Source organism: Tamandua tetradactyla, chromosome 24, assembly GCF_023851605.1.
Source record: "Tamandua tetradactyla isolate mTamTet1 chromosome 24, mTamTet1.pri, whole genome shotgun sequence".
NCBI classification, from domain to species: Eukaryota; Metazoa; Chordata; class Mammalia; order Pilosa; family Myrmecophagidae; genus Tamandua; species Tamandua tetradactyla.
Window position 1 is genome coordinate 43,949,625 of NC_135350.1, and position 72,089 is coordinate 44,021,713.

Genomic DNA, 72,089 nt, shown 5'->3' on the forward strand with positions numbered 1-72,089 from the left:
ATTCCTGGTGCCTGCCCATGTAAAGAAAAAAAAAGCTGCATAAATAAATAAAGGTCTCCAGTTAAGGTAACCATTAGTGCAATTACAAACACCAGTATTATTGTATTGCATACTTTGGTATGTAACTCAATTTCTTTCTTCCTACAGATGCTAAAATGCAAATGCATAAAAATAATGATAGGTCTAAGACTTTGGACATACAGTGTACAAAGATATATTTTGTAACAAGCACAAAAACCGTGGGGAGATGAGGGTTTTAGGAATAGCGTAGGTGTAAACTATTGAAGTCAAGTTGGTATCAAATCAAATATGTCTGTACATATTTAAGATATTAAACTTTAACCCCATAGTAACACATGAAAAATAAATCCGGATAGGAATGAAAAGGGACTTAATAAGGTACAATACAAAAATCAAATAAATGTGAAAGTAGGCAAGAATTAAGGGCCAAAAAAGGTATAAGATTTATAAAGACTAAATATCAAAGTGGCAGAAGAAAGTTGTTTTGGTTTGTTAATGCTGCCAGAATGCAATATTTCAGAAATGGATTGGTTCTTACAAAGAGGATTTATTGGGCTACAAATTTATAATTCTAAAACCATGAAAATATCCAAATTAAGGCATCAATAAGAGGATACCTTCACTCAAGAAAGGCCAATTGCATTCTGGGTTTCTCTGTCACATGGAAAGGCACATGACATCGGCTATCCCTTCTCTCCTCGTTGGTTTCTGAAATGGCTCTTTCAGTACCTATGGGTCCTTCTGGCTTCTCTTGGAGTGTTTTCCCTCTCTAAGCATATGTGGGTCATCTCTTAGCTTTCCCAGGGCAAATTTTGGATTTTATCTCTTAGCTTAGCATCTTCCAGAGCATTTTCTGTCTCCAAGCATCTGTCACCTCTCTGGTCTCTGTATTGGCTCTGAGCTCTCTCTGTGCTTTTATTTTCTTCATAGTGGATTAAGACCCACCTTGAATTGAGTGAGTCACATCTCCACGGAAACAACCTAATCAAAAGGTCCCACCCACAACAGTTCTGCCCCCCACAAGATTGGATTAGCAGAACATGGCTTTTCTGGGGGTACATAACAGTTTACAACCAGTACAAAAGTCCTGCATGATTGGTAATGACTTTATGTAAATGGATTAAGCTCTCCAGTCAAAAGGTAGAAATTAGCAGAATGGATAAAAAAAACATGAACCAACTATTTACTGACTATAAGAGAAAGACCTTGAACTCAATGACTTATGTAGGTTGAAATTGAAAGGATGGAGAAAAATATATACTATGCAAATAGTAACCTAAAGAGAGCTGGATTGGTGGTAACGTTCCCCTTTTCATGTCTGACTGCCATTTGTATCCTTTTTCTTTGTCAGTCTAGAAAAAAAGAATTATAAAAAAAAGTTTGTCAATTTTATGGATCTTTTCTATGAACCAAGTTTTGGTTTTGTGAACCAGGTCTTAATATATTGTGAAAACACAATATACCAAAACTCATGGGATGAAGTAAAGGCAGTACAGAAAGGGAAATTTATAGTGCAAAATGCTTATGTTAAAAAAGAAGAAAGATTGCAAATCAGAGATCTAACCTCACAACTGCAGGATCTTGAAAAAGAATAATAAACTAAACCCAAAATTAACAGAAGGAAAATCAAAGATTAGAACAACATAAATGAATAGAGAACAACTAAAACAATAGAAACAATCAACAAAACCAAAACTTGGTTCTTTGAAAAGATCTGTAACATTGTCAAATCTTTAGACTGACAAAAAAAGAAGATACAAATGACAATCAGAAATGAAAAGGGAGGCATTACTACCAATCCCGCTGAAATAAATAGGAATATAAGAGGGTACGATGAGCAACTGCATGACAATAAACTAGATAACCTAGATGAAATGGACAAATTCTTAGAAACACACAAACTACCTATACTGCTCAAGAAGAAATAGATCCCAACAGACCAGTTATGAGAAAAGAGATAGAATCAGTAATCAAAAACCTACCAAAAAAGAAAAGCCCGGGGTCAGATGGCTTCACAGTGGGAATTTTGCCAAACAATTCAAGAACAATTAATATCAATTTTGTTCAAACTCTTCTTAAAACTTGTAGAGACCACTCCCTAATTCATTTTATGAGATGAACATCACCCTCAACAACAGCCAGATAAACATATGACAAAAAAGAAAACTACAGACCAACATATGTTATGAATATAGATGCAAAAATCCTCAACAAAACACTGGCATATTAAAACAATTATACACTAAGATCAAATGGGATTTAGCCCTAATATACAAAGGTGGTTCAACATAAGAAAATCAATTAGTGTACTATACCACATTAACAGAACTAAGGGTAATAAAAAAATGGTCATTTCAATCGATGCAGAAAAGGCATTGACAAAATCCTAAACCCCTTCTTGATAAAACATGTAGAACATTAGGAATTCAAGGAAACTTCCTCAACAAGATAAAGGGCAAATATGAAAAACCCAGAGCTAACATCCTACTTAATGGTGAAAGATTGAAAGCTTTCCCTCTAAGATGTGGAATAAGACAAGGATACTTACTGTTACTGTTGTTTCAACATTGTGCTGGAAGTTCTGGCCACAGCAATTAGGCAAGAAAAATAATTAAAAGATATACAATTCAGAAAGGAAGAAGAAAATCTTTTCCTATTTGCAGATGAAATGATCCTATTACAGAAAACCCTGAAAAGTCTACAACAAAGCTCCTAGAGCTAATATAGTAATTCGGCAAAGTGGTGCAGTAGAAGTTCAACACCCAAAAATCAGCAGTGTTTTTATACACATGCAATGAACAATCAAAAGGAGAAATCAAGAAAATCTCATTTACAATGGCAGCTAAAGAATAACACATCTAGAAATAAATCTAACCAAGGAAGTATAAAATATTGCTAAAAGAAACCAAATAAATGGAAAGACATTCCATCTCATGGATTGGAAGGCTAAATCTTGTGAAGATGTCAGTCCTACCCAAAGTGATTCATAAACACAATCCCAATCAGAATTCCAATAACCTTTGCAGGATAGAAAAACCAATCATAGAATTTATATGGAAGGGTAAGGAGCCCCCAAAAGCCAAAAAAGAGGAACGAAATTGAAGGACTCACACTTCCAGTTAAAACTTATTGCAAAGCCACAGTAATCAAAACAAGTTGGTACTGACACAAGGATAGATATATAGGACAGTGAAATCAAATTGGGAACTTGGAAATCAACCCTTACATTTACGGCCAACTGATTTTTGACAAGGCATGGAACACTCAAGTAGAAAAGAACATTCTCTTCAACAAATGCTGCTGGGAAATCTGTATCTCCATTTACAAAGGAATAAAGATTGGCTTCCATCTTGCACCATATACAAAAATCAACTCAAACTGGATCAAAGACTAAACATAAGAGCCGAAACTATCAAATTCCTAGAAGAAAATGTAGGGAACACAAGGGTTCCATGCACTAGAGTAACTTTGCAGAAACCTACAACCTCCAGATGGGTCCCCAGTCCTGATAAGTCCTGAAACCTAGCCCAGCCTCTCCAGAACATCAGATAGTTCCATCTCCCTACCCCGTATTAGTGACAGACGCTCCCAGTATAAAAATTTTAGAATTGCCATAGAAACACCCCTAAAGAGAGGTATAGAAAGATCAAAGATGACGGTGGAGTTATACGTAGAAGATAGGATTTAACAAATGAATATGAATGCTGAATCATTAAATTGGTATCTCTTTTAGTCTCCAGTATTTTAGAGCAGCTAGAAGTAAAAACCTAAAATTGTGAAACTGTAATCCCTGTCAAAGTCTGAAATATGTTCTATAATGTAACTAATTGTGGTGCTGTGTTTTGAAATTTATAGCTTTTATATATATATATGTTATTTTTCACCAAAAAAAGGAAAAAAAGTTGATTGTGATGATAAAAAAATATTTAAGCCTCTAACTTCCTATATTCTGGAGCTGCTAGAAGGAAAAATACGAGGATAGTATGGTAGCCCATGATACTCTGGGATCTGTTCTGTAACCACTTGTTGAAGAGTGCTTGAAAACCATTGCTTTTTATTTCTTTGCCTTGTACATGTGTTATACTAAGCAATTTAAAAAGTTAAAAAAAGAAAGAAAGAAAATGTAGGGAAGAATCTTCAGGATCTATTAAGTAATTATTTCATAGACTTTACACCCAAGGCACAAACAACAGAAGAAAAAATACATATATGGGACATCATCAAAATTAAAAATTTTTGTGCCTCAAAGAACTTTATCATCAAAGTAAAATGACAAGAAACATAATGGGAGAAAATATTTGGAAATCATATATCTGATTAAGATTTAATATTGAGAATTTATGAAGAAATCCTTCAATTTGACAACAGAAAAACAACCAACTTTAAAAATGGGCAAAAGACTTGAACTGATCTCTTTCCAAAGAAATAAAAATAGCCAGAAAGCACATGAAAAGAAGCTCAACATCATTAGCCACCAGAGAAATGCAACTCAAAACCACAAGATACTATTTCACACCCATTAGAATGGCTACTATTGACAAAAAAAAAACCCAAAATTACAAGAGCTGGAGAGGATGTGGAGAAATATGAACACTCATTCATTGCTGGTATTTACGCAAAATGATGCAACTGCTGTGGAAGACAATCTGGCAGTTCCTCAGGAAGCTGAGTATAGAATTACCATATGCCTTGACAATCCCTTTACTAGGTATATACTCAGAACAATGGAAAGACAGGACTCAAACACATGTTTGCACACTGATGTGCATAGTGGCATTATTTACAACAGCCAAAAGATGGAAGCAACCCAATGAATAGATAAACAAAATTTAGTATATACGTAAAACGTAATATTATTGAATATTAAAAAGGAATGAAGCTCTGGTTCATGTGGCAACATGGATGAACCTCGAAGACAGCAAAGGACAAATATTGTGCAATCTCACTGATAAGACATAATTAGAATAAGCAAGATGATAGAGCCAGAATCTAGAACATGGGTTAGCAGGAGATGGGATGGGGATAGGGAATGGGAAGTTAAGGCTTAAAATACACTGAAGACTTAAAATGTTCCTATTTGGTGCAATGGAAATGTTTTGGTAATGGATGGTGATGATGGTAGCATAACATTGTGAACATAATTAACATTACTGAAATATCTCTCTGAACGTGGTTAAAATTAGAAATGCTAGGTGTATATATAACACAATGAAATAAAAAATCCATGGAACTGCACTACACACACAGTGAGCCCTAAATTAAACTATAGACTATATTTAACAGTACAATCATAAAATGTGCTTTCCTCAACTGTAACAAATGCATCATACCAATGCTAGGCCTTAATAATAGGGTGGCATATGAGAATCCTGTATTTTATGCATGGTCGTTCTATTAAACTCACAACTTTCCTAATAAAGGAAAAAAAACTTGAATCAACAAAGGGAATGGAGTGTGAGTACAGAAGGGTAGATGATCACAAGGGCAACCCATTTGCAAATTTCCCTTTGAGGTTAAATCCATCTAGCTAGATATCTTCTTGAGTATGCTATGCCAGGCTTCCTTATAGGCAATTAAAACGTCATTTCTCAAGTTCACCTGCAAACCAACTGCAAAAGTCTGTGACTTTGCTCAAGGCAGAGTCTACAGGGCCAGGGTTCAGATAACTGTGCTTAAAAAAACAGTCCAGTGGTTCATGTTCTCATTTCCCAGATATTCCAGTGCAATAAAGTCTATGTCATTCAAATGAAAAAAGAACAATCCTTGTTTGCAATAAGAAAAAAATTAACTTACTCAAAACCAGAGAAAGGTGAAGGGGAGGGAAAAACCATAGAAAGGTAAAGGGGAGAGAAAAATAATGCAACACATTTAGAAATATAAAATTTATTCATATTCACCATAAGACCATTTCACATTCTGTACATGATTACCAGAAGATATATAATACTCTCAGAGTTTAAGATGGCATTATATTGCTATCAAACATTTCTTATGCTGAGTGAGCTAGGAAACATTTGTTTTCCCCTTTAAAAAATTTAAGGCTCAGTTTCCAAAATGTAATTTTACAACTTATTTTTCTGTTCAAGAGACTGAAACAGTTCTGAAACAAACCAAAGGAATGGGGAGGCGGGGAGGCTGTGATATCTTCATGCCTTAGTCCTCCCGCTGAAGATAATGTGATTTTTTGGTAAAGGCTCCTCCTATTTGAAAACGTGCTTGCTTAATAAACAAATAAATCGGTGGAAGGGGGGAGAATTAGCCATAGGTATTCAGCACACAAACAAGGAAAACTAACTAAGCTCCTTCTCACCATTTGATGTCTAAAAATGTATTAAATCATGAACTGCCTACATATAACTACACACACGTGTCCACTTCAACTCATTTCTCCTTGGTGAAGCTTCCAAAGAGGATTTCTTTTCCAATCACTGGTAAAAACCATTTACATTTCCTATTGACTTCCAAAACAGGTGGCTGATCACCGGCCACCATTTCTCTGAAATACAATCTTCCGTTTTTCTTTCCAACTTTGTGGGACAACATAACCAAAAGGGTAACCTCGCACAGATGTGCAAGCCCCCTGTTTAAGTGATTTAAGGGAGTGGGGTGGGGGAGAAGAGAAGAAGAAAGCTAATTATGGAAGGAGAATTAAGGACTTTTTTTTTTAATTACCATATGAACAGGTTCCAAACAACACTTTTTCCTGTATACATATTTCATTCATTCAGCAATAACTCATCATTTCACAAAAGGCAGAATCTGTTTTCACCCAGTAAACTACCCTACAGTTCTTGGGCTTTTGCAATACCAAAACAAAAGCCCAAAAAAGGGTAACTGTGACTTCTGCCTCAGGCATAAAGAGGTAGAGACAATCATCCTGTAGTAAAAATTTAAAATAAAAAACAAAAACAGTAAAACAAAACAAAATGCAAAAAAAAAAAAAAAACATTCCATTTTTAAGGGCTAGTTCTGGGAAGTCAAGTTTTATCTACAGGGTAGCATTCATTCTGATTCAGAGTTGAGCGATCCATTGCCCACAATCATCTTGCTATAATTCTTCTGCTGTTCTTCCTTAAAGGTGTCCTTCACCTTTGCTCTCTTGAGCCCTCCATCCCTGGGAATAGAAAGACAAATATATAAACGAGTCCCCCCAGAAGAGTAAAAGGAGCTACATATTAATAGATGCAGTATGGTGTCATGAGGCCGAAGAGCTTGTCAGCAACAGGGCACAGAACATTGGATTTGAAAGTGGAAAGACCCAGATTTCAATCTCTGCTCTACTACTTAGCAGATGTGAATGTCTCTGAATAAGGAACAACCTCCCTGATCCTTGGTTAAAATAAAGAATAATATCTCTATACAATTTCCATTTAGATGTTAATGCTCAACATTTGGAAACTATATTAAAACTGGGACTGCTTACCAAAAATTTCCTCCCAAGAATGCAAAGTTATCACTTTTCATCTAGCTATGTCTTACTGGAAAATCATATGGAGAATTAAAAATATACATACAAGATCCCCAGGGATAGAGCATACAAAATATATATATACACACACATAAGAAATGGTGGGGATATAGCGCATGTGTGAGTAAACTCCTTAACAATAAAAGAACTAACCATTACTCAAACCTGATCATATGCCTACCAAATTGTGCTGTCATTCAAATCACCATATTTCAGGTATTTGTTACCTGTCTTATTACAAAACAGATTCAGAATAAAACAGACAACAAAACCATAAAGTCCACTGAACCAGTAGCAAGTGCCTGTGTAAGCAATTTTCCTTAATTCAGAGCCTGTGAATCTTTGAACTTTCTTCAGGGTGATGAAAACACAGACCTGTCTGGGTTAGAAGGTCTCTGCATGCCATTCCTTCTTGGGACTATATAGAGAAACAACAAACCAGCATTGCTGGGAGGAGATTGGACTATCAGAGGCCACCATCTCCCTCCTAATCTTTTAGATCTTAACTCCTAGGAGAGCATGGACTGAGAACCTGCTTATTTTATACTGTGCCTGTTTAATTTTAACCCAGTTAAACATAAATGTTTTACCCAAGTGCTCTCTGATGATGATGAGTGATCACAGGTTAGCCAGTGAACTCAGTGCCAGAAGGATAGAACTTGACCTACATACAGATGCCAGCCTGAGACCACCACAATATTCTGGTCTCCAGACAGCAATCCAAGGCATAGTCCAACAGTAAGTCCTCAATTGAAAAACAGACTGTTGCAACACAATTTTCCAGGAGCTCAGTAGTGAGATGTTTTCATGAAACAAGGTTATAAATTGTGGTAAGGTCCCCAGTTGTTAATAAAGGCCTCTTTTATCCAAGAGCTGCTTGCACTATCCATACCCTTCACATGAACTATGAATCATAAAAACTAAGGAAGGAAATAGTCAAGAGGCTACTCTTACGCAAGCTTCAGCTAGATATTGCTATTTACCATGGTTTGCCAAACCTCAACCTAATACCATTCCTGCCAACCCTAAAGAACACCTACGCCTTTATGTGAGATTCTACAAGGATTCCATATACTACGATTACTTCCCAGAAATCTACAACTTCAAGACAGGTTCCCAGGCCAAGTGAGCCCTAAAACCCAGAGGGGACAGCCTCTCCAGAACATCAACTAGCTCCATCCCCCATCCCATATTATCAACAGCCCCTTCCAACATGAAAAAGTTGGAATGGGCATAGCCCAAATACCCCTAAAGATTGGGAGAAAGATTAAGGGAGAAAATGGAGTTATAACAGAAAAGATAGGATTTAACAAATAAGTATGATTGTGGAATCATTGTATTGATACTTCTTTTGGTCTCCAGTGTCTTGGAGTAGCTAGAAGTAAAAACCTAAAATTGTGGAACTGTAACCCATACCAAACTCTGAAATCTGTTCTATAATTAATTGTTGCAGTGTGCATTGAAATGTACTGCTTTTTTGTATATATGCTATTTTTCTATAACAACAACAACAAAAATAACTAAGGAAGGGAGAAAGGTAAAAGGTAAGGCTTTTCCTCTTTTCCTGAAGTTCAGGCCAAAAGAGTCAAACCCTTAAAGTTAGTACGTTTGTCTTTGAATCCTGACATTATGTTCATATAATTCTCCATCCTGAGCACCTCAGATATGACCTGCTCTCCAAGGCTCCCAACTGTGACTTGTTACCCTTAGAGACTTCAAATCTATCTGATTCCCTTTGCAATAGCAGCAGATCTTAGCTCTTAAGAAAAACAGGAGTCACATATAGGAGTCAATTTAAGATCATTCAGTTAAGTTGTCATTTAATCTATGGAAAAGCAGTCTAGACATGTTCATGCATACCCAATGGGTGAATGCCAAATGTCTTCCGAAGGGTAGAGAGGTTTTGTCTTTTTTTAAATAAGAGGCTAGGTAATCCAAAATAATTTTTCATTATAAAATTATATATGGCCTGATAGAATGAAATTGAAAAATTCTGAGCATCAGTTTTTCATGGATTTAGTTAAACTAATCTGATTCAGGCATCTGTCCTGTGGCTCACTCCCCAAAGCTGTTTTTATCTCTCATGTCTTTCTTCCTTTCCTCTGTGTCTGAGGCTACAGACCAAAGCTCCTAACTTTTCACGATGGCTTCAGAGCAGAAGCACTGGGGGTTGGATATCAGATAAGAGGCAAGGTGGGGAAAGAGGAGGAAAAATAGTCAAAGAAGAGGAAGCCAGTTACACATATGAACAAGGATCACTAGGACATCTCCCAACTAAAGGAAGTCTGTAATTTCATGATGCTATAATGTCTGTAATTTAGCTTAACATATCCTAGCTTAGATAACCTAATGCAAATGTTCACCTTAACCTATGCCTAAGTGGCAGTGAATTGCCCTGAACTCATACTCCAGGGGTGATCGGCCAGTGTTTAATCAGATGACCGCCTTCCAGAGGTGCCACTAGAAGGCTTCAGCTATCTTTGTCTCTCATGTTAGAAATGGACTTAAACTGTCAAAATTAGTGACTTATTAATTAGTAAAATGGATGTCAGAAACAAGCTTTTTTCGTTGTGTTTGAGATATGTGAATTGGCTAAAATATTACAGAGACATTCCTCGCCCTTGCACAAAGGGGTGTGAGGACCTAGCTCTTCATCCAGCGGCTTGATCCCTGAACAGCCCCAAGTCCTTCTACTGATCCAGAGAGTGCTTAGCTGCCTGGCAGACCATCTGACTCAGCCAAATCCTGAATCTGGAACACTGCCACAATTTCCTCAAATTTACTCTCCATGTAAAGTGCTCTTTGAAACACTAAAAACATGACAAACAGCAACGACTTCATTGAACTTAAAGGACGTGAATTATGGACTACTTTATGCCAGCTTGATAATATAACATCGGTATGTGTGTAAGAATTTGGTCTCTCATTATAAACATAGGTATAGCTATAATCATCACCTATAATCAGTCTTGCTCCTCCTCAAAAAAAAAAAAAAAAGGTAAAAATTAAAGCCAAGGGAGAGAAATGGGGAGTTAACTGCTGTGATAGTTAGGTTCAGGTGTCAACCTAGCCAGGTGATGGTGCCCAGTTGTTACAGTATTTCTGAAAACTTTCTTACCAGGGAAGCTCGGTCAATCCTCCTTGTACAGCAATAGCAGACTTAACCCTATTAGCAAATTGGACTGCATCTTCCCCTTCCTGCAAAACGACAACAACAAAAATATAATCCTGGTACACAGCTTTTAAATAATACCTCAAAATGGTTTATAATCATCTGTATTTGTTTTATCTCAAATATTTTCTCATCTACATTAATCACAGTACATATAATGTGTTCTATCAAGAAAATGCAATGCTGTATTGTTTTACTTTACCATATACACATTTTTGAATGCTCTTTATTAGTCTTACCCAAGATATAACATCCCATAATAACTATGGGTTCAGTAAATCAACACCTATTATAGAAACTATTATGAAGAAGTTTCTGAATATAAAATGACCTGATTTAAAGACAGGTAAATTCAGGTATACCTTGTTTTATTGTGCTTTGCAGATATTGCATTTTTTACAAATTGAACGTTTGTGGAAACCCATATTGAGCAAGTCTACTGTCACCATTTTTCCAGTAGCATGTGCTCACTCTGTGTATCTGTGTCAAATTTTGGTAATTCTCACAATATTTCAAATATTTTCATTGTTATATTCATTATGGATCTCTGATCAGTGCTTTTTGATGTTACTGTTTTAATTGTTTGGGGGCTCCATGAACCATACCCACATAAGAAAGTAAACTTAATTGATAAATGCTGCATGTGTTCTGACTGCTCCGCTGACTGGCAGTTCCCCCATCTTTCTCTCTCCTTAGATCTCCCTATTCCCTAAGACACGACAATATTGAAATTAGGCCAATTAATAACCCTACAATGGCCTCTAAGTGTTCAAATGAAGAAAAGAATCTCATGCCTCTCACTTTAAAACAAAAGCTAGAAATGATTAAGCTTAGTGAGGAAGGCATGTCGAAAGCTGAAATAGGCTAAAAGCTAAGCCTTCTGCACCAGTTAGCTCAGTTGTGAATGCAAAGAAAAGTACCACTCCGGTGAGCATATAAATGATAAGAGAGCAAAACAATCTTATTGCTGATATGGAGAAAGGTTTAGTGATCTGGATAGAAGATCCAAACAGCCACAATACTCTCTTAAGCCAAAGCCTAATCCAGAGCAAGGCCCTAGCTCTCTTCAATTCTATGAAGGCTGAAAGAAGTGTGGAGGCTGCAGAAGAAAAGTTTAAAGCTAGCAGAAGTTGATTCATGAGGTTTAAGGAAAGAAGCCATCTCAACATAAAAGTGCAAGGTGAAGCAGCAATTGATGAAGTAGAAGCCACAGCAAGTTTTCCAGAAGATCCAGATAAAACGATTGAAGGTGACTACACTAAACAACAGATTTCAATGGAGATGAAACAATCTTCTATTGGAAGAAGATGCCATCTAGGACCATCATAGCTAGAAAGGAGAAGTCAATGCCTGGCTTCAAAGGACAGTCTGACATTCTTATTAGGGTTAATGCAGCTGGTGACTTCAAGTTAAGGCAACTACACTGACCATCCTGAAAATCCCAGGGCACTTAAAAATTTTGCTAAATTCACTCTTCTCGTGCTCAATAAATGGAACAACAAATCCTGATGACTGAAATTTTCTCTAAAACATGGTTTGTTGAATATTTGAAGCCCACTATTGAGACCCACCACTCAGAAAAAAATATTTCTTTCAAAAAAATCACTGCTCATTGATGACACACCTAGTCACTCAAGAGCTCTGATGAAGATGTACAATGAAATTAATGTTGTTTTCATACCGGTTAACATAACATCCCATTCTGCAAGCCCATGGATCAAGGAGTCATTTCATTTATTAAGGTTATAGTTGCCATAGATAGTGATTCCTCTGATGGATCTGGGCAAAGTAAATTGAAAAGCTTCTGGAAAGATTCACCCTTCTAGATACCATTAAGAACATTCATCATTTGGGAGAGGTCAGAATATCAACATTCACAGGAGTTTAGAAGAAGTCGATTCCAACATCATGGATGACTTTGAGGGGTTCAAGACTTCAGAAGAAGAGGTAACTGCAGATGTGATAGAAACAGCACGAGAACTAGAATTAGAAGTGGAGCCTGAAAATGTGACTGAATTTCTGCAATGTCATGATAAAAGTTGAATTGATGAGGAATTTCTTCATAAGGATGAGCAAAGAAAGTGGTTTCTTGAGATGGAATCTACTCCAGGTGAAGATGCTGTGAACATTGTTGAAATGACAACAAAGGATATATAATATTACATCAATTAGCTGATAAAGCAGTGACAGGGTCTGAGAAGACTGACACCAATTTTTGGAAGAAGTTCTACTGTAGGTAAAATGCTATTAAACAACATCACAGGCTACAGAGAAATCGTTCATGAAAGGAAGACTCAATTGATACACCAAACTCCACTGCTGTCTTATTTTAAGAAACTGCCACAGTGACCCCAACCTTTAGCAACCACCACCCTGATCAATCAGCAGCCTCAATGAATACCAAGGTAAGACCATCCTCCAGCAAAAAGACTGCAACTTGTTGAAGGCTCAGATGACGTTAGCATTTTTTAGCAATAAGGTATTTTAAATTAAGATATGAACAGCTTTCAGACATTATACTATTAGACCTTAACAGACTCCAGAATAGTATAAACATAAGTACTATAAGCAATGGAAAACCAAAAAATTAGTGAGGCTCACTTTATTGCAATGCTTGCTTTATTGCAGTGGTATGGAACTGAACCTGCAAAATCTCTGAGGTATGCCTGTACATCATTAAAAAATGACTCATTTACGAAGAAAGCAGGAAGGCAGTCCAACTCTAGCTAATGTGAAGAAAGATATTCCCATGTTTTCAGGTAAAGGTTTTCTCAGCCTTTGTCTGATAAGATAAACCCCCAAAGCCCAACTCTTATCTGTGGAATACCTCTCTCGTCATGGGGGGCATGTACCACACATCACAGACGATGGCCCAGCTGGTCATCATTCGAAGCAGGTAGCTCACTAGGTTGTATTTACTACTGTTCCAAAAAGCATCACCAAACTGAGGGTTGTACTGAGAAAAAAGAAAAGAAAATGCATTCCAGTTATGAACCAGTTGTTGGCTTTTCTTATCCATGTCAGTATTTTTAAGGTACTAAATCTAGCAACTCTGAGATCCCAAGAAAAAGAGAAGCTACTTCACTTAATTAAAATGATCAAACCAGTAAAAGGAGCCAGTTAACTCCTCTGATTAGAGCAGAATGCTTTTATAATGAGAGCCCCATAGCACTGGGCATGATGGGAACAACAGATATTTACATGGCTATTGAGTATCTGTCCCCCAGCTTAACTAGAAGGTTTATGAAAGTTGGGACCTTCTTTGTTTTGCTTATCAGTGGGACCTTCAATATTTGATGCAGTCACACAGCTCATATCTATAAACATAAAATTAGAGAATGATAATGTAAATGGGATTAAATGTAAACAGCCAGTGATCTAAGTAAAGCGTAACAGAGTGTTTCTTATATTATTCTTATAACTTTTCTTTAAGATTGAAGTTATAGCAAAATAAAAAATTACCAAGTTACTACTTTGCAGGGGTGAAGGGAGAGAAGAGTATCTGTATTACCTTAATTGCAACTGGATGTATGGTTCCTCCAATTTCAAAGCTTCCCTTTTTAAACATCATAACTGAAGTGTTGTTGATGCAAGTTCCTGCAGAGGGTGGGAATAAGAGGTGGGAGATGGGAGAATATTTTAAAGGCAATCTATTTTTTTAACAGAAGCTTTCAAAGGGATTATTTTTATATAAAGTCATTTAAAATATTTAAATTGTATCAAAGTTACAGATATTTTACTACCATTTCACAAATCAAGCCCTGTTTAAGAAAGGATAGATCTAAGCAGGTTTAATAACAAACTTTGACTTTACTATTGAACATACTAGAATTATAACTTCTTCATGACAGGTCACAATTTCAGTACATTTAAAATTAGAGCGCTTAGGGGTTATCAACAATATCCTTCTAGGTTCATTATCCAGGAACGACGTCAGAGATCACAAAATACCACGACATGAAAGTCTCATCAAATTTCAAAAGTTGGGGTTGTCTTGTGTCTGATGCTCCTTTTATCTACCTTGTCAACAGATGAGAGGAACATATGGAATAAAAATAAATAATAGGGGGAACAAATGTTAAAGTAGATTTAGTTTGAAATGTTAGTGATCAATGAAAGGGATCAGTAAGGGGTATGGCATGTAAAATTTTCTTTTTCTGTTGTCTTTTTATTTCTTTTTCTGAATTGATGTTAATGTTATGGGAAATGATCATGATGATGAATATGCAACTATGTGATGATATTGTGAATTGCTGAGTGTATGTGTTGGGAATGTTTGTGTTTCTTGTAATTTTTTTTAATTAATAAAAAATTTTAAAAAAAACTTGGGGTTGTATGCACAATTACGTGATGATACTATAAACTAGTGATTATATACTTCAGATGGTTTGTATGGTGTGTGAATGTATCTCAATAAAACTGCATTTAAACATTTTTCAAAGGAAAGTTGGCAATTAGTAGCTCAGAGAAGGCCACACCATTCCTATAGCAGAGATCTGGACTAAAAATGCCAATTCTAGAACAATCCCATTCTTCATACATTTTTGATAGCATTTGTTGTTATTAGCTATAACTTGGTAGGCAATTCTCCATTCTTACCTTCAGGAAAGATTAGTATGGGTAGTTTTTTCTTATCTGTAATGTGTTCTTTTAGTCTGGGGAAAAAAATAAAGGATTAAAATTCTACTTTTAAAGAGAGAGCAAGATGGAAGTCCTTTTTGGACTCCTTCATACTCTTCATACATTCTTATACTCTATACTACTACTTTCATACTCTAATATAATTATAAAGCAATAAAGAAAAAAGAAGATACAAGTAAAAGAAATAATCTCAGGTCGCTCCCTTTCTAACCACGTGAAAAGATATATCTATGCTACTTTAATATTTTTAATTTCAATGATTTTCATTTCAGAAATGAATCAATTTCATTGATTTTAATTTCAATGATATAATAGTCCTCTGCCTATTATAAAATAAGGACACTTTACAGTCATGAGCCATGAGCTCTAGTACTCCCATGTACACGTATCTTCTCATCTGAAAATTGGAAGTACAGATTGTCTGCCTCATGACATTAAGTATAAAAAGACTTCTTAAATGAGTCAGGCTAACCTTCGGAAGAAATACATAGCATAAAGCTAAGAATAAGTGAAGTTCTTCAGGCTTAAATCCTGTTCTTGCAGGCAGCCTTATATACCAACCTCAGCTCACCACAAACTGATAAGGGTAGGGGTAGGGTGTGGTGGATTGAATTGTGTCCTTCAGTTTGGACATGTTCATGATTTTAGGCTGTATTCTGGTAGATGTGGAGCCCTTAGAAATAAGATTTCTTCAAGATGCTACTCCAATTAAAGTTTGGTCCAACTAAATCAGGTCAGTCTTTAATCCGGATTACTGGAATCTTATATAGGCAGAGTGAAAGTCAGATAGAGAGAGAAGTCAAAAGTGGAAGCCAAGGACCAAAAATTACCAGCAGCCAGCCCCAAAATGCCACAGGCTTCTAGGAGAAAGCTCTATCCAGCTGATGCCACAATTTTGGACTTCTCTTAACCTCAAAACTGCAAGCCAATAAATTCCCACTGTTTAAAACAACATATTGGATGGTATTTGTTTCTCTTTTTTTTTTGCCGGGGGGGGGGGGGGGTGCACATATGGTCCAGGAATTGAACCTGGGTCTCCCGCATGGAAAGTTAGCATTTTCCCACTGAACCACCTGTGTACCCTATTTGTTTCATTTTACTCTTTAAAATATGAACCACCCTCACAATTATAGAAGCAATGACCAGAGCCCTATCAGTTAGGGAAAAAGATTGTCTTCCTAACAAAGTATTCACATAACCCGAACTCATCTCTGTCCCCTACCTCCAGAGGTCCCTTCTTCTATGTTCCATAAAAGGCATTAGCTCTGTCTATCTCTAAAATTTAGAGATACAGATCATTCAGCAAACACTTAATTGACCATCTATTGAGTAAACACTTATCAATGATTTAACTCTCACAGCAATACAGACGCATCAGTCTTCCAATGCTATCAAAAAACTCACTACAATGATAGAATTAAAAATTTTTTTAATGTAGCTACGACAGGTGATTCACTACATACAGAACGCCATTGTTTTAGTTTTAATCCTTAGATGCTGCTCTGTCCTCCTTGGCAGGAAGGCCAACATTATCAACTTTTATGCTACCCTCATGAATACTGAGTATCTTGCTACTTACCTCTTAGAAACCAGATGTCGATCTTTCATTTCGGAGCGTTCAAACCAGACATGTGGGCAAGCTTTTACCATAGCTCTCTGAATGATTCCCATCAATCCACCATGAACCTGGCCAACCTAGAAGTATCACGAGAAAAGAGAAAAAGGTAAAGGCACAGCTGTCCAAAGACAGCTTTTTCTAAGTACCAGTAAAGTCACATTACCCACTTGGAGATAAGATTGACCTTCTTCTACGGACTGAAATTCTTAGTCTGTCCAAAGGATAAGAATAGCCAAATGCAAGCAAAAGCGTTTTCTGGTAGCACCTTGGAATTTAAGCTCTGTTGACTATACCTGCTATCCTCTACCTTAAAAATGCAGACATCCTTCTATTTCACTCAAGAGAAATGCACACCAAAACTATGGTGAAGTACCATTTCTCACCCTTTAGATTGCCAAAGATTTAAAATCATGACAATACACTTTGTGGAAAAGCACAGGAAACAGATACTCTCAACACTGTTTGGAGGAAGTGGACATACAAAATGGTGCAACCTTTACAAAAGGGAATTTGGCAACAAGGAACAAAATTACATACATATTTACCCTGAGAATCAATAATCCCAAGCCTAGGAATTTACTCTGAAAACACAGCTCCAATAATATGAAAATACAAATGTGTAATATTATTAATCACAACATTATTTGTAACTTCAAATATTGGAAACTACCTAAATGATGATACATGCATCCAGGGAATATTATGCAGCTATGAAAATAACAAGATTCATCTCTATGACTGATAAGGAATGTTTTCCACGAGATATTGTTAGGTGAGAAAAAGCAAATTGCCAAAGAGCAAACACAATATGCTATGCTTTGTGCAAGACAGAAGGTGAAATAATTCACATTAATTTATTTACCTTCACAATATAGAAATACAGAGAAGATAACCAGAAAATGGTAAATTTTTAAACCTACAGGGAGTAGGAGGGAATGGGGTGAAATGGATATGGAAAGAAGGGATATTTCTATAAGTATACCTTTTTGTATAGTTCTAACATTTGGAAGCATGGTAATGTCCTACATAGTCAAAAACTAAAATTAAGCCAGTAAGGATGGGAATGAAAAACTGAAAGCAAGCTGAAACAAGCAAACCCAACTGTATTTCAAAAGAATAAAAGAAGAATCCTGAAGTGGGGGTCAAGAGGAGAGACAATTCAAGAAACACAAGGACACAGTATTTGACTATATATAATTCATTCTAGGCAGACAGCAAAGAGCCCTGAACTCAGCTAAAAAATCTGTTTGTTTTAGTGAAATAGATGAAGCAATTTTGAAACTAATTTGGATATATTATAAGATTGGGCAAATAAAGTAAATATGTTAATATTGTTCAGAAACAGGGTTCTCACTGTGAGAGAACAGAGACACAGATATGTAATAGAAGCAAGAAATAACCCCCATAAACTGGAGGTATTAGTTCAAATTTCTAAAATAAATATTAGATAGCAATATATATATAACATTGGTATATTTATATTTGGAGAGAGAGCACATGCATGAGAACACATATGATAAAGCAAATGGGGCCAAATTTAACAACAGATAAATGTGGATATAGGTATATGGGTGTTCAATGTACTATTCCCATTACTGAAATCTTTATGTAAGTTTGAAAATATTCCTAAATTAAAAAAAAAAAAAGGAGGCCTTTTCTTTAGGAGAAAAAAATGCGTAGAAAAATCATTGAGAAGAGATTCTTTTATGTTCTTTAGAAACATAGTTTATGTTTAACCAGAAGAGGTTAAACTCTGGAGGTTACAGTACAGTGTCCACCCACTTCTGTGCTACACTGCCTCTGATTTAGGTTTAGGTTTCTACCATTCAGGCTATTGGAAAGTTTGCAGTTACTATGCTTTTCTAAACCTCAGTTAACATTGTCATTGCAGTTATGCTTGATCACAAAGCTCAGAAAACTACTGTCAAAAAAAAATCTAAGATCCTCAGTCACAAATGAGGTAACTCAACTCCTCATTGACCAGGACATAGAAGGAATATGGTCTCAGAAATGCAAGATCATGATTAGGCAGGTTGGTTAAAATGCCTGGGCCTCTGCTTCCTCATCTATAATAAAATCTCTGCCCTAACCTCATTGTATTCCAGAGAAAAAGTCAAATATAATGGATGTGACAGTGCTTGTCCACAAAAATACAAGGATTATTAGATCCACCAATAACTGTGCTGGGGGGTCTCATAAGGATTCTTAACCTGAGGTCTTGAATAGACTTTAGGGTACCCATAAACAGTTTGAAATTATATATTGAATTTGTATGTAGATGCCTACAAATATCTGTTTTCCTAAAAAGGTTACATTACTCTCATCTGATTTTTAATCCCCTAAATTTTAAGAACCACCAATACCCATAAGTTTTTGCATACAGGTAGTTAAAGCCTCCTTAGGTTCAGAAAGAGCTTCACAATTTAGAAAAATTTGATGTATTAAAATGTGGTTGTCCACGAGTTTTAGACAGATTTAAAACTATCTGAGCTTATAGTTTCAGACAGATTAAATATCTGGCAATAAGTAGATGTTCTTTACAAAGGCTTTCAAAATCCCACAATGATAGTATACCCATGGACAGCCAAATACCAGCACATGTACCAGCACTCCCCACTTCTCCTACCTGCAGCAGATACCTAATCAATAAATAATGCCTTTTACTGTGGACCACATGGTTTATTGGGTTTGTTTTGGGAGTGTGTATACAAGAGAGGCAATGTGATATAAATATTTGTCTTCAGTGATTGATCATTAAATAACCAGATTTTTTTAAAAATTTTATATAATTCCCTGAAGAAAGAGAGAGCTAACTGGCTGGCAAGGGATTTGGACAGCTTTAGGAGGAAGCATTTACTGTTACAAAGTGTTATTAAACATTGGCAGAGATTTTACTGGCGAGATGGAATCAACTTGACAAAGTCCTACCAAGCTCAAGTCTGTCTACATAAGTTGAGCTTTTACTAAGTGTAGTGACAATTTGCTTTCCTTGTTCTTACACTATACATTCTTCATGTAAATATAATTCACAACTTTTATAGCGACAATACAACCCTATCACTTTAAAATATGAAACGAACTTTCTAATTTGTGCCAAAATAAATTAAAAGTTTGCATAATCTACAAAACACGCAACTACTTGAAATATCAATGAGCCACTCTCACCATAGCATAGCAGCCATCTGTTGTCAAGATCAAAACATCTATGGGGGAGGTATGATTGGCAACACAAATGCCTCCCTTCTGTGGTCTGTGCTGCCTGCAATGACAAACAATGGTACATAGTAAACCTTGTAAAGTGCCCATTATTCGGCAGAACAATATAACAAGACTCATCCTCTTTTATTTTCAAGAGTATGTTAAAGCATAAAGTTTGGAAATTTATGAGCCCACTCAAGAAGTCAACTCTAGGCAGTATGATGGGAACGGGTTAGGAATATAGGAGAAAAGAGCCATGATGTTCCCTTCATATATACATATATTGCTGTCATTTTTTTGGGGTAATGATCAAGTTTTCCTTTTATCATGAAGAAAGGATTTTAAAATCCTGAGTTAATTACAAGGATTCCATATCTTTAGTTCATAAACAAATTTTGTATTCTGTAAAACTTTCGCTCATTTTAAGTATTTCATGTTACAAGCATCACTTTTAGTGGTAAAAGTAAATTTGCAAGAAAAAAAAGTAAATTTGCCAGAGATCCTTCCTTCCCACCCGAAAGCAGGAGAAGCAAACTTTTTCTGTCTCGAGTCAGACTGTAAATATTTTACACTTTGCAGGACAGGCAATCCCTGTCATAATGACTCAACTCTGCTGCTGTGGCACAAAAGCAGCCAGAAACAATATGTAAATGAATGAGCATGTGGCTGCATTCCAACAAAACTTTATTTACAAAAAACAGGTGGAGGGTTGGACTTGGTCCACAGGTCATAGTTTAGTTTGTCGATCTCTGCCCTAGATTTAGGTCAATGAAATAGTTTCCTCTGGGCCTCTAAGAAGTAGAAATATATAGTGATGTCAGCCTTTTTCTACATAATTAAAGTGCCTTTCCTCTGATCACTTTTCTACCAGAGCATTTTCTTAAACTTATCCCAAAACTCATAGCCCAGTCAGAAAATCATAGAATTTTAAGGGACCTTCTATGATAAAGCCAAATGATAAAAGATTTCCCTTCTATAACGGAGACAAAAAGACTCAATCTGTAAAAAGAAAGACTTTTCCTAGAGCTTTAAAAACAATGAGGTTAAATGTAAAAAGTATAACTGAGTTAATAGTAAAAAGAACCAAAATCCCTTTTGGTTAGCTAAATACTTATCTATCCTTAATTTCTATGGCTGCAGGAAAGGAAAGCAGAATGTTATTTTGTTCAAAGGCTCAGTTATGGGATTTTAGAACAAATTCTAGGAACCAGGCCTCCAGAATCCATGTCTAATCTTCTTTCCACCATACCACAGGGATGTCAATGTCATCATTTTTAAAATCAGACAGACCCAGTTCAAAATCTGACTATGCCACTTACTTACTTACTTACTTGCCAATCATACCTGGATTTACCCAGATATGATTGGACAGGGGCACTCACTTGTTATGGTAATGAATGGTTCCAGAGAGGGCTCGCACACAGATCCGGCAGCAAGTCAGGTGGACCAGTTCACTCAGACGGTTTTTGAGGCTGAAGGAAAAAGAAAATGTTTCATTGTGCATTTCCAGGCACTTCTAAGAAACTATACATTAAAAGCTTTAATGTGCTTCCTTATAGCAGCATATTGTGTTCTGAAACACAACAGTTCAATTCTTCTCCCAGTCTTGTTGAGGCCTTTATTATTAAGTGGCAAAAGTCTATCAAGAGAATTGGAAATAGTTGGCAAGTATCTCCCTCTCCAGTAGACTTATTATGATAAATTCCTGACCAAGATAAGCTGAAGTTTCTCTGGTCTCAGGCTTATGAACTTGCCAATACTATCAGATTCCTTTGCTCTCCTTTGGGTTCCTCAGTCTATTTTCTTTTTTCTCTTCCCTTTGAAAAAATCACCATTTTCCAGTTATATGAAAGTATGACAGAAAAACAAATTAAAGCTATGAAGTCATCAAGATTCTAACAAATAACAAATGTTCTCTTCGGGGACACAGTTAGGAAAAAAGACAGTTCTACTTACGGCTGGATAGAAGAAAACATTTTACCTGCCATCTGGCAGCTGTCCGACCATTGTAGTTCCTATAACCAGCAAACTGATCCCAATGAAAGCCAAAGTAACCCTGAAAAAGAGAAGAGAAAGTAATGCAAAAGTTAATCGTACAGTAGGGAAAAAAGGAAATTACTTAAATGTCCATAAATAAGGAAATTGCAAATACATTGTGATGCACTTCCTCTAAGGAATAGGATGCAGCGAGAAACTAGTTAGGTTAAACCACAGGTACTAAGGTGGAAGAATGTTTATTGATACATTTCAAGAGAAACAAGCAAAGTAAATTTCAGAATAATACACAGAGTCTGATACCATTTCAAAATAATAACTATGTGTATCTAGTTTATATGGACACAGAAAAGGCCTGTGTACATATAATTCTTTGTGTGCAGAGATTGAACTTGGCAGTTCAGTAGTTTAGGGGAAAAGAAGGCTTGCCCTTCTGCTCTTCTGATGCATTTTAATTTTTTTTACAATAAAAAAGGCAAGCAAAACCTTGTTAATTTTTTCCTTTAAGTTATAAAAAGAAATAATTTGTCAATCTGAAAATAACTGTTTTTTCCTGCATTTTTTTTTTAATAATGAAGAGGGAAAAGGATACAATTCAAATTTTTCTCATAAGAACATAAAATTTAGAGTAAATAGCTAGGAAATTATACTCAAAGGCTCTTTCATAAGGGGAACTCCTAAATATATTACCCTGTAGATATTTTTAATGCAAATCCAAGTGCTGACTCTTTTTATGGTTCAAGAAAACTCAGAAGTTAGCAAAAAAGGTGATTAATATCTTTTATCTCTACATAAATACATACTTCGTCATTTTGAAAAGCGCTTTTAATAAACAAAAAAACATAGTTCTTTTTCCTAGAAATGTAAATAAAATTACCCAAAAAGAAAAGGTTTAGATTTAAATCTTTGAGAATAAGTGAGATTTGATTAAAATGGGAAAGAAATCAATCATATTTTTCTAACAAGATTTTTTTTTTACTCTTTTACTTTGTCAAATAGAGAAAGCAAAAACTTCAGATCACCTCACTGTCCCTTCATATGGAACCGGAGCACTATCTGTATTCTCCTAGTTTTGCGAAGGGCATTACCAAGTTTTGCTCAACGTGTGAGGTATTCACTAAGCCGAATGAAACCGCCACTGCTGTGCCAGAAGGGCCCTTCAATATGGGGAAGCTGCCGTGGCTGCCTGAGATAAATGGTCAGCAACAGTTACCCCTCCAGTTCACAAAACCCCTGGGTTTACGAACCCCAAACTCGTTTACTCTTGAGATGTGTCCACCTCTATCTCCTCGCCAGGTATTTGGAGCATCCAAAACAGTTTATCTTAACCAATCTCAGGCTTTACATCCAACGATGATAAAATAGCAGCTAACACCGTGCCAGGCAATATTCTAAGTGCTTTGTATTTTTAACGCATCTAATCTTCCTCCAGACTCTGAGGCCATATTATTTCCTTTAAGTTATAAAAAGAAATAATTTGTAAATCTGAAAATAACTGTTTTTTCCTGCATTTTTTTAATAACGAGGAGGGAAAAGGAAACAATTCAAATTTTTCTCACAAGAACATAAAATTTTACATGGATACATGCTACAACTGAGAAACATGAAGCTCAGGAAGGTGTGCAAGGATACACAAGTAAGAAACCTTACTCTGTAAGCAGCAGAGTTGATATTTGAATCCAGGCAGTCTTGTCCCAGAATTCATGTTCTTAATATTCTGTTATAATGTGTCCCAGTAGTTTATCATTATGATGATCACTGTTATTATTATTATTATTGAACGTAGTAATTTAGTATTATTTAATATAGAAAAATAGTTTAAGGAAATGGTCTTATTTCCTAGTTAGGAAACACTCCATCCGTAAAACATCTGAGCATATGCCCCCCAATATGTTTAAGAATGATCTAAAAACACTACTAAACTGATACCATGTACATTATAAAACATCCACAAACATGAAAGACTTAATAAGATGAAAACTATTTTATAAATATAATATTTTAAAATTGTATACATTAATGTTATAAAAACCTTCTGCCCTCACTTAAAATATAATTAATAATATTTTTAGTGAGGGCAAATATTTAATACGTTTCCTTATATACACCTTATTACAGTGTTAAATCTTACTAAAAATCCCAGTTTAATATCTTTTGACACATCTATGTAAAGGTCTAATTCAGTTTTCTCAAGATACCTTATTTTAATGTCAGGTCAGTAATTAAAATCAGTTTTCAATTTCATCCACCAACTATAATTTTTTTTGGCCAAATAACTTTTTTCCATCTTTCCTAATGAAAATCACTTGTTCCTACAAATTAATTTAGAAGGGGTTGCATTTTAACATAAACAAGGGTTCAAAACTACTGAAACTTTCTGCTACATTAACAGGACAAAAAATCCTATTTCTCAGTTTAAGAGATACAATAGGGGAGTTCTCACAGATAACACAATTTTCAGCTACATTCTGTTTTGTTTTGTTTTTAATAGGTTTATTGAGGTGCAATGCACGTACCATACAATTCACCCATTTTAAGTGTACAATTACATGTTTTTTGGTATATTCATAGTTTTGCAATCATCACTGGTCAATTTTAGCACAATCTTTTTTTTTTTAATGCTCACTTTGTAGCAAGTGCTTCTTTTAAAAAAGCATTTACAGAGCAATACCTTTCCTAATGAATAGTGTGTACTAGGAATAGGAATCTCAACCTGCCATTTTCTTGTTATTCTTGGCTACTTATATTACTGTTGTTATCTTAAATCTGTTGTACCTTCTTTTCTTTTTTGTCACTTATCTATTTTTTTGAGCTTTAGTTAAAACTAGATAGTAGGGGTGCACATGTGGTTCAGTGATAGAAGGCTTGCCTTCCATGTAGGAGGGCCTGGGTTCAACTCCTGAACCATGCACACCCCCCTCAAAAAAAAAAAAAAAAACAGATAGTAGAGCATAATACCATTTTCCAGGTTCCCCATAAACTGCAATATACCCCAGCATGGTGAAAGCTACAATGAACAAATGAGGGCATCTCAAGCCCTCTGTTTTGTGGATTTCCCATTCTTCCCTCAGGTTATCTTGGATACAGTACTTGACCTATGGACCAAGTGAGGACATAAAAGCTAATCCACACATTAAATATTACTAAAGTTTAATTTCTTTTTAAGATAAAAAACAAAAATAGACACTCTAGCATTTCCTTTCTACATGCCAATGGCTAGTTTTGTGCAGCCTCAGAGTTTATGAACCCCTCTTTGGAAGCCACTGGCTTAAGGGTCAAGCATAAGTGTACATAAAACCTTGAATTTCATTGTGGTACCACAGATGAAGTGATTCCCAGAAGACATAATATGTCCCAACGTCTGGACACCGGTCACACAAGCAAAAGAAAACAGAAGTTTCTTTGAGATCTGCACTTGCCTTTACTTAGGCAATTTTTTCCCTCGTAATAAATCCAAATGAGGCAAGAATAAGCCACCCTAGGGATGGTAAAGGGGTTTAACGTATGTGTCAATTTTAATGGGGTGAAAGCAAGTGCCTGTAAAGCTGTGTTGAGAAAATGCCAAGGCCATGTCCAGTTCTTCAGAAATGAAGCATAACAATCATTTGCAATGTTGTGGCTGCTTCCCATACCCACTACCTGCCATTGTCATGCTAAAAATATCTTGACCATTTGCACCTTCAACCCATTTCCCAATGTCACTTCTTCTTCTCTGATGTCCCATACTCTGGTTTTAGTAAACCGGGCTTCAGGTGGCCTCCCTCTCCAACTCCTTCATTACTTAGAAGCAGAAAGGGAGGGCCGGAAAGAGAGGCAGTGAAAGGGCTGTATTTGTTATATTGACATTTGATGAATGTGAAAATGTAAATTCTTTCTTCTTTTTTTCTAACTTTCCTCTTCTTTCTATCCTCAGATTAGCTATGACTGTAACAGCAAACTAGATTTGGATTATGAAATATATATACATACATACATATATATATAGGATTCTACATGCGTATCTTCATTTGGGAAAAAATATTGAAAGAAGGACAGATAACTTAGCAAGTTCCTGCAGAAGTCACGTTTGGTGGTGTTTTCTAAGTGGAAAAAAGGTAGGATTAGAAGCACAACACTCTTATGTGGCCATTATACACATGATTAAAAAAAGAAAGCTCAACAGATTATACCACCAAATTGTTGGGCAGGCAACTTACCGCAGAGGTAGTAGGACACAGTAGCGTACTATGACACCCAGAACCCACACCATGGTGAGCCGCAAGCTGATATAATGGAAATTTACATTTGTCCTTGTGAGGAGATTCCATGACACTAGCTCCTCTGAGGAGAATCTCTGGGTCACTTCATCTTCCACAATGGCTTCCAGTCCCTTCTTGGAGAAATAAAATACATCAGACAGCTCAAAGTCCCTTCCTCGCAGACCAGAGAGCCCTTTTTCCATGGGTGATTCATCTCTTTGGATAATACCTTAAAAGAAAGCATCAGGACATGAGAAAATATCATAGGACAGAAGAAGAGCTGACCAAAAGGGCAGCCTTAAGACCGCAGAATCCTGAAGACAAGTAAGTAAGTTTAATGGGTGATATGGAATCGAGTCCAGAAATAAAAGACAAGCAATTACAGAGGGAAGAGAAGTGAAATCACTGAGCCTACATAAAATGGCCTGTACCCAATGATTTCCATTAATAATGGAAGAATTTTTGTCTTCAATAACCCTTCAGCTTGCATTTCCTCCCTATATACCCTTAGCAAAAGAATGCACAGAAACAAACTCTCCCCAAACTATGTACAAAGGAAGACTTTTCATTCTTCCCACCCTCATAAAAATCATAAAGTAAAAAAGCAGGCAAAATGGGAAAAGAGATTTATTATAAATGGCAAAAGGCTGATGTTTTTTATATAAAAAAGCAAGATTAAAACTACCAGTTAATCTAACTATATGAAGTATATATATATATATATATATATATATATAGGGAAAATGTCAGGAAGGAAACAAAGGGCAACAAGATTTCCTCCCTTTATAATGTTGCTGTATTTTCCATAAAGAAATTCAAAGATTTGTAAAGCAGCCTAAAATTTTGTAAACTGTTAAGGGACTACTGCCAAACACTTCTAGCCACTAAATAAGAATAACCTATGAGGTCTTTGAAGAATAAGGAGTAGCTATATACACAGTAATATGAATAACACTCCCATCCATTTGTTTTTCTGATGTGTGTGTCACAAAGGAAGTTAATTCCTACATAAGGCTACAATTTATATAGTCTTACTTGTTCAATATCTTTTGATTTGGAGATTAAGATGTTACAGTCCCTAAAAGTAGATCTGCTTTTGCTTTTCTCAGTTAACAGTTTCCTAGGAAATCAATGAGATAAGTGGAGAGAGCTGCAGAATGGTCTCAAATGGCAGAGTGCTACCAGCTATCCCCTGGAGAACTTGTACGTGCACCAATGAAGGAAGCTGTAATATCTTGGTTTTTTTTTTTTTGAGGGAGAGGGAGTATGCTGTACTGAACGAGAAAGGAAAGAGGACCTGGAGCCCCAAGTCGAGTTGTTTAGAACCACCACCAGCACCACGGCTGAGGGTGATGGGAAAGTCACTTGTCGTCCTTGTCTATAAAATAAAGGGGTAAGAAAATTTGTATCTTATTTACAGAATTCAAGGTCTGTGATTTAAATCTTTTTGCCCTCCATGAAAAGCTACTACTTAATCACCTTTAGAATTAAAGCAATAAATAAATTCTTTAATGATCACTAGATTATCGGGTTTTTGTTTTTGTTTTTCATGTGGGCAGATACCAAGAACCAAACCTGGGTCTCCAGCATGGCAAGGGAGAAGAACTCTGCCACCAAACCACCGTGGCCCCCCCTTCATTATCTTTTTTCAGTAGTCAAGTCTAAGTGGTGTATTGTTTTCTTTACCATCTCTGAAAAGGCTTTCATTGGGATTAGAGGATGAGCCAAGGTATCATCCATACTGAACTACGCTCTCGTTTTGTAGATACTGCAGGACCACTCAGAGCAGGTTACCCAATCTTACTGGCCAATACTCAGAAGAGCAAGGGTTTCATTATTTAGCAATATAAAAATTTATTTTAGGACTAGAGGGAGAGGGAAGAACAAGTTATTCAGCAAATTTCTGAAAGAAATACACTAGGGACAGGGGACAGTTCTCCAAAAATAACCTTTTTAGGGGGCCAGAGATCAGAATGCAAGTTCTAGTTGCCTCACATTATTTAACAGAGGCAGAAGAGATCTATAAACAGAAGCCAGACCCCAGTTCAACCCCTACACACTTGATGTCCAATATTTTCTCTGCCCCCAACCTCGTTTATTTCGTATAACTCAAGTATAAAACACTAACTCAATTTTACATTTTAGTTAAGCCTCTTTGGGTATCTGCACTGTGTTAAACTGATAAAGAATTAATTTCTGGAATATACAAAGACTTTCAATAAATTAATAAGAAAAAGCCAAAGAATTTACTAAAGAATATGGCAAACATGGGCGGGCCGCGGTGGCTCAGCGGGCAAAGTGCTTGCCTGCTATGCCGGAGGACCTCGGTTCGATTCCCGGCCCCAGCCCATGTAACAAAAACGGAGAAACAGAATACAATAAAACAAGAAAATGTTTAAAAATGTTTCCCTTTCTTCCTTCCTTCCTTCCTTCTCTCTGTCTTTCCTTTAAAAAAAAAAAAAAAAAAAAAAAAAAAGAATATGGCAAACAATTTATAAAAGACTAAACCCAATGGCTAAACCAGTGAAAGGTGTTCTGTCTTGCTATAATCAGAGATATACAACTAAAGTCACAATGAGATACTATTTCATTCTCAACAAGTTGGTAAAAAATTTTAAATCTGATAATAACAAGAGTTGGTGAGAATGTGGAATAATGGGAATGTAATTAGTACAGTCACACTGGAAACAATTTGGCAATCTCTAGTAAACTCAAAGATATTCATAGCCTGTGACCCAGCAATTCTACTCCTGGGTATTCCACAGGAAAATTCTTCTTATTTTTTTAAATAATTGGAAATGTATAGAAAAGTTGCAATGACAGTATACTTCAATCAGACTCACCAATTGTTAACATTTTGCCACATTTACTTTATTTTTCTATATTTATGTGTATAAAAGATTATTCTTTTCTGAGCCACTTAAGAATAACTTACAGACTTTATGCCCCTTACTCCCAAATAATTAATTATACATTTCCTTAGGACATAGAGATTCACTTATTAACCACAGTACCATAATTCAAATCAAGAAAGTTGACATTAATGCAATTATAATAGCTAATCTACAGAGCTTCTTCAAATGTTGACAGCTGTTTTTCAGGTCCAAGAGACAATCCAGGATCACGCATTATATTTGCAAGTCAAGTCCCTTTAGACTTCTTTAATATGGGAAGGTTCTTCAGCCTTTCATTGTCTTTCAAGATTTTGATATTTTTGAAGAGTACAGGCTGTTTATTTTGTAGAATAACCCTTAGTTTGAATTTCTCTGATGTTTCTTCATGATTAGATATAGATTGTACAATTTTGGCAAGAATACATACAAGCAATGTTGTACCTTTTTCATGTCAGTTTGTCTCTTTACCTGTGATGCTAACTTTGAACACTTAGTTTAAGATGGGGCTTGCCAAGTTTCTCCATTTTTAGAGAGTTTGAGTAACAGAAAACAATACTAACCATTGTTTAAGGAAAAATGCATATGTAGGAGAAGGACATAAATATGCATGTGTAGAAGAAGGACAAAAATATGCAAAAGAACAATAAACATCAAAATCAGAGTACCGGGCAGTGCGATGGCGGCTCAGTGGTAATTCTTGCCTGCCATGCCGCAGACCCAGGTTCAATTCCCATTGCCAGCCCAAGCAAAAAAAAAAAAAATCAGAGTACTGGGTCCTGGGGGTGGCAGGGTAAAGGGAACAGAGAGGGATACACAGGGAAATTCAGTTAGTTTCTGTAATGTTTTATTTATTAAATTAAATGATGGCTACACGTTATAAGCTAAGAGTACACAGAACTGACAATTGTTCCTAAGATGAAGATCTATACTGTAAGAGAGTAGTATAAGTTTAAGAGCTCTCTGAAAAGCATACAAACCCTGAAAATGGGTATTATGATAAAACTAGGTATTAAAAGAAATATAATGAAAAACATAATGCTAATTCCTTCCTGTAATATACTGACTATTAAGAGTCAGAATTACCAATTAAATTCACACTAAACATACTGCCAACAGGAAAAAATATTCAATTAATCAACATATAATGAACCTTTCCTATGTATCATGCTTCAAAGCACAGGTTAGAAAAAAGAGAAAATACTTTTTTTAGCCCCAAGAAATGTTCGAAAGTGGACCAAAGCTCTTCAAAATATAGATATAAACACATGTCAGATTTAACTAGATTGGATACAACTCTGATACTAGTTTTATTATCATTAATAATTTATTATTAATAATTTAACATGTTAGTTTATTAATAATAAATTAATTCCGGTCCTTCAGAGCAATATGTTATCACCAGTGGGGAACAATTTCTAAAATAATAGTAAGATCAAAATAATTTTTTAACTATAATCCAAAATTAGTAACCACAGTTCTTAAGTCAGTAAAACCATGATTCTAGGAGATATTTCCTTTTGTTTCACAAATCCACTTAAAAAAAAAGTCATAAAAATTTGAACTTTGCCCTTATACCAAATGCTTTGGTCAACCTGATACAGTCCATGCTTGCATGAAAATAAAATTAGAACTCTCTCCCTATCCAGTGCAAGAGATTAATCACACAAGTTGCCCTGTGCCCTAGCAAGTCACTTGTACATAAATAAAACCTGATATGAAAGCCCTGTAGAAATGGAGGCTGGAGTTAAAACCCTCTCAAACATAATTAACTCTAAATTAACTGAGTGAACTCTTGGAACAACTGCCCATTTATAAATCACACTGTAGTTTTGGTCCTTCAGTTGTAAATCATGCTCTCTAAGCCAGATATTAGGAAAATAAGGATCTACTCAAGACCAAAAGTATACCCAAAAAAGTATAGCCAATGGGCTATGTTCCAAAAGTCAGAAGCTCAGAATTCAGAACCCACTCTCGCAACTTTGTATTACCATGAAATAGAAATCTCTCTTACTGTTTCTAAAGAGAAATTTTAAATAAAATCTAGTTTGGAACTGACAAAAATAAACTCTCCCATGCCACAGTGACTGGAAGAGGAAACTAGGAAAACTTTGTGAGGTAGTGGCAATGTACTATTTCTTGATCTGGATGAGAGGTACCTGAGTTCTGTTCACTTTGGCAAATTCATCAAGCTGTACATTTATAATTTTACACTCTCCTCTACGTATGTTTTTCTTTAATTTTAAAAAGGTTTATTTAAAAATATATCATAAATATGATTGGTCTGACTAAAGGAGAGACTAAGGTTGTAAAGATCAATAGTAAGTGATGGGAATGGGTGCAGGTGAACTAGTGTGGCTGGATTTAAAGAACAGAAGAAATGCTCAGTGCCAAAGGAGATACAACACCCATGCTTGAGCAAAGCACTTAGATGTAGATTAGACATTTACTAAATTTCTTCATCTAAATTAAGTGCATTCATTCATTCAGTGAGCCATTATGTAAAATACTCAGCGGCAGGCAGCAGGCAACAAGCTAGGCACTAAAATATATAAGGGAGAGGAAAACTAGGGATTGAATTAAATCAATCATTCTCAAGCATGGCTGCATGTCAGAAATATCTGTGGAATCCTTAAAATATGGATGTCAGGGCCCAACCAAGATCTACTGAATTAAAATGCCAACCACATTTTTAAAAATACAAAGAGTGGGGCAAAATTTTTCTTATTTGTACTTCTATAATGTATAATTTTTCAATAAATCATATGTATCATTTTATAGTGAGAAAAAGTATTTAAAATATTTTTTAAACAAAATGTGATATTTCTACACACCACCACCAATATCAAGTATTGGAGAGGCAACCAAAACTCTCATACATTGCTGCTGAGAGGGTACAAATATTTTGTAGTTTTTAATAAGTTAAACAAAAGCTTGCTTACTCTATGACCCAGCACTTCCATTTCTAGGTATGTACCCAAGAGAAGCAAGCAGATAGGCTCAAAAGAATGTCTGTACAATAAGAATCATAGCAGCTTTACTCCTAATTGCTAAAAACTGGAAACAACCCTATTGTCAACAAACAGAAGAATGGCATTTATTGAATGTTTCCTGATAACAGACTGTGTGTTAAGCACTTGACACATAGACTTGCAACCCCTATGAGGTGTTATCTATTATCCCCATTTTATAGATAAGGAAACTAAGGTACACAGATGAGTGATTTGCCCAAGGCCACAAGGAAGTAAGAAACACAGTCAAGATTTGAAGCCAAGAAAAAGGGGGAGAATTCAGCTTCCCCATTTGGAGAATTCCTGACATTCTCACAAGCAGTTAGGACAACCAAATCAATAGGCTGAGCCCTCAATCTTGTGGTTTGTTCTTATGAAACTTATCCCACAAAGGTTATGCTAAGCAAATGTAGCAAATTCTTAATAACTGTTAAATTTGGGCAATACTAGTGATCAATGAAAGGGAGTAGTAAGGGTTATAGAACAAAGGTTAAAATAAATTGAGTAGATGGCAATACTAGTGGTCAATGAGAAGGAAGGGTAAGGGGTATGGTATGTATGAGTTTTTTCTTTTTTCTTTTTATTTATTTTTCTGGAGTGATGCAAACATTCTAAAAAGTGGTCATGGTGATGAATATACCACTAAGTGATAATATTGTGAGCCACTGATTGTACACCATGTATGGAATGGTTGTATGTTAAAAATGTTCATGCTTGTATGTTGTTTTGGTTTGATAATTGAAAAAAAAAAGATTTGAAGCCAGGTCTGTGGCTCTAAAATGAAATACTTTCTCCCTCATATTCCAAAGCCTTAAGCTCCGTAAGACTCTACCGAACACTTGCCTTTTGATAAGCCCCAAGGCTCTTTCCCATCAACTCTACATCACTCCCCAGTTCTATTTTGCTGAACAGAAAGTTCTGAGTGGCAGTTCTTCCTAGAATTTCTCCTATAGTTAAGGGAAGAAATAGAGCTTTAACTGATATAGGAAACCCTAAGGTGGTTCCCAGCTAACACTAATCTGGGTATGTCTTTGTCATTAATTCACTTGACCAGTCTTCCTAGAGAACTGTAACTCAAGTCACCCTTTATTTTCTTTCAACAGTGCAGAAATCTCTGAAAGCCTGAAACATATGTGATATCCTCTCAGTTAGATCTCCAGGCCTACTCAGATAAACCAGAAAAACAACCCAGGGCCAGTGGCCCACCCAATGCACTCCAGCTCTGTAGTTCAGCGGGGACCAAACTGTCCAAGTAGGTGTTCTGTTCAATTTATGACTATCACATCACATAGGGATATCCTGACAGCACCCTTTTTTTTCTTAATATTTTTATTAAAAAATCTTCACATTATACATTCCATACATGGTGTACAATCAATAGCTCACAATATCATCACCATGATCATTTTCTAGAACATTTGCTTCACTCCAGAAAATAAAAAGAAAAAGAAAAAACTCATACATCCCATACCCCTTACCCCTTCTTCTCATTGACCACTAATATTGCCATCTACCCAATTTATTTTACCCTTTGTCCCTCTTATTATTTCTTTACTTTTTATCCATATGTTTTTACTCATCTATCCATACCCTGGATAAAAGGAGCAACAGACACAAGGTTTTCACAATCATACAGTCACATTGTAAAAGTTACATATTTATACAATCGTATTCAAGAATCAAGAAAACTGGAACATAGCTCAACAGTTTCAGGTACTTCCCTCCAGCCACTCCAATACACCATAAACTAAAAAGGGATATCTATATAACAGATAAGAATAACCTCCAGGATAACCTCTCAACTCTGCTTGAAATCTCTCAGCCACAGAGACTTTATTTTGTCTCATTTCTGTCTTCCCCCTTTTGGACAAGAAGGTTTTCTCAATCCCATGATGCCAGGTCCCAGCGAATCCTGGGAGTTTTGTCCCATGTTGCCAGGGAGATTTATACCCCTGGGAATCATGTCCCATGGGAGGGCAGTGTGTTCACCTGTCAAGTTGAGTTAGAGAGAGAGAGGCCACATCTGAGCAATAAAAGAGGTTCTCTGGGGGTGACTCTTAGGCCTAATTTTAAGTAGGCTTAGCCTATTCTTTGCAGGAATAAGTTTCATAGGGGCAAATTCCAGGATCAAGAGCTCAGCCTATTGATTTGGTCCTGACAGTACTTTTACTCTTCAAGTCCTCCCAGAGGCACAAGCAGCTTCCCAATGCATCTTGCAGATTAGTCAAGGCTTAAAAGGAGATCATCCATGATTTTTTTTATTTTTCAGGGTCGATAAATTTTCAAGCTTTATACCTATTCTCAATATTCATTAACTTAGACTATGGGCAAATTTTTTAGGAAATTCCCTCTACCTCTTTTGGTCTTAACAGGAGAGTAACCCTCCTATGTCCTCAACCAGGACTCCAGTTTTAAATTCAAGGTCTCTGAGCCAATGACAGATGACAGTGAAGCACCTAAGATTAAACTTCAGGCTCCATACTTGCAGGAGTCCCTGTATTTGGCCACTTGGTATTCTTTTTCTTAAAGAGGTCCCAAAAATGAGGATTTGCCCTACCTCTGAATTAAGTTATCATCTTGCTGATACGGGCAACAGATCTGTGTTAAACCATTCGCCTTACAAATTAAGGTTATTCAGAAAGTGAAATAGGTAAAATAAGATTCTACCAATAAGTATAGAATGTTGGAAGCTCAGAGGCACATGTGAAATTCCTTCTGCTTATATTTACTATCAATAACCTTTTATCTATTTGATGGTAAAATTGGCAATGCACTAATTAAGAGGGGTTGCTGTTGATTATGTAGGTTTGTTGCTGTTTTAAGGTTTGAAATTTCTCTGTTCTTGGCAGGGAGGGAATGGGGCGATGATAATCAGAAAATGTGAATACAATGCCAAATTTTAAAACTCACTACTACACGAAAGTTTCCCTGTGGCAGAAAAACTACTTTAGAAGCATTAGAGCATTATCTGCCATACAACAGGTCCATAAAAAGAACAGGACAAAAAATCAGCACAACCACCATGACCTGTCACATACACAGAAATGTGCTCAAAATAAATGCTGGCTTAGCATCCTCCCTTGGTTTTCCTAAGAACTTTATTTTAAAGAGCACTGAAGTTGTGAAACTTCTCATGCTCACTCCAGCTATGTTTCCCCAGTTGTCTCCAGAAAAAAGGGTAAAGTTTACTTTCAACATCTGTATGTCCCACTATTTAATCCAATTAAGAAAAAATATGAACAGCAGGGGAAAGCAAACATATAATACATAGACAAAAATGACAAAGGAGAAATAACATCAACAGGGAAAATCATACAAGAAAACTTTGCATAGCAATCAAAATCCTATATAAATAAATTTAATAAAATAGAAAGAAAAAACTTTACTGACACTAGAAGAGGAAATCTCTAAAAGAAGACCTATTTGCACAGATGAACTAGCGTTGTGGGGAACAAAACAACTCACCACCTTCCCAATAAGTATTAGATCCAGGCTGTTTTACAGAGAATTCTATCTATAAACCTGACAAGGAAAGTAGAGAGGGAGGAAAGGAGAGAGGGAGGGAGGTTGATTAAAGAACAATCTCAACTATAAGGATCAACTGAAAATTTTGGTAGTTTCCAGTCTTACATTATAACCAGGTAATATTTACTCCAGAAATGCAAAGACTCAAATATTAATAAATCTATTAATATAATTCACCCTAATAGGTCTAAGTAGGAAAATATATATTCATCCCAGAGATGCTAAAAAGGCATGATAAACTCAGCATTCATTCTTTTTTCTTTCTTAATTTTTTTTCTAGAGAAGTTGTAGGTTTACAGTAAGATCACGCAGAAAATACAAAATTCTCATATATCCACTTCCATTTTTAACATTTTGCTTTAGTGTGGTACCTTTGTTACAATTAATGAGATTACTATTATAACTGTAGTCTTCAATATACATTAGGTTCACTGTTTAGGTTGTACAGTCCATGGCTTTTTTATAACATATATGCCACCTAGTAACATATATGCCACCTAAAATTTCCATTTTTAATCACATTCAAACATACAACTCAGAGGTGTTAATTACATTCACCATCACCACGATATACATTACCAAAACTTTTCTATCACCCCAAACAGAAACTCTGTACCAATTAAGCAGCCCCTGGTAACCCCCATTTTAGTTTCTGACTCTATTAATTTGCTTATTCTAATTACTTCATGTTAGTGAGATCATACAATACTTGTCCGTTTGTGCGTGCCTTATTTAACACGCACCTTCAAGGATCATCCATGTTGTCACATGTATCAAAATCTCGTTCCTTTTCATGGCTGAATAATATTCCATTGCATGCATATACCACATTTTGTTTATCCATTCATCTGTTGATGGACACTTGGTTTGCTTCCATCTTTTGGCAATTATGAGTAATGCCACTACGACCATCTTTGTGGCAATATCTGTTCAAACCCCTGCTTTCAATTTTGGGGGGTATACACTTAGTAACGGGATCTCCAGGTCATACCATAATTCCATACCTCACTTTCTGAGGAACTGCCAAACCATCTTCCACAGAAGCACACCATTTCACATTTCCACCAACACTGAATGAGTGTTCCTTTTCAAACACTCGTAATTTACCATTTTTTTATAGTAGGCATTCTAGTGGGTATGAAATGATAACTCACTCTGATTTTAATGTACATCTCCCTAATGACTAATCATAAACATTCATTCTTGATTTAAAGACAACTCATAATAAAACAAGAATCAGTAAGTACTTGCTTAAAAAGAGATGGAATGACAAATAAATGTCAACACAGTTCTTATGGGGAAGACACCGAATGAAATGAAGCCAATCCCCAGCAATGCCAACAGTCACATCATTAATCAACCCTGCACAGGAATATCAGCCAACACAATCAGGGGAGAGAAACAAATGAAGTGGAAATTGGAAAAGAAAGAAACACAAACCAAAACTGAGTAAGAAGTTGTAAAACAACCACTATTTAGAGATAAAATCATTGTGCACCTGGGGGGAAAAAAAAACACGGAGTCACCTGAAAAAAACATATACAACATAAGAATTCCTAACAATAACCGTATAGCCTACTACCTTATTAAAATCAAAAGGTTTTCAGGCAGGCCACAGTGGCTCAGCAGGCAGAATTCTTGCCTGCCATGCCAAAGACCCAGGTTAGATTCCCAGTGCCTGCCCATGCAAAAAAAAAAAAAACCAAAAAGAAAAACCAAAAGGTTTCCTGTAAACAAATAACAGTTAAAAGATACAATAAAGAAGACACTTCACTTATAATAGCAAGTGAAAGCACAAAGATAAATCCAAAAGGAAATATACAAAACCTGTATGAGGAAAATTTTAAGAACAGCTCTGAGGGATACAAATGAAGACCTTAACAAATAAAAAGATATCACGTTATCGGAGCAGAAGACTCAACATAGATATGTATACTGAACCAGATGCCGAAATTCCTGAAGCCAAAGTATTTAAGAGTTCTTCAGGGAACATTTCATTGTACTGTTGCAACATTTTTTATATTTTCAGAGTAAATATTGAAAAATTTGACAGGATTTGGGATAGAGGAGCCTGAGTCACTGTTAATCCAGGTGATGGGGAATGCTATGTTGATATAAAGTTGTCCCTACCAAGAAAAGGGTTCCAGGATCTCATATCTGTTGTTTCTTATGATCCAACTAAACATGGAGGCCCACCATTTTATACTCCAGACACTGAAATTGCAAGGCTGTTTGGCAGAAAATGCAGTAACTTTTTATAAAGGCCTGCAATCAATGATCCTACAAGTTGCTCTCCTTTACAAACAGTGTATTTTTCCAGAAATGTAAAGATAGAAAGGGCAAAATTATCCAGCCCAAAATTTGTCCTTGGCATCCCCTGAATCCTCGTGTTTCAAAGGCCATCCTGTTTACCAGGTAAAATGAGCAGATAAGGCTGCCCAGCACTCAAGAAGTACATGAGGCAAGGTCAACAATCTCAGAGAGAAACACAGAGGCTAAAAAGGGTGAAGGCTCTAGGCTGAGGGAACCCCACAGCCCTAATAGAAAAGCAGGCCATGTCCCACTCTCTCCTCTTGATTCTTATTCATCAAATGCCCCCCATAAATTACAGAAGACATGGTGGGGGGGCCTCTTCTCATTCTGCTCCCTGAGGGACACTCAGAAAACAGCCCTGGACTCCAGGGAACTGAAGTTCTTCTCTAGTAGCCCAAGCCTTGGAGGAATCAGAGCTTTGAGAAAGAAAACCAAGGAAACCAGGTAGCTCACCTAGAAAAGTGAGCAAAGAAGGCACATAGAAAAGCTTTCATCACACTGTTCTAAGGTTGGCACATGAGAGGGAAAATCCCTGCTGGGGCTTTTGCCCGCGCCCAGGAAATCAGACATCACTGGTGTTTTCCCAACTCAACCCTTTCTTTGTTCAATGTGCCATCTCCTATTCCTGAGCCCCAAGAGCTATTCTCACCAAACACAGAACCACCACTACCTGCTCTCCAACCTCCAAGCTCTCTGTGTACAAATCATAGTCTGCAACCCTGGCCCACCTCACCTTCATGTTCTTTCAGCTGCTTCACTCTTTTCAGGAGAAAATTGGGAAATGCCATGTCAAGACCACCTTAGGGAAAGGAGAAAAGGTGAAGGGGAACTGAAGAGCTGTTGCTACTTGCTGGCAAAATAAAAGAATTGATGAAGTGCATTCCTGCTTTCTTTTCTCTGCCTATCAAGAAAGTGACCCACAAGCAGATACTTCACTGTGACAGAGACAAACATTACACAAAGAAGGATTAAAAGGTAAAATTGAAAATGCACATCTATGTGATAATATTATAAGCCACTGATTGTATACTTTGGATGGATTGTATAGAGTAAGAATATAGCTGAATAAAATTGCATTTACAAAATAAATTTAAAAGTCTCCCAAAACATGACTCCCAGGGGTGTCAAACTCCGTGGTAACGTGGGACAGAAATCCTAGGATAAGATGGGACCTGGCATCAAGGGATTGAGAAAACTTTCTTGACGAAAAGGTTCTGGGTTTTGCCTTGTTTTTTTTTACTGTCTAGTTGCCTAAAACTCTGTGTCTGACATTATATAGCAAACTGTTTTCTATCTTATAGTCAAGTCTGTTTTTTCCATCCCAATCGAGAGCAACAACCTTGAATACACTATCTTGGATGTAGTCCCCTTCTCTGATGGTTCATTCATCAAAACTATCAAGATTACTGTAAATTCTATTCGCATTTCCCACATTGTTTAAAACCCTAATTTAAAAGCATTCAATTAATTATACTGCACTTTCAAATATGTCAAAATAATCAATGCAACCTCAAACAATAAAACCAAATCTGGGCCCAAACCCAATTATTCAGCAGGGTTCTCTCTTTACAGTTAGTGATGCCCTGTTACCCAGTGTGAGAACTCCCATCTATTTTCTAGGCCAGTGACAATGAAAAGGTTTCATCAGCAAGGTCAATTCAAAACAAGTTGTTAATAAGTAACTGTCCATAGGACCGCATGAAGGAGGGCTTCTGAGGCCTCATCTCTGTTCAGTGACAAAGACTTCATCAACTAGTGATAACCAGTGTTATGGGAAGGGGAATCAGAGAACGTATTTGTTGACCTTGTTATATGGATTAGGACAGAATGAAAAGCTTTACTAAAATAAAGATACCATTTTCTACATGGTCTGAAATAGGATAATTTGTACTTAAAAAAATTTTTTTTTTTTTACTGAGAAAATTTCTGCTAGTGTCTCAGTTATCAAAACGAAGTTAAAGGTTTGCAAGAAGCAGTGTCATAGCTGATGAGGTTTATGGGAGGCACAATTATTGCTAATTGAAAACTAAGTTTAAAGCACTAAGGCAGAGGTACTGAAGATTTACATTTTTCTCTTGAGAAAGGCAGATAGAAAAATCTGCTCCTTTTTCATCATTGCATACTCTAGTAGTTTTCCAAAAACTTCTGAAACAATCAACACTGATTATAAAGTGAGTAAATTTTAACTTCAAATATAAGTGCAGCCATAGAAACAGAACCATGAATCTATACCTACTTTAAAGCCTAATTCAAGTAGGGAGAAGACATTACATAAATATAATCAGTTATCAGTGAACACTACAAAGAAACCCACAGACCTTTTTAGAATAACAGAAAGAATTTCATCTTAACAACTAACATTTTAACATCCCATTCAATATAATGACAGCCCAAAGCTTGCTGGTGTACATTAAGTCTGCTGATTTGGACTTAACTACTTTGATTCAACAAGAAATTCCACAACACAGAAGCATTCACAAAACTCCACCATAAAATGTGCCATCAATTCAATTAAAACATTAACTTAAAAAAAAAGAGTCAATCTTATGATCTGGCATTAATGGATGGTACCTGTGATTATAACATTAAATTTTCTTAATAGCTTTTGTTGATAATTTGAAATTTAACTACTATCAGTCTCGCAGTAAATGACAAAGTCAACACTCAGCAAAGGAATTTCCATTTGTGGAAGTGTCACCTTAAACATCAAAGGGCAAGCTGAAGGTGTTGACCAGATACCTTAGAGTAGGGAGGGATAACCAGAGCTTTTGAGTAGGACTAAAAGATTCCTTTTCGGATTCCTTTTCAGCCTGTGTTTGACTAGCGATGTGATCTAGAGCAAGCTACTTAGCCTTTATTATCTGTCGTTTCCAAACCAGTAAAATGAAGATTAACAAGACCTAACTCACGTAAATAAATCTGCACAGCAAAATCAATGTTCTGTAAATGGTAGTGGTTATTATTATTAATGTTTGGGTTTTTGCCTATAAGATAGAAACAAAATAGAGAAGCTCTGGGGGTTTGACTGGAGTTTTCTCTGGAAGGTAGGGTAGTCAAAATGGATGTGGTGGAGAGTGCGGGGAACCCTTCTAAAATGACATGCTGGATTTTCAATTTGGTACACACCTACTGAAATGTCTGTAACTCCCAACAGTAAAGAGGACTTCCCTAAGTATACTGGGGCTCTATACTTGAGTTGACTGTCCTACCATCAGATCCTATCTTCATCTTGGTTTCAAATAAATCATGAGTAACACTCACACGGCAGTTTTCAACCTTCTGGTGTTCTGAGATGCAAGTACCCTGCTCCAAACTGTTGAAGGATGTGAGACTAAAGGAAGGAGCTAAATCAACAACCACAAGTTACTTAGCACTAATGGTAGAAAGATTTAAAACTGCTTGTATTATTTGTTAAAAAAATAATTTCATTGAAATTAGGGTGCCATATACTCTGTTACTGCTATATGACAAGAAAAACCATTTATAAAATAATGCAGAGTATGTTTTACGGACTACCTTACTTACTGTTGTCTTAGAATGGAAGGCTTCTTATCTGCGATTTAGAACTTACAGCACTCCCAGTTCCACTCATCATTTCACAATGCAGTTATAAGACCACTAATCTAAATCTGATCTTCCACTTTTTCCTTTCCCACCAGGACCATTCCAACCTGTTTACTCTACTGTGAATCAGTGATAAATGCTAAGTCATTTACTTTAATCCACTCTAAGCAAACCTCCCTCCAAAACAGCACATTTTTGTTGGGTTAGGCAAAATTTGAGGGAAAATTCCTTTGTCTCCCCATTACCTTGTCTTAAAGAAATATGCTTCCTCTTCCACTCTGCTAACCCTGCTGTCCAGAGAGTCATAACCATTGTGTGACCTTTTCACACCATCCTTCCCTGAATCAGTTGCCAAAAACTATGAAGCGAGTTCTGCTCCCTCGAGGGCCTTATTTGTCAGAAAACTAAAATAAATCATGCTACTGGAATGAGTACCCATAAATTAATGCAGTATTTTCTAAGAGCAATGGTGGATCCTGCCCTCCAGGGGACATTTGGCAACATCTGGAGACACTGTTACTTGTCACAAATGGGACAGGTGGCAAGTTAAATATGTACTATGTCTTGGATGATATTATGAAATTATTAACTTTGCTAAAGGGATAATAACCTTATGTTTATTTTTAAAGTCCTTTTATTTTAAAGATGCAAGATATATCTTGTATCTGCTTTAAAATACTTAAGCAAGGTTGATAAATAAATCAAGTGTGGCAAAATCTTGACAAATGCTGAATCTGGCTATATGGGTTTCGCTGATCTATTTTCTCTACTTTTGTTTGTTTGAAATTTTTATCATCAACTTCGTGCATAATGCCCACCAATAAGGAGAGCCTACTAAAACATAAAAGCACATACTCAAGCAAGACAAGAAAAACTCAACCTATAAAGCTTTCATACCCTATAACTGGATTATTTCCTTCTCTACAACAAATAGCTAGACAAGTTTCAGTAATTTATCAATAAGATAATCCCATTAAATGCAGAAAAGAAATGTAACACATGGGCTAAATTAACAGTAGGCATATTACCAAGAATCTCTGTGTGGGGTACCTCCTGGGGCTGGGTTTGTAGGGGCTGCACCATTTCTTATTGCCAACAGTGCTAAGTCAGGCCAGCTGCATGCTAAAGGGAACAGTGCCAAAATGCTGTGCCATAGTCTTTATTTATTTGTATTACTCATGACTCACTCAAGGTCAAGGACAAAGGCAGACCTTTATTCATGCCAACTGGTAATCATTCAAAAATGCCCTAGTATCATGAGTAATTCTTGGGGGATTTATTTTGAATCATGAATATTACACAATTAATTATAATTACAATTAAAATTACTAACTGGTTCAAGACTGATAGGACAATAACTCCTAGAAATCACTCAGGTAACCAAAACGTAAGATTGGCTGCTCTTAATAGTCAAATAACCCCTTGCACTATTTACAACAAGGTAAAATTAAAGTTGTTAAAATCTCAGCCAGACCATGTCCCAGGGTCAGAGGAGATGCATTTGTCCTATGTCTGGAGAGATGAGATGACATCTGTGCAAAGAAGCAAAGGAGTTATTATTCTTTTCTTCCCTTGTTTCATTTTAGCTTTCTATGCTGTGGTTCTAACACACCAGCTCTCAGTAAACAAAGACTAGAGTAAGGGGGTAACTATCACTAATGTGTAATACTCAGAAAAACACAGTTATTTGAAGGGGAAAGGAGGAAGATTTATCTTCACCTTTGTTTTGAAAAGGAGGAGAAGTCCTTAAGCTTAGAAGAGGAAGGTGCAGTAATTAGAACTCCTTCAAGAGATCTTATATATAATCACATCTGAAGCTCAATAAGTTAGTCATTTTACTAATAAAAGACAAAGTAGGATATAGCTAAAGACAGAAGAGAATTATTTAACCCATAAAGATAATATTTCCCTGAGTTCAGCTTTCATTTGGAAGAAAGATAATGAAATAGGGGTTTAAATGAGGAGGGAGGTATAGAATATGTTTCAACAAGTCTGTTTCACTAAAAACAAGAGGGGCAGAAGGAGAAACAAAACGTGGTCTCTCCGTACAATGGAATATTACTTAGCCATAAAAAGGAATGAAGTTCTGACACATGTGACAACATAGATGAATCTTGAATGCATCAAGTTGAGTGAAACAAATCAGATGCAAAAGGACAAATATTGAATGAGCTCACTGATATGAAATAATTAAGATAAACAAATTCATAGAGACAGTAAGTAGAGTACAGGTTACCAGGGGCGGGGGCAGAGTAAATGGGGAGTTTGTGAAAAATGAGCTTAGGGTTTCTGTTTGGGGAGATGGGAAAGTTCTAGTAATAGGTGAGGGTACTGCAACATTGTGAATGCGATTAATTCCACCGAATGATGTGCTCGTGAGTGACTGAGATGGGAAAGTTCATGCTGTATCTATATTTCTACAGTCTAACAGAGAGAGAGAGAGAGACAATAACAATTAAAGGCAAAATATGATCCTGGACAGAATCTAATAAATGGAGGAGAAAATTCCCAAAGGACATTATTGGGATATATGAAAAAATTGGGACATAGACTGTCAACTTTATATCTATGTTAAATTTCTTGAACTTGATAATTGCATTTAAGACGGTTACAAGAATGAATGTCCTTGTTCTTAGGAAAGGTACATGGCAGTATTTAGTGTTCAAAGACCATGATGTGTGCAGCCTATACTCAAAGGCTTAGAAAATAGATGGAAAGATAGATGGATGGATGGAAGGATAAAATATAGCATTTGGCAAAATGTTAAAAGTTGGTAGGAAAAAAAAGTTGGTGGATCTAGGTATCTAAGGGGTATGCTGGAATTTTCTGTATGGGATGGCATTATTTTTGCAACTATCCTGTAAGTTTGAAATTATTTCAAAATATAAAGTTTAAAATTTTTTTTAAAAAGAAGGCAGAATGGTATAGTACCACATCCTGTTCAGTGAGCAAACTGAGGGCCAATTTTCCAGCGGGGGGAAGGGTAAACTTTGTTTAGTGGGAACCACAAACTAAAATTGCCTGGTGGCCCATAAAGGGAGAATCAGGAATCACAAAACCATAGACTGTTAGAGCTGGAGGGAACCATGGAGCAGAGCTGCACATAAATTACATGGGGAAGGAGGGGGAGGGAGATGGACATGAAGATGCCGATTCAGCAGATCTGGGTGGGACCTGAAAGTCTGCACATTCAACCAAATTCTCCTGGTCCCCAGAACACATTCTGACAGCAAGACCTTGGAGCACATCTGATTTACAGAACATTTTTTTTAATTCAATGCCTAAATCCTTCCTTGGGCCAAGTGAATTAGTATCTCTAAGGATGGGGCCAGAGCATCAGTCTTTTTATCAAAGTTCTGGGACTGATACTAATGTATGCCCAACACAGAACCACCAATTTGTCTGATAAGGAAACAGGCTCAGAGAGGTGAAGGAATTTAAGAGTAGTTGGTGGGTTCATAATTTGAAATGAGCAGCCAGGCTTCTGACTACAAAAACCTTCTTCCTCAATTCCATAAAGACAGAAAGTAGACTAGTGGTTGCTGAGGGATGGTGGCAGGGGTCCGGAAAGGGGGAGTGACTGCTAATGGGTACTGGTGATAAAAATGTTCTAAATTTAGATGGTGGTAAAGATTGAACAACTCTGTGAATACACTAAAACCCACCGTATTGTATAGTATTAAAGGGTGATTTTATTATGTGAATTATGTCTCAATAAGTCACGTATTTAAAAAAAAAAGAGGGCAGAAGGAATTTTTTGTGTCAAAAATAAAAATAACTCTTCTCCCAGTTTAGCTAGTCTCTCCTTCTCAACTTCCCCCAAACTTATTATCAGTACTATATCATTCAGAGATATATCAAAAAAACAGCACCAGCACTCCTGGGCCCTTGGCCTGACTGTGACCCTTGCCTAAACTTTTATTGGCTCAACACTGACTTTTGTATCTTTGGCTACAGTACAGAGACACAATGCTCCAAAGGGAAAAGACTGCACCAGTCAAGCACGCAAGTGCTCAGCGTAACTATTTCATCACCCTCTGTCATTCTGTGCAGGATTGTGACACTACATCTCAGATGACTCCAAACATCGGGACCTATTAACAGGGCACACATTCCATAAGCAGTGGCTGCCCAAGCATGGAGTCAGGATGGGAACAGAGACACATACCACACACAGCTGTGGGATTAACAGAGATGAAGGCAGCACATATCAGAGCCTAAATTAGATTGCTCATTGTGCTTTGCTTATGCACCCACTTTAGCATTTATCGCAGTTGCCTATCACAGATACCTAACTCCCCATAGAGACCCTGCTCTTATCATCTGCTTACATGTGGCAGATGTTCAATAACTGTGATAGTCAATTCCCAAATTCACAGGGCCAAGAAGAAGAATGGCTACTCTGGATGAAAGATGGCAAATGTTGTATGCATCAGTCTTATTCTAAACCATTATGACTTATATTTTCTCCTCCTGTTCACCTCTACTCTTTCCTGGAGTCACCATGGAAAAGACAAAGCCCAAAATCAGAAAAAGGATAAATATTGCAAAAAAAAACAACCAAAACAGGTAAAGATATTCATAATAACCTCACTCTCATACAGACCACAACAATGCTACTGGACACACTCACCTAGTAAGTTTTTAATCCTCTTAATCTCTTAATCTACCAAATTGAAAAATCCTATGTCCTTTTAAATTCACAGCCTAAGACACGTACTACCCACACCCCAATCTATATGGCCCCATAGAATTTCACTTGAAATCAAGACAACCCAAAAGCCTCACCAAGAACAACAGAAAACCAGCAATTGAGGTTATTCTCTCCTTTAAATCACAAGAACATACATTTAAAATATGCACACAGAAAAATAAAAAATTAGACCTTCTATATCCAAGAAGGTATCTGGAAATAAAAAGAGGATCAAGTACAGACAGAAACAGTCAACCTGGGTAAAAATGTAATTGGGGATAACACTTTGGTGTTTATATACCATGAAAGTCTACTGGTTGTTACAATCATAGAAAAATGCTAAGATGTTTTCACTAAAATACTTTTTTGTTTCCAAAACTCAAACTAGTATGCAATTTCTACAATTCCTTTTGGAAAAGTCACCAAAAGATGAATTCCTCCTAGTGACACTTGACATTTTAATTTATTTCACTGAAAAGTTATTTTTATTTTATGTATTGTCAATCAGCCTTCAGGAGTAAAGAATATTTTGAGGAAAAGAGTTTGACAACTAAAAATTAGAATAAGGTGTTAACGAAGTCTCAAAAATAAATTTTATAAATTTAGTAGATTGAAATGCTAGTGATCAATGAAAGGGAATGGTAAGGGGTATAGAAAAAAAATAGGGGAAACAAAAGTTAAAATATATTGGGTAGATGGGAATACTAGCAATCAATGGGAGGGAGGGATAAGGGGTATGGTATGTATGAATTTTTTTCTTTTTATTTCTTTTTCTGAATTGATGCAAATGTTCTAAAAAATGATCATGGTGATGACTACACAACCATGTGATGATATTGTGAGTTATTGATTATATACCAAGAATGGAATGATCATATGGTAAGAATGTTCATGTTGTTATGTTAAAATAAATTTGGTTAAATAAATAAATTTTAACACTCAAGTAGTCCAATTAGCCTCCTTTTTTTTTTTTTTGAAATAAGCCAGTGACTTCACCCTTAAAATAATGGACAGATGAGCAGTCAACCTAGATGACAGCATAAGATGCTCCAGGGTGCCATTCTCTCACAAAATCTTTGAATAACTAGTAAAAACTGGCAGACCCATCTCAAAACTCTGGAAAATAGTTAAAGGGTTATAGTAAATGATTAAATGCCAAACTAAGAAAACACAGCTTTGAAAAATGGTAGAAGCTCATGGCACCCTTTGCTGGTTCTTTTCCCACACGTCTCCTGGTAGGGATGGAGCCAGCATGTGTTCCCATTATGGGATCCTGGCCCTGTTCCAGAGGGAGCAGAGTAACCCCATGCCCATATTGGAGGGCGCATATGTTGGTGTCAGTCAGTCAGGTGGCAGCCTCAAAGACGGAACTAGGAAACTAGTCTCTGGTTTCCCCTCCCAGAACATGCCCTGTAGGTAGAAGGAGCTGGCACAGGAGAACAGTGAAGTCAAAACAGCCTGGGCACAGGATTTCCTCACATAAATCATACAATGAAGCTCCCAAGAGAATGAGGAAGTCTACTTCAGGGGCATTTGACTTTCTGCAAATGGGGCAAGTCCTAAGGCCACGAAGAAGCATAAGCCCAGGACAAGACCCAGGCTCAGAAAAGATGGAAAGGACATTACACTTCACAGTCACCTCAAACTGATCGTCTCGATGGAAGGGCTAATCTCTGAAGGAGACCACCAGCCAATGCAGAAAGCGCAAAGACTGTGAAAGGTGTTTTCTGCACTGGCTTGTTTTCATTAGCTCTGATACTCAAGGAAACCTCTGTCATCTCACTAGCTGGATACACTTGAGGAACAGACTAAATTCCATAAAATATTCCATAAAATATTCAAATAAAACTAAAAATTTTAAAAATAAAATTTAAATATTAAAATAAAATAAAAATAAAAAAATATTAAAATGTACAGTGTACAACAGGCAGGCCACGGTGGCTCAGTGGCAGAGCTCTTGCCTGCCATGCCAGAGACCCAAGTTTGATTCCCAGTGCCTGCCCATGCGGGGAGAAAAGAAAGTAAAAAAAAAAGATAAGATAAAGAAACAGGAAAGCATGACTCATCCAAAGGAACAAGATAAAAATCCAGAAGCCATCAACAAAAAAAAAACCAACCTTTGGTCAAACCAGAAAGACTCTCAAAAAATATTCTTCAATATGCTCAAGGAGATAAAAGAAAACACAGAGAAAGATCTAAAGGATATCAGAAAAACAATATATAAACAATATGAGAATCTCAGTAAAGAGATAGAACCTTTAAAAAGGAACCAAACAAATATTGGATATTTCATTTCACTAACTGAAATGAAAGATAACTTAGAGGGTTTCAACAGCAGATTGGAGTCAGCAGAATAAAAAAATCAGTGAATATGAAGATAAGACAATTGAGATGATTCAGGCTGAGGTATGGAAAGAAAAAATGTGAAAAAAGTGAACAGAGCCCAGGAGACCTGTGGGACACCATCAAGCATAGCAATATATGCATTACGGGAATTTCAAAAGGAGAATAAAAAAAGAGAAAGGGGTAGAAGAAATATGTGAAGAAATAATGGACATAAATTGACATCTCTTTTAGTCTCCAGTATTTTAGAGCAGCTAGAAGTAAAAATCTAAAATTGTGAAAAGGTAACCCATGTCAAAGTCAGAAATATGTTCTACAACTAATTGTGGTGCTGTGCTTTGAACTTTATAGCTTTTGTGTATATGTGCTATTTTTCACAAAAAAAGACGGGAAAGAAAAGTCAATTGTGATGATAAAAAAGTATTTAAATCCTCTAGCCTCCTAGATTCTGGAGCAGCTAGAAGGAAAAATATAAGAGGATTGTATGGTAGCCCGTGACAAACTGGGATCTGTCCTGTAACCACTTATTGAAGAGTGCTTTGAAAACTATTGCTTTTTTATTTCTTTGCTTTGTATATATGTTATACTATACAATACAAATTTTTTTAAAAATGGGAGAAAGATCAGAGATGATGGTAGAGTTATATATATAAAGAAGGTCAAGTTTAACAAATAAGTATGCGTGCTGAGTCATTATGCTGATATTTCTTTTAGCTTCAGTACCTTAGAGCAGCTAGAAATGAAAACCTAAAATTGTGGAATTGTAACCCATACCACACTCTGAAATCTGTTCTAAACTAATTGTTGCGATGTACTTTGAAATTTATTGCTTTTATTTATATATGTTATTTAAGGAGAAGGAGAAGGAGAAGGAGAAGTATAACAGAGAAGATAGGATTTAACAAATGAGTATGACTGTTGAATCATTATATTGATATTTCTGTTGGTCTCCCATATCTTGGAGCAGCTAGAAGAAAAAAATGAAAAATCATGGAACTGTAACCCAAACCAAACTTAAAAATCTATAACTACTTGTTAAAATGTACTTGGAAATTTATTCCTTTTTTGTATATATGTTATAATTCACAACTAAAAAATGCAAAAAAAAATAATGGACAAAAACTTCCCAAATTTAACAAAAGACATGAATATGTACATTCAAGAAGTCAACAAACCCCAAACAGGATAAACTTGAAGAAAACCATGTCCAGACACAAAGTAGTCAACTGTCAAATGCCAAGGACCAGGAGAAAGTCCTGAAAGCCGCATGCGAAAAGCAATATGTTATGCACAAGAGAGTCCCAATAATATCAGGGGCTAATTTCTCATAAAAAATCATGGAGGCAAGAAAGCAAGAATTTTATATTCGGTGAGATTCTCTTTCAAAAATGAGAGAGAGGACGATTTGGAAAGATGAAAGGAAGAGGAAGGACAAAGAACCACGGCATCTGTGGTTGCTGTTTGCAGTGCTTTAGAGAGGGAGAATTTAACACACTTGGTAACAACTGCCGTTTGCTCCCAAGTTCCGGGACTCAGTCCGTGCTGTGGAGAAGTTGTTCACCATATAAACAGCTGACCAGCCATGAGGTCCTGCCCATTCCAATGGGAAATCCTTACAAGGAACCTTTTAAAAAACGTATCTTGTGTGGAAAACATGTAGATTTTAAGAATGCACAGCTTTTGTCCCAGTTTATTTCTCTATTTACTAGATGCTTTTATGGAAGACACATAACAGGTCTTTGTGGGAAGAAACAGAAAGAAATCACTAAGGCAATTGAGAGGGCTCAAATAATGGGCTTTATGCCAGTTACATACAATATCCTGCCTATCTCAAAGACCCTAAAGTTTGTAACGTCAAATATTGAAGATAAATTATATACATAAGATCATTACCAATAAACTCATTTTACAGAAGCAAAAAAAAAAAAAAAAGAGGGAGAGATTATAGCATTCCTAGATAAACAAAAGCTGAGGGAGTTTGTTACCACTGGACCTGTCCTATAAGCAACATTAAAAGGAGTTCTTCAGACTAAAAGGAAAGTACACTAGACAGTGGAATGAAGTGGCATTAAGAAATAAAGACCTTCAGTAAAGGAAACTATACAATAATTATAAATTCAAGCACTATTATATTGTATTTTTCTGTATATACTTTACTTCCTACAGGTTCAAAAACGCAACTGTATACTATGTAATGATTGATCCATGGTTTTGGACATATGGTATATGAAGATATAATTTGTAACAAGTACAACAAAAGGTGGGGGGATGGAAGAGTATAGGAACAGTGTATGTGCAGGCTACTGAAGTTTAAGTTGGTATAAATTAAATGTGGTTGTCATAGATTTAGGATGCCAAATTTTAGCTGAGGGTAACACAAAGAAAATACGTGAAAAATGCATTCAGAAAGTAATGAAAAGGGACTCAAAATGGTATACTACAAAAAAATCAAATAAATATAAAAGTAAGTGTTAGTGGAAGAATTAGGAGACAAAAAAAAAAAGGTATAAAATTTCAAAGACCAAATAGCAAAATAGCAGAAAAGAGTCTTGCAATAGCATTAGTTACTTTAAATGTGAATGGATTAAACTCGCCAGTGCAGAGACAGAAATTGGAATAATGGATAAAGAAGCACGACCCAACTATTAGGCTCTTTGCAAGACACTCACCTTAAGTTCAAAGACACAAGTAGGCTGAAAGTGAAATGATGTAAAAAAATATATACCATGTTGATAGTAAGCAAAAGAGAGCTGGAGTAGTTATACTAATAACAGATAAAATAGACTCTAAGGCAACAACTGTTATAAGAGACAAAGAAAGTCACTATGTACCGATAAAGGAGTCAATCCAACAAGAAAACATAACAATTATAAGTATATATGTACCTAAAAGCAGAGCCCCAAAATATATGAAACAAATATTGACAAAGCCACAATATTCAAAGCAGACGGTACTGACACAAGGACAGAAATATGGATCAGTGGAACTGAATCAAGAGTTTAGAAGTAAACCCTCACATCTATAGCTAATTAACATTTGACAAGGGTGCCAAGTCCACTCAATGGGGAAAGAATAATCTCTTCCAAAAATGGTGCTAGGAAAACAGGATATCCATTTGCAAAAGAATTAAGGTAGACCCCTACATATGCCATACACAAAAACTCAAAATGGATCAAAGACCTAAATATAAGAACCAAAACATTAAAATTTCTAGAAGAAAACACAGGGGAGCATCTTCAGGACCTTGTACAAAGCAATGGTTTCTTAGACTTTACACCCAAAACACAAGCAACAGAAGAAAAAAATAGATATATGAGACATCATCAAAATTAAAAATTTTGTGTATCAAAGCACTTTATCATGAAAATAAAAAAGCAAAGTACAGAATGGCAGAAAACAGTTGTAAACCACATATATCCAAAGAGGGTTTAACATCTAGAATATATAAAGAAAACCTACAACTGAATGACAAAAGAGACAACACAATTAAAAATTGGGCAAAAGACTTAAATAGACATTTTTCCAAATAAGATATTCGAACAGCCAATAAACATATGAAAAGATGTACAATATCATTAGTCATTAGGGAGATGCAAATCAAAACCACACCGAGGGTGCACAGGTAGTTCAGTGGTAGAATGCTTGCCTTCCATGCAGGAGACCCAGGTTTGATTCCCAGACCACACATCAAAAAAAACACACCAAGAAACCACCTGACACCCACTAGAATGGCTATTAAAGAAATGGAAAATAACAAGTGTTGGAAAGATTGTGGAGAAATAGGAACTTTCATTCATTGCTGCTGGAAATGTAAAATGTTGCAACCCAACTGTGCAAATAAACTCACTACCCTCTGCTCTACGTGGGACACTACTCCCAGCAGTGTGAATCTCCCTGGCACTGTGGGCCATGACTCCCAGGGATGCACCTGGCCCTGGCATCATGTGATTGAAAAAGCCTTCTTGTGGAAAAAAAATGAAACAAAACAAAGTTTCAGTGGCTGAGAGATTTCAACTAGAGTTGAGAGGACATTCTGGAGGTTATTATTATGTATTGTATAGATATCCCTTTTTAGTTTCTAGTGTATTAGAAAAACTAGAGGGAAATACCTAAAACTGTTGAACTATAATTCAGTAGACTGGATTAGTTACCAGGGACTAGGTTGGGGGTAAGCCATGGGGAATTAATGCTTAACTGATGAAGTTTCTATTCAGGATGATGGAAAAGTTTTGGTGATGGATGACAGCAATGACAGCACAACACTGTGAATGCAATTAAGATCACTGAATTATTATTTGAATATGTTTTAGAGGAAATCTTAGGTTTTATATTTATATATTACTTGAATAAAATTAAAAATAAATAAGACTGAACAACTAAACAAGTGAAGCCTAAAGTAAAACCATGGACCATAGTTAATAGTACAATTAAAATGATATTTTTTCATCAAGTGTAACAAAGGTACGGTACTAATATAAAGCTTTATTAACAGGGAAAACTGTGAGTGAGAGGGGGTATATATCAGAACTTTGTGTTTTCTTCATGATTTTTCAGTAAAACTACAACTTTCTCTAATTAAAAAAAGAAAAAGAAAAAAGAAAAGATGTGGGCAGCTATCTTTAAAAACATGCCCTTTGAAGGAAAACGCTCCCTGTAAGAACACATAGAAGAATGGGTATATATCATCCCCTTAGAGGAAAAATTTAACAAAACTCAGATTACTGTTATTTTGCATATAGGACAGAACTACAAATGATCCAAAGCCTATAGAATGTACTGTTCTCTGCATGTTTAGAGTTTTAACAGTCACAAGAAAAGGTAAGACTTACCCATAGTAGCTGACTTTTTAAGAACCGATTCCTTTGGGGTTCCTTTTTCAATTCGTATTGTGGCCCACTGTTCAAAAACAAACTGTATTAATTTAAACTGATCTCCAGACGATTTAAAATACTTAAACCATGCTTCTATGGATGTGAAATTATATGTTAAGCCATGGCTCTATTGGATTCAAGAAACAACCCTGGGAATTTTTTATTATTCCAGATACACTCACATTCATTACTGGTAATGGTCTAAGGATCATTTTTCCCCATCTAAACCCCTCACCCACACCTCGTGCCCAATAAGCTCTCCCTGAGAAGGCTGTGAAGCATGGTTGTCAAGAGCAAAGGTTACAACATCAAGACTGTTTGGCTTTAACGTTACTGAATCCTTCTAGACCCACTTATTCATCTAGAAAAGAAGATACAGTTCCTAACCTCATTAAGTTGCCAAAAGAATTAAATGAGATAACTTACGTGCTGTAATCATCATTGTCATCAGACATCACTCTGGGATCACAGCTCTCTTTCCTGTGGGGCCCAGCTGCTTCCAAACACAGATGCTCCAAGCAACCACAACCAACAAGTCAAAGTCGGCTCACAAAAAGAGCTCCAATTCTCATTCCATATACACCAAGCACCTCTCTGACCTAATAACTCAGTGTTAGCAAAAAGGGTGGCTTTCTATGCTTGTCACCTACTTGGTTTCCAAGCCAAGTGATGTATGTCCCACTGGCATTCTCGAGAGTTTGATTAACAGCGGGTGTCTCTCTGAAAGGCTCTTTAACTCTAGGTGGACCAAAATTAAAATAAAAAAAAATTAAACCCTGAGGACATACATGCCAAACAAAGGGCAGACCCTAGACTGGAGTCACCCCATCAAAGCATAGATGAGAGCAACTAGCTGGTCTCTCTTCTTAATACCTCAAATTACTAAAGCCTGGCAAGAGAGTTAAGAATCAGCGCCTTGAAGCAAGTGTGTATGATTTATCTTCAGTCCATATTCACCTTGAAATATAAATTCCCAAAAACCTTTCACAGTACTATATGTGAGAACGGTTCAGTGATTTCAGAGCTCTGAGAAAGAGCAAATACCAGCTAAGGTGCAGCATGGGAAAGAATATTCTAAAGAAGGGTTACCAATGAAAATCACAGCAAAATATGGTCAAGCTCAGGACAGGAAGTCAATAAGGCTCAAAACTGAGAAATAGCTCCCAAGGAGAAACAACAGAACTTTATAAACAACAGAACTTTGAAAGCTGAGTGTGAAGAATTAAATATAACTTCAATTACTGGGCAAAAAGATAGCCACGAAGAAAACTCCAGTAAGGATTTAGGGTAAAACAGGTGTTTAGCAGGTAGAAGCCCCCCCAAGGGAACCACACCATAGGCTAAGGGAGAAGAGCAGATATAGCCAAGATCTAAGAGCAGACAGAATATAAGGGTAGAAAAATAGGATCCCAAGTCAGAGGGTACTGTAGAAGTTAAAGAAACAATAATGTTGAACCTCAATAATTATATCACTTTTTTTAAAACAGCAAACACTTACATAGCACCTAACATGAGCAGGTGCCCTTCTAAGGTACGTGACAAATTTTAACTCATTTAAACCACGTAACAATCTTATGGAAATAGGTATTACTGTTAGTCCTATTTTACAAAAGAGAAAAATCAGGGACAAGAAATAACTACACGGAAAAGCAGAGCTGGAATTTAAATCTAGCAAATCTCAATCCAGAATCTGTACCCCCTAACCACTAAACTGCCATGCCTCTCCTTGTTGATTCCTATCTGCAACACCAATTTCAAACAAACTACTGAACCTCTCTGAGGCTCATTTCCTTTTCTGTACAAGGGAGATAGAACCTGCCCTTCCTACCTCCCAAAGTTATCAGAGGCATCTGATGATAGAGTAAATAGAAAGCCCTTTGAAACTTAATAAAGCCCTGTGTAAGGGTAAGCTGCGATTATTTCCTACGAGGCCCACTCTCATCTAACACCTTTCCTTGCAGAATTTGGAAACGGGAGTGTAGAGAGAGCTGAGGTCACAGAACCGCTTCTCAATGGCATCTCAAGTGCCATTGTTAAGATAAAATTTCCATCACTCCACTAAAATAAAATCAAATTTCTTTCTGTCATATAGCAACTGATTTCTTATCTTGAGCATAAAACAAATCCACTGATATAAAAGGCAGTCGCTTTGTTTTCCTAATCGGTAAAAAAATAATGAAACAGGGTGGAAGGTAAGTTTGGCTTTGCCTTCTCTTTTCGACCAGAGACACAATGAAGTGGTCCACTGGTCTCAGCTCGGATGCCTCCAACTCCACACGAGAAGCCAAGATGCTAGCAGAAACCCCCCCGTACGCTCCTCGTGACCACCGCCCTTCCGAATTAAACCCCTCACGTTAATTCAGCTATCACCCCACTAACCTCGGCCCGGGGTCTCCCTAAAACCCTCAGAGGTGCGGGAACGCCGCGTCCCTCCTAGAACTCACCTCTAAAGTTTTCACCAGGATCTTCATATAGATCTCAGAAATGCCCAAAGACACCCCGAAGGCCGAAGGTAGGAGGATGAGGCTGATCACCAGCAGCAGCCAGGTGGAAAGGATCTTCTGTGCTAAGTCTGCGCCCTCCATGATTCGGCGCAGCTGCTCGGAAAAATGTCCACCGAGGAGGTCCGAGCGCGACAGCTGTCCCTGCCCCAACACAGTCGGGCAGGAGCTGCGGGGAAGCGCGAAGTCCAGCTCGAGGGAGTCAGCGCCACCGCCGCCTCTCAGCGCTCAGCACTGCAGGGAAACGAAGGGAAGGAAAAAACTTTCACAACTACGGCAATTTCCTTCCTCCCTTTTCAGGCTCCTCCTCGTCCCCGCCGGTTAACTCTTTCTTCGCTAGAGGCCCAGGCCAGGAAAGAAGACACCGCAACGTGGGCAGACCGGGACAGAGCGGGTAAGAGGACAGAAGCTGGGGGTGAGCAAAGGTACGCGGCGACGCAGGCAGAAGCGCGAGAGCAGAGCCAGAAACGCGCCCCACCCACCCCGTGCCTAATTTCCTCTGGGTGACGATTGCGACAACTCAGCGGGTGACTCACGAAGGCCCTCCCGGAGCGAGGATCCCAGCGGGTTCACCGCACCGCACCGCACCACAGCTGCAGCCGGGAGAACTGGCGCCGCGCCGCAGATTGCGCTGGTGGCTGGTGGCTGGTGGCTGGTGGCTGGAGGCGCACTATATCAGCGCGCTGCCCTCGCCCCACCTCCTCGGCCACCCCATGTGGAGCAACCTGGCCGGATTGGGATTCAGACCGCCGTAACCTCCCCGGAGGCCTCCCCTTTCCCCCGCGCCCCGCCTCCACGCCGCACTCAGCAAAGGCCTTTAAGGGATTTTCATCTGCAAAATGTTAGCATTAAAAAAAAAAAAAGTTAGCATTTCCTCACCCCCAAAATGAAATAGCTTGAGAAAGATCGTGTTCATCTTCTCTCTAGGGAAGAACTTTGAAGGAGGGGAAAACAGAGTTCTGCTGAGCGGCCCTGGACGCCGCTCCATCGCCTCCTATCTCTTCTTCACTCCTCCTTCCCCTTCCTCCGCTACGGAGCTGTGTGGCTAAATCCTGCTAATCAGGAGAGTAGGAAGCTCTCCGCACAAGTTGCCTACTGCACTCAGCCGCCATCTCCTTGACATGGAAATCCTTTAAGCTGAACGTCAGTCGCTCCCTTCTCCGGGGAAGATTCCAACTACAGCTTCCCCTACCGGTCACAAAACACCCGGCCCGCATCCCACGCTGTCTCAAAGCAGCTGAAACATTTCTCTGCCGAGTAAACCTTCGCTAAACTGACCCGAGCCTCCTGAATCTTCAGATTCACCTCACTGCTTCCGTGCTAGCCCTTATTAGAGAAATGAAGGGCAAAGTTGGATGAGAATTTACTCCACTACAGTTCACGTCTGTATAGACCTGAATTGTTTTTAAGGACAAGCAAGAGAATCGGGTGTTAAGAGCTGCAGTAGATAAAATCAGGATATCCAAATCTGATTTTCCTGAATCGAACCAAAAGCTCCTAGAGGTAATCCTCCTTCGGGTATTGTTACGAGTTGGAAAACTGTGAGGATCGGCAAAGGATCGGTGTAGGGGAAGTAGGAAGTGGAAGGGAAGCCCCTAAGTAAAAAATGTAAATGTTTGTCCTCTGCACCTCCTGCCAGGTAAGTGTCACAAATCCCCTCCCCCACGGAAACCGGAAAAAAAATATTGCTACTATAAAAACCAATGAGGAAATTTCAGGAGTTTGGTTTCTAAAAATTAAACTGGTCTGCCGGTTTACAAAAGCAAAGAAACACAACTACCAATCGGTCCAAGTTGCTAAAATTGGTATATGTTTAGCACAAAATCTCAAGCTTATAGTGGTTCATTTAACACTAACTACAGAATTAAGCCATCCATGTAACTCACAATCTCTAACAATACCTGACATCTTGTCTCCTGGCCAAAGACAGTAACTACATCAAACAAAATTCTTATCCTTTTATTTCCTCAAACCAAGATGACTAAGGCATGAATTATTGTATCAAGGTTTACCCAACAATAGAGACTGTGCAGTCAACTTCAATTAAAGGTGGCCTCTTTTTGCCTAGCCAGAAACTGGCAGTGGCTAATACACAATCTCCAGTGATTTCTGTTGCTCATGGCCAAACTTTATGAACCGGTTTTGCTTTTGGGTTTTGGGGTTTTTTTGTGTGTGTGTGTCTGTCTGTTTTTTTAACTGTCATGGGAGAATTATTCTTCCACAAAGAAATGGTGGACTGATAATAAGATGGTATTAGAGTCTTAGTTTGAGCAGGTCAGTTAGTCCTTCTGTGCTTCAACTTTCTCAGATGGGTTATTTTTGGGGTTAAATGTGACTGTGAGTTTGAAACTACTTTGTAAATAGCAAAACTATACAGTTATCAGAAGGCAGCCTGATGCAAGTGCAAAAGTTCTCCATCTTTTTCCTGCCTAAAATGTCAGAGATCAGAGATGTGCTCCCAATAGTAACAGAGGTTCACCTTTACAGAGGTGGGAGAGGGAGAATGCCCTTATCTCCCTTTTCACTCAACTGAATTTGCACCCTCCCTGTCTTGATACTCTTTCAATTAAATCTATGTAGGAATCTCCCCATTCCTGCAATTCAGACTCCAGAGATTGTTATTAGGATTGGAGATTATATATGTTAAATTTTAAACTGATAGTAAATGCTCAATAATGAGGTTGTCCAGGACAATCTTGTTTTCCACCTGATCATCCTGGCATATATTTTAACAGTACTCCTTTTTACTCTCAAAAAAAAGATGTCCTGATTTGGGTTGAAATTTTAGCATGGTCCCCTTGTGCGTCCATGATTCCTAAGACCTCTTCCAATTCTAAAATTTTAGATTCTTTGACAAAAATCACTGTGACAGCCATCCACTTATTTCCTAAACTGCCCTTAACCAACTAGATATTATTTTGGAGACCTTTTGTCTGACGCTAGATGAAGAAAAAAGATGATCCTCTAGTCCAGAACCTCTTAAACTTTAATGTAGGTAGGAATCCCTTAGGGATCTTGTTAAAATGCAGATTCTGAGTGAGTAGGTCCAGGATAGGGCCTGAGATTCTGTATTTCTGTCTCCCAGATGCTGCTGCTGTTGCTGGTCTATGAACTACACTTTGGGTAGCAAAGCTTTAGGATAAGAACAAAGAACGAAACTACATTTAATTAATACTTAAAGCTGTATGGGTCCAGGCAAGTCTCTAGAGAGCCAAAATAAAAATGAAGAGCTGCCCCTTAACTGATAACTCACTGTTTTATCGCACCTTCTTCAAACTCCTTCTTTGACAGCAATTGTGGCCTATGTGAGCAGAGAAGTAGAGGCTACAATACTTTGTACAAATGTCAATACTCTTACAAATAGATGCCTTAGGCAAATAAGATGTCATAGTTGCAACCAACTGACAAATATTGATTTAATTTTAAGAGGTAAGATGGAACTAAAAAATCTGGGAATGAAGTAGGTTGTTGATACGTTTTATTAAAATGGCAAATTTTGCATTTCTAGGTTTCAAAACCTATAAGAAACCTCTCTTTTCTCTAATTTTGCACTTCTTTTGGGTCTTCATATATCCTACCTTGATTTGTGTATTTGCTTACTCAATTCACAAAGATTGTAAACACCTTAATATTGGGAACCACATCATTTAGCTATAATTCCCTGCCCTTTTCTCATCCCCTCTCTATCTTTTTTACTTGGTGCCACATTCTTCTGCAAAACCAACAATGAATCCCTAATGGTCACAAATTAAAATCCAAACATCAAATGTCTTTGACTAGATCTTAAAGTACTCCAAAGTCTGGATCCAACCCAGTTTTAATATCTATCACATTCCAACCCTTTCTAATCCTTTGGCTAAAACACTGAATCCAGAATCTCTGTTTGTGGTCACAAGTCAATAAATTCTGCCTGATTCAATTTTATATTCCTCCCATCATGATCCCATACCCTTACTGTCCATCCCCACACATACTCCACAGATTTATGTCTTCATAAATTGGTTGTTCTTTTGGGGCATCGTGTACTTCCTTGCAGGTAACACTACACACCTCACTTTGGAGACCTGCTGGAACCTGAATCTAGTTATAGGTCTAAAGGCAAAGAGGAGTGGTGAGGTGAGTCCTAAAGTGAATCAGCACTGCCTTGGAAATCATCTACCGCACAGGAGGCCATTATAGATTCTTCAGGCAAAGGAAGATTAACCTCCTCAGGCAGGGGGTGGGAAGCTGCTTCTACTGGCAAGAAGACTCAGCAGAATTTAGGGGTTTGATGTCCCCAGCTTCACTGGGATCTATCCTTATGTCACCATGCCAGTTTGGGGGATCCTATTCCTTCCCGGTCAATGCCCTTACTTTAAAAGAAAAAACCATGTGAGGTTGTAAATTCAATTTATATTGTAATTCAGTCACTCATACACTGAGGCTCTGGGTTTGTTACAGAAATCTCAGCCCCATGGCTACAGAAGATAATGGCTTCTTTGAAGCAGGTATAGATGCTTTCAGATCATTTATATGAAGCTTGACTTGGGAATTTGAAGCACTGAGCTCATCTTTCCCCCCCACTATTACAGTGCAGTTGAGAGCAGCCAGCAAATCCCATTATTTTTATTCATTTGACTAAAATTTTCTAAGCAAATACATGGTAACCCAGGACCTTACCCTATAGGTACCTGATTAGGAGTAGCCAATAGTGATGTTCTGTGTGTACTATCAGTACACTCCATGTACTACCAGTGCCTTTAAATCAAATCAGATTAGAAAACCAGTTCCAGAAAACCCAGAACCAATTTAAAAGTGTATCCTTAAAATTGTGTACCTCTAGAACCACTCTTCATACTAAAATCTGTATCTGTTAGGGTTCAACCAGAAAAGCAGAATGGTAGAAGATATATATTAATAAATGTATTGCATGATTTTGTGGGCATACATGATTGTGGGGACTGGTTAGCAAGTCTGAAGTCCACAGGACAGGCTGTCAGAAATAGCAGACTAGAATTCATGAGCACAACCTGAAGTTCAATTGCAGTCTCAAGCAAAATTTCTTCATCATCAGCTCCACTTTAAAAAAAGGGGGCTTTCCTCTCTCCAGCCAACACGACGAGCAGTCTCACCACCCTCCCCCTCTCTGTGTGGGACATGACTCCCAGGGGCGTGGACCTTCCTGGCAACGTGGGACAGAGATCCTGGAATGAGCTGAGACTCAGCATCAAGGGACTGAGAAAAACCCTAGAATGAGCTGAGAATTAACATCAAGGGATTGAGAGAACCTTCTCGACCAAAAGGGGAAAGAGTAAAATGAGACAAAGTGTCAATGGCTGAGAGATTCCAAACAGAGTCGAGAAGTTATCCCGGAGGTTATTCTTAAGCATTAAGTAGATATCACCTTGTTGTTCAAGATGTAGTGGAGAGGCTGGAGGGAATTGCCTGAAAATGTAGTGCTGTGTTCCAGTAGCCATGTTTCTTGATGATGATTGAACAATGATATAGCTTTCACAATGAGACTCTGTGAATGTGAAAACCTTATGTCTGATGCTCCTTTTAGCTACTATATCAACAGAAGAGTAGAACATATGGAATAAAAATAAATAATAGGGGGAACAAATGTTAAAATAAATTCAGTTTGAAATGGTGGTAAATGAAAGCGAGGGGTAAGGGGTATGGTATGTATAGTCTTTTTTTCTCCATTATTTTATTTCTTTTTCTGTTGTCTTTTTATTTCTTTTTCTAAATCGATGCAAATGTACTAAGAAATGATGAATATGCAACTATGTGATGATATTAAGAATTACTGATTGTATATGTAGAATGGAATGATATCTAAATGTTTTGTTTGTTAATTTTTTTTAATTAATAAAAAAAGTTTAAAAAAAAGGGGGGCTTTATTGAGATAAACTCACATATCATATAACTTAAACATTTAAAGTGTACAATTCAATGGTATTCATTATGTTCACAGATATTTACACCACAGTCAATTTTAGAATTTTTAATCATCTCAAGAATAAATTCTGTATCCTTTAACTATCACCCCCCAACCTCCCCTTTCCCCTTCTCAATCCTAAGCAACTACTAATCTACCTTTGTCTGTATAGGTAGCTCTAATTTTAACTGATTGAACCAGATCACCCAAATTATCTAAAATTATCTTCCTTATTTAAAGTCAACTGATTATGTACTTTAATCACATCTACAAAATACCTTAAGTGCAATAGCTAGATTAATGTTTGATTGAATAACTAGGGACTACAACCTAGCCAAGTTGACACATCCAAAGGACTATCACAACATCTGAGAAGCGGATGAAAAGGGAAAATATCTTAGTATTACATACTTTTCCTTTTTGGGCGGGGGGGAGGTGGTGGTGCATAGTCCAGGAATTGAATCCAGGTCTTCCACATGGAAGACAAGCATTCTATCACTGAACCACGGGTGCACCCTACCAATAAAATACTTTTGACCTCCTGAGCTCCCTGAAAGGGTCCTGGGTACCTCCAGGAGTCCCTGGAGTACATGTTCAGAGCCACTGACCTACATAAAAGTAGGTCTCCAGCAAATAAAAGAATAATGCTATGGAAGTACGTTATTTACAGTAGAGCAGTTTCTAACCCTCATTTAGCTTACACAAATGAAATGACTGAAAAATGAAGAAAGCACAATTTTAAATAGTGGCCAATCTACTCAGATAGCATTTGAGATGAGGAGTAGATATTTGCTTTTCCTTTTAGAGTTCTCAGTTCCTTGGTGATGTCTTAAAGTGTGACTATTTCCCCAATTTAGTGTGACTTTAGTGTTTAAAACTTTAGTATATAATTTTGAAACTTCTCAATTATCTACCCTTATATAACTTTCCAACTGTATAACTAGGCAACTACTTCATATGAGGTAAGTCTAAGAAACAGTGAATCTGTTCCTATACTGGAGGAAAGATTGATGGATTGGAGAGAAGGTCATTTGGTCTCCATGATGGAGCATTTCTAGGGAACTTTTCAAAGATGATTTTGACCCATACACCTTTTTCTTAAAGATCAGGCTTAGGCCCTAAACTTTGGAACTGGGTTGTGACCCCCACAGATTCTAATCTGCAGTTTGATTGAGAGCCGCTGCTGTAGGACTTAATATCTGAACCTACCCTATCAAGTCTCCACAACTAGTTGTTGAGAGCTAGTGGAGAGAACTTTCATCCCAGGCAAACTGTTATGCAAATAAGTGGCATGCTCAAGGCTCACTAACTGAATTGGACTTTCTCAAAAGGGCAAGTATGCAGCTTGAAGGAGTGTATAGTCAAGAGGAGGGAAAGTGATCAAAACCCTAGGCTCTCTTGCCAGTCCACTTACTCACCGGTTTCATGTGGCTCAGAGGTCCTAAATAAAGGTCATGGTCCAGTCGGCTTTACAAAGGACCCATACAATGTTTTTTTTTAAAGAAAATTTGAATTTATTGTCCATATAATAGAATAGTCACACTAAAACGAGAATTTCTGGACTCTTAAAATCAGGCAACACTGGACTTCATTACAATAGAAGATAACCTCTCAAGTTTGCCCTCTCCCCATCTTTTCCATGGTCTCTTGCTGTCACCCTGGCATTGATTTATAGTAGAAGAGAGTTAAAAGGAAAATGACATGTACTTTGCACCTAAATACCATCAATATTTCTCTTAAACTCAACTTACTTCTTACTTTCTTAACTGTGCAGTCACTTTAGAAGGCATTTGAATTTGAATGTAGGTGAACCTCAGCAAAGCAGTTGAGTCAGAACTATTCCACTGGGGCTCCCATCACCACCAAAGCTTTAGATGTTCAGTATTCCTAAGAGCTAGGTCCTATGGAGAAATACATTTTTCTCTTTTTTTATGAAGGAAGATTAGAGGAGTTTGATGGCAAAATGCCTTCTGTACCCATACAGTAATACTAAGATAGATAACCCTGCCATGGAAGTTGGCACCTCTGGGGAAGGGGAGCAGACAGTGATAAAGGAGAAAAAAAATGGGGGATACTAAAATGCTACAAAAAGTTTCCATTAAGAAACCACTCACATACACTGAATGGAATATTATCCAGCTGTAAAAGAAATAAAGTTCTGATACATGTGACAACATGGATGAACCTTGAAGACTTCATGTGGAATGAAATAAGCCAGACACAAAAGAACAAATATTGTATGATATCTTTGATATGAAATAATTAGAATAAGCAAACTATATAGAGACTGTCAGAATCTAGAATGTAGGTTACCAAGGGATAGGGTAGAGGTAGGGAATAGGGAATTAAGACTTAAAATGTACCCAAAATGGAAGAAAGAGAGAAACTACTCGTTTCCATAAATGCAAATAGCTCAGGGCCTTCTTCCTCAGTAAGTTTTAATCACCTTATCCCACTAATATCAGGCCTTATATAATTTACCAATCTTCCCAAAATCCTTCCCAAGTTTTGGAAGAACCATTATATTATTGTACTAATCACTGAATCCTTTAACAGGTTTTAAAAATTGACTTTATATTTGAATTTCTTGGATGATAGCAACTTTTTGCTCAGATACTGAGCTTTCTTACCTTATCTAATTGGGTAAGTTTCTCCCCTCTGTAGTGGAGCTATTGCACCACTTTTTCACACGTGTGTGTGTGTGTGTGTGTGTGTATATATATATATATATATATATATATATAGGCACATGCATATGCATACATATACACATACCCATGAAAATATATATGTATGCATAATATATATTAATGTCTTGATGATTTCAGGCATGATTTATAAATTTCTAAAATGGTATAATCACACACCAAGAAACATTCATAATTGGAAAATTTGCAGTAGAGATTGATTTTTCTCCCTTCTATCCTTAAAGTACTCACAGTTCAGGAAAATTAAAAAAAAAAAAACTTTAAAAATAAAAGAGATTTTAAATAGACCAAATGCAGGTCTGAATATATATTTGGGCAGGTGGTAATGGATGAAAACTAACACTTTAAATATTATCTAGGAGCATATCTATCATTTACTAAAGCAGAATAAAAATAAGTAGATTGATAGTTAAAGAGAACAAATTAATCCTAGTTTTAGTCTTGAAGTCTTTCCTTCTGCAAGTCCATAAGTCTGAGACCTGTTCAAATCATGAGAGTTGCCTTTAATTAATGGACTTCTGTCCAACCCTTTAATATATAGTGCTGAAGTTCATTTCTGTATTTTGAACAGAGAACTAGCTGATGGCAATAATTAAGAAGAAAACAATTTGCTGACTAATTAGTAGCTTCAGTGTACTCTGGCCTCTGTTAAAAATAAAATCTTGCCAGCCACCCTGATGACTGTTATCCACACATCCTATTATTTATAATTATTTATAATAGGGGTGTTTGTTATAGTATTATTTATAATGCTTCAACCATTGCTCTTTATTTGACCCCTCCTATTATCTCCTGTCTAGAGTTCTGAAGGAAAAATGCTCTCCTCATTGAACTGGCATTTAGTTGGACAAAATTTGAAAGAAGTAGACCCTAATTTCCCAACACGGGTTATGCTTCAATTATTTCCATTATTCCTACTGAAACTTTAACAAATAAAACCTTTTTGTTTTACATTCATCAGAAATTGTTGTCACTAGAAGAAGACTAACAGCGTTTTGGGTGAGATCTCAACATAAATGCAAAGAAAACTGGAAATCTGATCTTGTCCATGAATAAACAACCAGGTGAAGACAGTCATTTCAAATTGGCATCCCTTGATCCTGTGGAAGACACAGATGTGCTCTTGGAGGTCCTTAAGTCCATTGTAAGAAAATTTTATTTGGGTTTTCATTGTTAGAGTTGGTGCACGCGCTCTGAATCACATGGATGACAACTTACAGCTGTGTACTGCCACATTTACATTTATAACCTGGGTGATGGTAAGCAGTAGCCACCCACTCTAAACTCAATATATCTTAAATTAGAGTGTGCAACATCTTCTCAGAGATCTGAGAATTCTCTAGCTTGAGACTCCTGAGAGGACAGTGTATGAATCTGTCCTGAATTTACTCTGAATCTGATGAAACTAAAGCCAGAGGAAGTGTTCTTTGGAACTAGGGAAACTCCAATCTATAAGACTACTATTAAAGACCTAAAAGGGCAGATGTGTGTGGAATGAATAAAGGAGACCTCAGCATCATTAGGTTGCTTATTGTTGACTGAAGTCTCAGGCCCTTAGATTTTTTTGTTAACCTTCCTTTAGAAAATGTTGCAGAGGTTGTGGGGTGGGGAGGTGCAGTGATATTTTCTTGGTGACTCCTATCTGGAAAATACTGTGATCTATTCTCCTCAGTACTTCTTTTTATTTTTTTTTATTTTTTTTAATATGTACATAATTTTTTTTTATTAATTAACGGAAAAAAAGAAATTAACCCAACATTTAGAAATCATACAATTCTACATATGCAATCAGTAATTCTTAACATCATCACATAGATGCATGATCATCGTTTCTTAGTACATTTGCATCGGTTTAGAAGAACTAGCAACACAACAGAAAAAGATATAGAATGTTAATATAGAGAAAAGAAATAAAAGTAATAATAATAGTAAAAAAAAAAAAGAAAAAAACCTATAGCTCAGATGCAGCTTCATTCGGTGTTTTAACACGATTACTTTACAATTAGGTATTATTGTGCTGTCCATTTTTGAGTTTTTATAACTAGTCCTGTTGCACAGTCTGTATCCCTTCAGCTCCAATTACCCATTATCTTACCCTGTTTCTAAATCCTGCTGGTCTCTGTTACCAATGACATATTCCAAGTTTATTCTCAAATGTCCGTTCACATCAGTGGGACCATACAGTATTTGTCCTTTCGTTTTTGGCTAGTCTCACTCAGCATAATGTTCTCTAGGTCCATCCATGTTATTACATGCTGTCATGGTTAGGGACAGGTGTCAACTTGACCAAGTTGTGGTACCTGTTCATCTGATTGGGCAAGCGCTGGCCTGTCTGTTGCAATGAGGACATTTCATAGGATTAGGTCATGATCACATCAGCTACATCCACAGCTGATTCCATTTGTAATCAGCCAAAGGGGAGTGTCTTCTGCAATTAGTGATGCTAAATCCAATCATGGGAAGCCTTTTAAGGAGGACTCAGAGGAGACAGATTGCATTCCTGCTTTGGCTGGTGAGCCTCTCCTGTGGAGTTCGTCCAGGCCATCCATTGGAGTCATCGGCTTCGCAGTCTGCCCTGTGGATTTTGGACTCTGCGTTCCTACGGTCACGTGAGACACTTTCATAAATTTTATATTTGCAAGTGTTCCCTGTTGGTTCTGTTTCTCTAGAGAACCCTAACTAATACATCTTGGTACCGGGAGTGGTTCTTAAGGAACAGAATCTTAAAAATGGGTTTTTATGAATGGTTTTCTACTCTGACTGGGCTCAGAGACACTAAGGACTCTGATTCCCGTAATCAGAATGACACTCCCAATCCATGGATTGAGTTGGCAAAGGAGATAGTCAAAATATCATCATTCGATTCTCCTAATGCTTCGCTTGTACGAAGCCAGATTCTGGGGGATAATGTTTTTGACACCTTTACAGAGTTTCGTAGGAATAAGAGTTATAGAGATGTTGGGTGGTTGTTGTTAGATACACTGTCTACATTAAAGGGTGAAAGGGATGGGCTTAAGGCTTCAAACAAGAAGCTTAAGTGCCGTCTGAAAGATGTAGAGGTTTCTATGAGTATCCTGAAGGAAAATTTTATTTCCTGTAGCTGTAGACTTGAGATCTCTGAAAATCAGACTCAGAATCTTATTGTTAGAGTAGCAACTTTACAACGTAAACTGAAATCTCAGTCTTGCATGGTGTCTGCCGTTAAAGTGAGGGCATTGATTGGAAAGGAGTGGGACCCTGAAAAATGGGATGGTGACATATGGATTGATAATGATGTTGGGGGTGAGGTTGAAACCCTAGACCATGCTGAGCCTTCTTTAGATAACCCTGTAATAGTCTGCCCTGAGGACATAGCCGCCCCACCTCCAGCTTGCCTTGAGGAATTGGCCACCCAACCTCCTCCTGAAGGGATTAGCCCTAGAGTTATTAATCCTGTTTCACCAGATGAAACTGCAAATGAAAGCCCTGAAGCAAATGGCTTGGAAGATATTTCTAATTCTTTTCATGACCCACCCCCACCACCCCTCATTTCTTCTAAACCTATAACTAGACTAAAGTCACAACAGGCCCCTAAAGGTGAGGTACAAAGTATCACACATGAGGAGGTACGTTATACTCCAAAAGAACTGTGTGAGTTTTCCAATTTATATAGACAGAAATCAGGGGAATATGTGTGGCAATGGATCTTAAGAGTGTGGGATAATGGTGGGAGGAATATAAGGCTGGATCAGGCTGAATTTATTGATATGGGCCCACTAAGCAAAGATTCTGCATTCAATGTTATAGCTCGAGCAGTTAGAAAAGGTGTTAACAGCTTGTTTGGGTGGTTGGTTGAAACATGGATCAAAAGGTGGCCAACATTACCTGAGGTTGAAATGCCAGAACTGCCCTGGTATAATGTAGATGAGGGGATCCAGAGGCTTAGAGAGATTGGGATGTTAGAGTGGATTTATCATGCAAAGCCTGCTCTTACACCCCAGGAATGTCCAGAGGATGCACCTTTTACCAGAACAGTGAGAAATAAATTTGTGAGACTAGCACCATCATCCCTCAAGAGCTCTGTGGTTGCACTTCTCTGTAGGTCAGATATTACTGTAGGAACTGCTGTCACTGAGCTGGAATCCTTAAACACAATGGGGATGACAGGATCCCGAGTTGGCAGAAGCCAGGTGGCAGCACTTAATCACCAAAGACAGGGTAGACGTGGGTATTATAATAGACAACAAACTCAAAGGAGGCATCAAAATTATATGACACGCAGAGATTTGTGGCGTTGGCTAGTAAATCATGGGGTGCCTAGAAATACAATAGAAGGGCAGCCTACTAAATTCTTGTTGGAGCTGTATAAACAAAAGAGTTCTAGGTCAAGGGAACAGAAGTCTAACCTGAATTACAAAAACACAGAGTCACGGCCCCTTAACCAATTTCCAGACTTGAAACAGTTTACAGACCCTGAGCCCCTTGAATGAAGGGGAGGCCAGGTCCCTATGGGGAAGAAACCTGTTACACTGCCACAAATTTATACTGTTAACCTTCCTCTAAGTCTTCCCCAAGGAGACCGACGGCCTTTTACCAGGGTAACTGTGCATTGGGGAAAAGGAAATGATCAGATATTTTGGGGATTATTAGACACTGGTTCAGAAGTGACATTAATTCCAGGGGACCCAAAACGTCACTCTGGACCACCAGTCAGAGTGGGGGCTTATGGAGGCCAGGTGATCAATGGAGTTTTAGCTCAGGTCCATCTCACAGTGGGTCCAGTGGGCCCCCGGACCCATCCTGTAGTTATTTCCCCAGTTCCGGAATGTATAATTGGCATAGACATACTGAGCAACTGGCTGAATCCCCACGTTGGTTCTCTAACTCGTGCAGTGAGGGCTATTATGGTGGGAAAGGCCAAGTGGAAGCCACTAGAACTGCCCCTACCAAGCAAAATAGTAAATCAAAAGCAATACCGTATTCCTGGAGGGATTGCAGAGATTACTGCCACTCTTAAGGACTTGAAAGATGCAGGGGTGGTGATTCCCACCACATCCCCATTCAACTCTCCTATTTGGCCTGTGCAGAAAACAGATGGGTCTTGGAGAATGACAGTGGATTATCGTAAACTCAACCAGGTGGTAACTCCAATTGCAGCTGCTGTTCCAGATGTAGTATCATTGCTTGAGCAAATCAATACATCCCATGGTACCTGGTATGCAGCTATTGATCTGGCAAATGCTTTTTTCTCAATAGCTATTAGTAAGGACCACCAGAAACAGTTTGCTTTCAGCTGGCAAGGTCAGCAATATACTTTCACTGTCCTACCTCAGGGGTATATCAACTCTCCAGCCCTATGTCATAATCTTGTTCGCAGAGACCTTGATCGTTTCTCCCTCCCACGAGACATCACACTGGTCCATTATATTGATGATATCATGTTGATTGGACCTAGTGAGCAAGAAGTAGCAACTACTCTAGATTTACTGGTAAGGCATTTGCGTGTCAGAGGATGGGAGATAAATCCAACAAAAATACAGGGGCCTTCCACCTCAGTAAAATTTCTAGGTGTCCAGTGGTGTGGGGCATGTCGAGATATCCCTTCTAAGGTGAAGGATAAATTGCTGCATCTGGCCCCTCCCACAACCAAAAAAGAGGTACAATGCCTAGTGGGTCTTTTCGGATTTTGGCGACAACATATTCCTCATTTGGGTGTGCTACTCAGGCCCATTTATCGAGTGACCAGAAAAGCTGCTAATTTTGAGTGGGGACCTGAACAAGAGGAGGCTCTGCGACAGGTCCAGGCTGCTGTGCAAGCTGCTCTGCCACTTGGGCCATATGATCCAGCAGATCCAATGGTGCTGGAAGTGTCAGTGGCAAATAGAGATGCTGTCTGGAGCCTTTGGCAGGCCCCTATAGGAGAATCACAACGCAGACCCTTAGGATTTTGGAGCAAAGCCTTACCATCTGCTGCAGATAACTACTCTCCTTTTGAGAAACAGCTTTTGGCCTGCTACTGGGCCTTAGCAGAGACTGAACGCTTAACCATGGGCCACCAAGTTACCATGAGACCTGAGTTGCCTATCATGAGTTGGGTGTTGTCTGACCCACCAAGTCATAAAGTTGGGCGTGCACGGCAGCACTCTATTGTAAAGTGGAAACGGTATATACGAGATAGAGCCAGAGCAGGTCCTGAAGGCACAAGTAAGTTACATGAAGAAGTGGCACAAATGCCCATGGTTTCCACTCCTGCTGCCACATTACCTTCTCTTTCCCAGACCAGAGCTATGGCCTCTTGGGGAGTTCCTTACAGTGAATTGACTGAGGAAGAGAAAACTCGGGCCTGGTTTACAGATGGTTCAGCACGATATGCAGGTACCACCCAAAAGTGGACAGCTGCAGCATTACAACCCCTTTCTGGGGTGTCCTTGAAGGACAGTGTGAGGGGAAATCCTCCCAGTGGGCAGAACTTCGAGCAGTGCACCTGGTTGTTCATTTTGCTTGGAAGGAAAACTGGCCAGAGGTGCATTTGTATACTGACTCATGGGCTGTTGCTAATGGTTTGGCTGGATGGTCAGGGACTTGGAAAGACCATAATTGGAAAATTGGTGACAAAGAGGTCTGGGGAAGAAGTATGTGGATAGACCTTTCTGAGTGGGCTAAAAACATGAAGATATTTGTGTCCCATGTGAATGCACACCAGAGGGTGACTTCAGCAGAGGAAGATTTTAATAATCAAGTGGATAAGATGACCCGTTCTATGGATACCAGTCAGCCTCTTTCCCCAGCAACTCCTGTTATTGCCCAATGGGCTCATGAACAAAGTGGTCATGGTGGTAGGGATGGAGGTTATGCATGGGCTCAGCAACATGGACTTCCACTCACCAAGGCTGACCTGGCTACAGCCACTGCTGAGTGCCCAATCTGCCAGCAGCAGAGACCCACACTCAGCCCCCGATATGGCACCATTCCCCGAGGTGACCAGCCAGCTACATGGTGGCAGGTTGATTACATTGGACCACTCCCTTCATGGAAGGGGCAGCGATTTGTTCTAACTGGAATAGACACATACTCTGGATATGGGTTTGCTTTCCCTGCACGCAATGCTTCTGCCAAAACTACTATCCGTGGGCTTACAGAATGCCTTATCCATCGTCATGGTATTCCACATAGCATTGCTTCGGATCAAGGAACACACTTCACAGCAAATGAAGTGCGGGAATGGGCACATGCTCATGGAATTCTCTGGTCTTACCATGTTCCCCATCATCCAGAAGCTGCTGGATTGATAGAATGGTGGAATGGCCTTTTGAAAACTCAATTACGGTGCCAACTAGGTGGCAAAAACTTGAAAGCCTGGGGTAATGTTCTCCAGGAAGCTGTGTATGCTCTGAATCAGCGTCCACTGTATGGTGCTGT

At 37.6% G+C, this 72,089-nt stretch overlaps 1 protein-coding gene and 1 pseudogene across 5 annotated transcripts; one reads left to right on the top strand and one right to left on the bottom strand.

The window, feature by feature from the left end:
- Positions 1–5,914: 5,914 nt before the first annotated feature.
- GPAT3 (glycerol-3-phosphate acyltransferase 3) lies at positions 5,915–58,007 on the bottom strand. 5 transcript variants are annotated; one of them, XM_077142960.1, is made up of 13 exons: positions 57,965–58,007; positions 56,007–56,297; positions 53,521–53,587; positions 26,310–26,580; positions 22,100–22,174; positions 21,501–21,590; positions 20,086–20,179; positions 16,882–16,997; positions 15,261–15,316; positions 14,173–14,258; positions 13,489–13,617; positions 10,608–10,687; positions 5,915–7,135 (listed from the first exon to the last, which is right to left on the bottom strand). In XM_077142960.1, exons 2-13 carry the CDS (start codon positions 56,145–56,147, stop codon positions 7,024–7,026), a joined length of 1,317 nt encoding a protein of 438 aa, XP_076999075.1. In that variant the 5' UTR covers positions 56,148–56,297; positions 57,965–58,007; the 3' UTR covers positions 5,915–7,023. The 5 variants fall into 5 exon arrangements, with proteins under 5 accessions (XP_076999075.1, XP_076999077.1, XP_076999073.1 ...); XM_077142962.1 differs by having other exon boundaries at positions 57,950–57,966; XM_077142958.1 differs by lacking the exon at positions 57,965–58,007 and adding an exon at positions 56,943–57,235.
- On the top strand, positions 26,602–50,556 carry LOC143668530 (small ribosomal subunit protein bS18m pseudogene; annotated as a pseudogene).
- Positions 58,008–72,089: the final 14,082 nt, after the last annotated feature.

Coding starts and splice junctions, on each gene's coding strand:
- GPAT3 (XM_077142960.1), bottom strand. CDS start 56,147: ATGGAGGGCGCAGACTTAGCACAGAAGATCCTTTCCACCTGGCTGCTG. Junction 14,259..15,260: donor CATACTAATCTTTCCTGAAG/GTAAGAATGGAG, acceptor CACCCTCTGCAG/GAACTTGCATCAACAACACT. Junction 10,688..13,488: donor TGCCCCCCATGACGAGAGAG/GTATTCCACAGA, acceptor GTCGTTTTGCAG/GAAGGGGAAGATGCAGTCCA.